Source organism: Lissotriton helveticus, chromosome 4_1 (genome assembly GCF_964261635.1).
Source record: "Lissotriton helveticus chromosome 4_1, aLisHel1.1, whole genome shotgun sequence".
Classification (NCBI taxonomy): Eukaryota; Metazoa; Chordata; class Amphibia; order Caudata; family Salamandridae; genus Lissotriton; species Lissotriton helveticus.
In genome coordinates, this window is record NC_136063.1 from 595430445 (window position 1) to 595502533 (window position 72089).

Here is a 72089-nt window from a genome sequence, read left to right on the forward strand (position 1 = left end):
AGTTATATCCCTTAATGTCTTTGAAGTTCGTTTGTGCTCAGGGGTCCCTGGCCCCTCCCTAAATCAGTTTTGGGTGTTTACCTCCCAGTGTCACTTTTCTCCCTTTGATACTGGGGGTCTGGATCCTTAATCACTCAGCAGGAGATGGGTCAATTGGTTTATAGCACTAGCCCAGGCCTTTTCACCTTCTGGGCTTCTCCCCCCACTCTCCAGATGCAGGGCAGCCTGGTACCATCTCCACCCCTCCCTGGGTCAAGACCTCTTCCAGCTCCTCTCACCTTCCAGATCCAGACAGACAATCCACATTTCAGCAGAGACACACAGAAATGCGTGAGAACAAAACTCAGCCACTTTCTAAAAGAGTGGTTTCTGAACACACAGTGACAAAACCACCTTCACAGAAAGGTGTGTTATGACACTGTGAGTTCATACATACTAAACTTCACCTCTCCACTATAAACTTACAGGAAACTAGGCTAACAAATACAACACCCAGCCTCCCCCATTCTGTCCTATTGGCAGAATGGTCTTTCAGCAGTGAAAAACGAAATGGAGTGTTTTTCACTGTCAGGACATAACACACACCTTAGTAAATGTCCGCCTTTTACCTACACTGCACCCTGCCCAGGGATTCTCTGGGACCTACCACAGGGGTGCCCAATGTGTATCTAAAAGGGAAAGTCAGGCCTGACAAGTGGTTAGCAATCTGCGTGCAGGCCCTACACTGCAGACCTGAGTTCCCTTCTCTGCGCGCCTTTGCATTACTAGCTCTGGCACACACAGTGCACATCACTAGGGACTTTACTAGTAAGGCAAACATGCCAATCATGGCCAACCAATTACTATTACATTTTACATAAGGAACACTTGTACTTTGACACTGATCAGCAGTGGCAAAGTACCCAAAGCATCTAAATTGGCAACTCTATGTCAGGAAAATGGTCTAGGGGGAAAGCAAAAAGTTTAGGGAACTTTAGCCAAAAAGGCCAAGTCCTACAATAACGAACTGCATTATTTTTACATTGTGAAGTGCCCGATCTTTGCATTACGAACTGCATAGCATTGCATTAGGACTGCAGTGGATCATCTAGAATTGCTCATTAATATCGCCAGAACCTACAAGGGCTGGCTGGCCTAATAACCAGCCAGGAGGAATATCACAAATGAGCATATGTTGGATTTATATTGGGTGGTCTTATCGTATATCTTTTTATATAAATATATATTTTTTTTATGAAACCCGTGTTGAGTCTGTTAGTGGTGTCATCATTGGGTTACTGAGAGCGTGGTTGCAAATACTTTACACACTTGCCTTGAAGATAAGCTTGGCTGCTCGTGCCCAGCTACCAAGGGCATGAGCAGGGGCTATCTGAGAAGGTGTCCTTCCTTTCCCTGACGTGGAAGCAAGGGTCCCTATTTGGCCTAAGGTACCTACCTCAGACAACTAGAGGCCCCCAGTTCTAGCATTGGTGGTCAGCGGTTTGGGATTGAACGTGTATTTGCAAATTCACTCACAGTAATTGGTGTACATCCTTAGGGGAAACGTCGTTTACAACGCAGTCGTTACATTGCGATGCCATTACATCGCGGTTTTTAGAACGACTTCGACTTGCGCTGGATGGCGCTCTAGGACAAGGAATAGTATAATTTACTATGCAACACCTTCCCTACTGTATGTAGACTGGAGTTGGAATAGTAAATTATACTACTCCTAAGTCCAGCGCCCTCCAACGCAAGTCGTTGTAACGACTTGCGTTGTAAGAACCGCGATGTAATGGCATGCGATGTATTAGCATGCGTTGTAATGTCATACAACCATCCTTAGTTTTAGCGCAGACCACGACGCAACCACATATTGTATTTTTTGATTGTTGGTTCTATTTTTTAGCGACCTTTAAGCCACACATCATGTCTCAGAGGAGTCAAGTAGCCATTGAGGCTGCAGAATTAGAGTTTGAAATTGAGACATTGCTTACTTACAAAGTTGATCAATTGGGGCAATTCTGCAGAGCTTTGGGATGTCCCAGGAAAAGTAGCGCCAAGAAGGAGGAGCTGCAAATGGCCTTGAGGGCCTGGTGGGAAGCCAAAGGGGCTCAGGAGACGGGTGATTTTGAGGTGGATGAGGATGACCCAGGGAATGGATTTGGTCCACAGGATTTTCCAGTGGAAGGACCAGCCTCAGTGGCTGGTAGTAACCATTCAGGGAGGAGTTTTTCACCAGAGGAGCTGCAGGAAAACCAAACGGTCAGAGAGCATGAGTTGGAGGTTTTAAAACTTAAAACTCAAGCGGAAGAGAAAAAGTTGTTCATTGAAAGTGAAAAGCGAGCAGAGGAGAGCAGGAACGCTTTTGCCTTGGAAGTGAAGAGGATTCTCTTAGCTCATGAGTTAAGCATGAGGCAACTGGACATGACGGTTAACAGCCGGAGTCCAGTTCAAATGGTGGCAGCACACAACCAGTGCCAGTGGGTAAGGTGTACATTCCTAAAGACTTAGTGCGAGATTACCAATGGGGTGATAATATTTATGCGTGGTTCAAGGCATATGAGATCCCACTGAGGCTGGTCACCCACTTCTACTGGCCCAAATGCGCAAGAATTCTGATAGTCATTGCAGGACCTGTCAGACTTGCCAGGGGAGTGGTAAGAGTTGAAGGAAGAGCAAGGATCCCCTCCAACATTTCCCTGTAGTCAGCACCCCCTTTGAAAGGGTGGGCATTGACATCATGGGGCCTCTGGATCCCAAGACAGCCATGGGCAACAGGTTAATCCTGGTCTTGATGGACCATGCCACCCGGTACCAGGAAGCCATCCCTCTCCGGACGGTGATAGCCCCTGTGGTGGGCCGTGCACTGATGGGGATTTTCCCCCGCGTGGGGTTCCCCAGAGAGGTGGTGTCCAACAGGGGTACTAATTTAATATCTAGGTATATGAAATCTCTGTGGAAGGAGTACAGTGTAACCTATAGGTTCACCACGCCTTACCACTCCCAGGGTAATGGTCTGGTTGAGAGATTAACCGGACCCTGAAGAGCATGATTATGGGTCTTGAGGAACCCATGAGACGTAAGTGGGGTGTCCTCTTATTATGCCTGCTGTTTGCATACAGAGAGATGCCACAGAAGTCTTTTTGGGTCAGTCCCTTTGAGCTCCTGTATGGGAACCCTGTAAGAGGACCCTTGAGTTTGGTGAAGGAGGGCTGGGAGAAGGCTCCTAGTAAACCCCCCAGGAAGTATATAGCTACATGCTGGCCTTCAGGAACCAAACTAGGCGTTTCAGGCAACTCGCTCAGGCGAGTCTGGAAGTCTGCCAAGAAGAAAAGAAACAGTGGTATGACCAGAATGCCACTCTGGTTGGATTTCAACCTGGGCAAAAGTGGGGGTGATGGCACCAGTGGAGCCTTGTGCGCTCCAGGACAAGTTAACTGAGCCTTATGAGGGGGTGGAGCGCAGGAGCGAAGTGACCAACCTGGTTGACTTACGGTCTCCTAGTAGTCCTTTGCGGGTCCTCCATGTGAACAGCCTCAAACCACACTTTGAGAGGTCTGATGTGACCATGCTCTTGGCTACAGATGACGGGGCGGAAGAGGAGAGTTAACCTCTTCCTCAATTCCTGTCAGCCAAGGAGAAGGATGGGACAGTGGATGAGGTGAAACTCTCGCCTATCCTGATCCCGGAACAGCAGAGGGACTGTCGCCAGGTATTGGGTCAGTTTGCCTACCTGTTCTCCCTGACCCAAGGCAACACCCATTGGTGCATCCATGATGTGGACACTGGACACAGTCTGCCTGTAAAACAAAAATGTAGCTGATAAGGTCAGGGCCAGCATCAAGGAGGAGGTTTCCAAGATGCTGGCGCTCTGGGTGTTTGAGCCATCCAGCAGCCCCTGGGCTAGCCCATTGGTCCTTGTGCCAAAAGCTGCTGCACCAGGTGCCACCACAGAACTCCGGTTCTGTGTGGATTACCGTGGGCTCAATGTGGTCACCAAGACTGACGCTCTCCCCATTACCCCAGAGCTGATGAGCTTGTTATTCGCCTGGGAGCTGCCTGATACCTCAGTACATTTGACTTGACATCTGGGTACCGGCAGATTGCCTTGACCGAGGAGGCCAAGGAAAGGTCAACGTTCTTAATGCCAGAGGGGCACTACCAGTTCAGGGTTATGCCCTTGGGGTTAAAGCAAGCCCCTGCCACCTTCCAGAGACTGCTTAATCAGGTGCTGAGTGGGCTGGAGGAATTCAGCGCCGCCTACCTGGACGACATTGCTGTGTTCAGCTCCAGTTGGTAGGAAACTTTGCGACACCTCTGTGAAGTGTTGAAGGCCCTGCAGAGGGCAGGCCTAACTATCAAGGCAAGTATCTGCCAGATAGGGCAGGGTTCTGTAGTGTACTTAGGGCACCAGGTAGGGAGCGGCCAGGTGGTGCCCCTACAGGCAAACATTGATACCATTCTGGCTTCAGCACCCCCCAAAACCCAGGCTGGGGTAAGGGCCTTTTTAGGACTCACTGGGTATTACAGACAGTTTGTGAAGGGGTATGGCACCAATGTTGCCCTCTTGACAGAACTGACATCAAAGAAACAGCCCAAGAAGGTGACCTGGACGAATGCCTGCTAGACTGTTTTTGATGCCCTGAAAACTGCCATGTACACGGCGCCTGTGCTAAAGGTGCCTGATTTCTCCAAAGAGTTTGTGGTGCAGACAGATGCTCCAGAGCATGGTGTGGGAGCAGTACTCTCGCAATTGAACGGAGGACTTGGACCAACCCATAGCTTTCATTAGCAGGAGGCTACTTCCCAGGGAACAGAGGTGGAGTGCAATTGAGAGGGAAGCTTTTGCTGTGGTCTGGGTGCTGAAGAAGCTGAGGCCATACTTGTTTGGCACTCACTTCCACGTTCAGACTGACCACAGGCCCCTCAGATGCTTGATGCAGATGAGGGGTGAGAATCCCCAACTGTTGAGGTGGTCCATCTCCCTAAAAGATTGGACGTCACGGTGGAACACCGCGCTGGAACAGAACACACCAATGCTGATGGTCTGTCCAGATTTTTCCGCCTTAGTGATGAGAACTCCCATGAGGGTTGGTAGTTCCCCCCACCTTTTGGCTGGGGGGACACGTGTTAGACCTGACATTTCTCAGCGAGGTTGTGTGCGTGTGCTTTTCGTAGCCTGAGACCCTCGTAAGCATTGCCCTGTGATTCTGGCCACCTGGAGTCCAAGTGGAGTCTCAGTGACACTGTGTGTGTGTGTGCTTCATGCAGCCTGAGTCCTTTGTGAGGATTGTCCTGTGATCGTGTGCACGTGGAGTCCAAGTGAGTCTCAGCGACACTGTGTGCGTGTGCTATGTGCAGCCTGAAATCTTTGTTATCACCAGCGGCCGAGACCAGCATCCCCAGAGGAGCTGTGCCGCCGGCCCGAGCCCGCCGTTGCCAGAGCGGGACCTCGAACCAACCCCATCGGGGGAGGGCCCGAGTCCCAATGCCCGGAATCCACAAAGTTGCATCTGAGGCCCAAGACACGAGAAGAGGAGAGTGGGGTCGTACCCCTCAGGTAACGTGTATCGCCGCCAGGCTCAGAAAGAGATGCTTTCGGCCTCTCCCATTCTTGCAGCGCAAGCTTCTGCTTCAGCTCGTATCGTGGCCCGTACTTGCCAAGGAGTGGCAGTACCGGTGCCGGAGTGCGGATCTGCACTTTGGTGTACATCATACCCGTGTTGGGGGCATCTGTTGGCAGAAGCTGACTGAGAGTCAGTACGAGTGGCGGAGAGATCGTCTAAAGCACTGTGATCGGTGCTGGAGTGTATTACTCATTGCATTATTTCTGCATTCCGAACTACCTGATTAGTGTATTACTCATTGCATTATTTCTGCATTATGACCTACCTGATTGTTTCACTATGTATTGCCTTATTTCTACATTACAAACTGCCTGACTGTTGCATTACGCATTGCACTATTTTTGCATTACAAACTACCTGACTACCATTAGTTTGAATTAGTTTGCATAACAAACTGCCTGATTGTTGTGTTATGCATTGCATAATTTTGACATTATGAACTGCAGTTTTTTTACCTTGCGAAGTGCCTGATTCTTGCATTACGAACTGCATAGCATTGCATTTGGACTGCAGTCGATCATCTAGAATTGCTCATTAATATCGCCAGAACCTACTAGGGCTGGCTGGCCTAATACCTGGCCAGGAGGAATATTACATATACGCATATGTTGGATGTTATATTGTGTGGTCTCATCGTATATCTTTTTATATGAATATATACTTGTTTTTATGAAACTCGTGTGGAGTCCATTTGTGGTGTCATCATTGGGTTACTGAGAGCGTGGTTGCAAATACTTTACACACTTGCCTTGAAGATAAGCCTGGCTGCTCGTGCCAAGCTACCGAGGGGGTGAGCAGGGGCTATCTGAGAAGGTGTCCTTCCTTTCCCTGACGTGGAAGCAAGGGTCCCTATTTGGCCTAATCTACCTACCTCAGCCAACTAGCGACCCACCTAACATATACAAACTGAGCTAAGTGATAGAGCCCATTGAATAGTTTACATTTTAGAACCACATCTCCCTAAAAGGATTAAGGAAATTTGGGACAATTTTATTTGTGTATCGTCTCAGGAAACAACGACAAGAACAGTTGCTTTACTGATTATTTGCAAAAATTGGGAGTGCTGAAAAGTGAAAAATAATAATCAAGGTCGATGGTTTTTGCTAGACTCAAGTAGCAATTATGAGCTGCCACAATGTGCAATATTTATTCTCAAAAGCAGGGGTCCCTCAAGGCTCTATCATCTCGCCCATGCTTTTCAACATCTACATGAAGTCATTACCCACACTGATCAATCACTTTCACCTCACGAACTATAACTATGCAGATGACACGCAAATACTCCCTCAACCTGAAAGCCCCAAAGACATTGGAAACTCGCCAATTTTCAGTTGTCTCAGCACCGTGGATCAATAGATGATGTGAAGCCATCTCAAATTGAATGCTTCCAAAACAGAAATACTTACGTGATTGGAAATATTATGACCCACTCACCGCGTGGTCTGATGATCTAGGAACACCATCTAAAGAATCGAAGGAAGTAAGAAACCTCAGAATGACCATGGACGCCAAGCTACCAATGAATGCCCAAGTGAACAAACTAGCAAGATCAAGCATTGTTACTATAAAAACTCTGTGACAAATGTTCCCCATTTGGGATTTCAACACAAGATCCAGGCTACCATCTGCCTTGTTCTGTCCAAACTCGATTACGCAAATACCCTCTAACACGGATCACCTTTAACAACCATGAAAAGACTACAACGGATTCAAAACTCGACTGCCAGACTACTCCTACATATAAAACTGCAAGACCACATCTCCCCTGCCTTGAAAGCCCTGCATTGGTTACCGGTTACCAGAAGATCCACATTCAAGCTGCTTTGTATCACCCCCAAAATGATGCAAGAAACAGGACTGCCCTTCATCAGGAATAAAATCACCAAACATATTCAACAAAGAAACCTCCACCCTAGAGTTATGTTAATGTTAATGTTATTTGTACTTGTAGAGCACTAACTGATACCCGAAGGTCTCCTGGCGCTGTGAGAAAGCCTACTGCAAGCTAAAGAAGCTGGGCGTCTCTAGTTATGTTGTGAATACCCAGGTTTTGAGTGTTTTTCTGAAAAGGAGGAGGTTAGGGATGTTTCTTATGTTAAGTGGTAGAGTGTTCCAGGCTTTTGCCGCGTTATTAGTGAAACTTCTTCCACCCCAGTTTGCTTTTCTCACCCTAGGAGTGCCAGTGAGCTTTTGGTCGGCTGACAGTAGTGCTCTGTTTGGTTTGTACCAGGTAAAACGTTCTTGGAGAAATTTTGGTCCTATGCCATGGAGAGCTTTAAATACCAGGCAAAGTGCTTTGAATTTCGAGCGCTTACTGACTGTGAGTCAGTGTAGCTGTTTTATTTTGTTCGAGATGGATTTATATTTAGATGTGGCTGTTATCAGTCGTGCAGCTGAATTTTGTATCATCTGCAGCTTTTTTATTGATCCTTTTTGAACAGTTAGGTACAGACTGTTGCAATATTCCAGTCTTGACATTATTAGGGCTGATACCACAGTTTGTTGAGCTTCCTTAGGTAAGAGTGGCATCATTTTGTTGCACGATTTGAGGATATATGATGTGGTAGAGACAACCTGATTTATTTGGTTCTTGAAATTCATTTTTTCATCGATCAAGACTCCCAGATTTTTTACTTTTTTTATGGGGATCGGCAGTGATCCCATCTCTTCAGGCCAGCAGTTGGGAGTCCAGAAATTGGGGTCATTGCCAAAGAGAATCACCTCAGTTTTACCGGAGTTCAGCTTTAACCCCTTCGGCGCTGATGACGAGCTCAGCTCGTCATCAGTTGCGCCGCTCACACGCTGATGACGAGCTGAGCTCGTCATGTAACGCAGCTTTTAGAAAAAAGCCGCGTAGCGCAAAAATCGCCGCAGCGCGCATGCGGTTAAGCAATTTTTGGACATCCATGCTCCTACTGCTTTCATGCAATCCTTTAGTTTAATTGTGGTTCCATGTAGATTTTCCGGTAAAAGAGAGACGACTATTTGGATGTCGTCAGCGTATGATGTTAGGGAAAATCCGAAACTTTGGATTAAGGGGGATAGAGAGGACACATAGACATTAATTAGTGTTGGGCTTATTGATGATCCCTGTGGCACACCACACGGAAAGGAAAAAGGTGTGGCCTTAAATTCATCTAAGGTTACAGTTTGGGTCCTGTCAGTAAGAAATGACTTGAGCAATGTCCATGCGTTGTTTTTGATTCCTAGCTTGTCCAGTCAGTTCATCAACAGGTCGTGATGGACCGTGTCGAAAGCCGCAAATAAATCTTGCATTATCAGTACGGCTTTTCCTCCATGATCTAAGATGGTTCTGATCTCTTCTGTGGACTTCAGGAGTGCTGTCTCTGTGCTGTGTGCCTCTCTAAAACCATATTGGGTCGGATCAAGAACTGACAGCTGGCATCCGGCGCTCTGCATAGAACCTTCGGCATTCCAGCATTCCACGGCGGTGCATGGAGCGGAATGACGTCACAACAGAGTTCATGTTACTTTCTAGGAGTTTTGCAGGAAGGGGAAGCCTGGAAATAGGTCTGACACTATTTGGATCATTGGTGTCCAGATTTGTCTTTTTTAAGAGTGGCAGGATGGTTGCATGCTTCCATTCCTTGGGAAAATAGCCCTCCTGATAGATACTATTAAATATGTTGGTCAGCTGAACAGCAATAGCTCCGGCTGCCATTTTTACTATAGAGCAGGGGCATGGATCGGTAGGGGAGCCTGACTTGGCCTTATTTAAAAGTCTAAGAGTATCGTCTATCTCTAAGGTAGAGAAGACGTTGAAGGTTGGCATATCAGGACTAGTTTCTTGCCAGTTGACATTTGAAATAGTAGTCTGGTCCAACAATAAAAAAGATTGAAAGATGTTGTTAACTTTGTCAAATAAGCCACAAGCAATCTTATTACATAATTCCTGACTGGCCACTATTGGCGGCGTTTGGGGATGGGCCAGGGAGTTTACAATTTTGAAGAGTTCTTTTGCTGTGTTCTTTGCTGAAGCAATTTTATTACTAAAGAATTCCTGTTTTGAACTTTTGAGGAGTTGTTTATATAGTAACAGTCCTGTTTTGTACTTTTTTTAAATCATTTTCCTTTTAACCTTCCCTCCATGCCCTCTCCAGGCTTTTGCAGGCTAGCTTTTGCTTTTTCAGCTCCTTCGAGTACCAAGGTGCGGAGGGGTGTTGTCTAGTATGACTATAGATTTTTTGGGGAGCTAGTTTGTTTCCTGCAGATTCAAGCCATTTGGAGTAGGTCCTAGTGGCATCATCCAGGTCGCTAGGGGTGGGGGTGGCGGATTCCATTAGTGTTTGGACAAGTTCCTCTTCTTTTATCTTGTTCCAAGCTCTGTTTTTAGTGTATTTTACCGCTAGTTTCCCTGTTTTTCGATCAGGAGTTCGAAGTTCAAAGAGAATGACTGAGTGATCGGACCATGCTAGAGTCAGAGTTTTTGTTCCTGATATTTGCGAGTTATTAGAAAAAATTCCATCTAGGGTGTGACCAGCCTGATGCGTGGCCCCTTGGACTGGCTGTTCCAGATTCCCACCTCTCATGGTATCCAGTAAGTTCAAGGTATCGGGGTCCATAGATAGTTCCAGATGGTAATTAAAATCCCCTAGGATGGTATAAGAATCTGAGCATATACCCCTTTCTATTATGCTACTAAGAAGGGACGGGAATGGGCCTCTTGGGCCAGGTGCCCTATAGAGGAGTGTGCCTCTGAAGGTATAGTACTGGAAAAGTTTGAGGCAGAATTCAAGCGCTTCACAGTCTTCTATCGTTATCGGATTGAAGGATGCCATAATCGATTGATGATAGATGATAGCAAGACCTCCTCCCACGTTTATGCTGTCTGTTTAGGGTATAGCTGAAGTAATCAGGGGGGGTGGCTTTGACTAAATCAGGTCCAGAGGCGGTCGCTGCAGGGCGGTTTTAAGTAGGTTATGGGGCATGAAGCCTGGCCCGCTAACCCTTAATCCTCCCAAGATGGCCACCTTGGCGTCGGAAGTCCCGCTGTAAATCGCGGTATTCTTCTAGCCAAAGACGGTCAATGTGCAAAATAGGCAGTATTCAATTAATTCTGAAGATCAGTGCAAGTATTATTAAAAACAATGTGTCACTTTTAAAAACCAGCCAAACAGTTTAAATAGCCTCCACAATTGTCCCCTTACGTTTGTCTCTCCCGGCTGTGCCTCAGGAGGACTTCTCAATGCGCAGTCGCTGCAGGGCGGTTTTAAGTAGGTTATGGGGCATGAAGCTTGGCCCGCTAACCCTCAATCCTCCCAAGATGGCCGCCTCGGCATCGGAAGTCCCGCTGTAAATCGCGGTATTCTTCTAGCCGAAGACGGTCAATCTGCAAAATAGGCAGTATTCAATTAATTCTGAATATCAGTGCAAGTATTATTAAAAACAATGTGTCACTTTTAAAAACCAGCCAAACAGTTTTGTCCCCTTACGTTTGTCTCTCCCGGCTGTGCCTCAGGAGGACTTCTCAATGCGCAGTCGCTGCAGGGCAGTTTTAAGTAGGTTATGGGGCATGAAGCCTGGCCCGCTAACCCTTAATCCTCCCAAGATGGCCGCCTCGGCGTCGGAAGTCCCACTGTAAATCGCGGTATTCTTCTAGCCAAAGATGGTCAATGTGCAAAATAGGCAGTATTCAATTAATTCTGAATATGAGTGCAAGTATTAATAAAAACAATGTGTCACTTTTAAAAAAACAGCCAAACAGTTTAAAATAGCCTCCACAATTGTCTCCTTACGTTTGTCTCTCCCGGCTGTGCTTCAGGAGGACTTTTCGGACTTCTGGCACCTCACCTCAAAATCCCAATGTACAAGAAAAAACCATGGGGGGTACATCCTTCTCTGTTCAAGCAGCCAAACTATCGAACTCTTTACCCCAACATATGATCCACAGATAACCACCTTATCTTCAGAAAACTACTCAAGAATTGGCTCTTCCCCATATAACCACCATACGCAGACAAAAACATACAGCATATCCCTCTGAATATAAGCATTTATTTGGACTATAGATATGTACCTATGTATGTGTATTGCTTTGTATATACGTGAATAATTATGTTGTAAAAAATATAGATATTCAATATTTCTGCTTAACAAACGTACATATTACTGATAGTTACATTATTCTATGTTTTTAACATGTACATAAGTTACTGCATGAATAAGTAAATCTTTTATCATAACTATTTGTCTACGATTGCTTCACTATTGAATTACAAAAATAAATAACATTAATTTAAAGTACAGTAACGCTTGAAAGCCGTATTTTATTTAATGCATCTTTAATCTACATATACTACCTACCTTTATGGATCTATATACCTTCCATGTACTTATGGATCTATATATTTATTACTTTTCTTCTAATTAAACATATCTAATGCACTACCCCATTTCTCACCCTATACCTCTATCAATATATCATCTTCCTCCACTCTATCATCCATCCCAAACCCCTTCCATTACTATGATCTACAAAATAACCTTTTCTAGACTCCTTAAATTGAAGTTGTGCAGATCCCATGCAACAAGGTTTTGTTCCATCACATCATGTGGCTCATCATACGAACCTGGTCACATCGATCCTGGGTATGGTTACAGGCAATCCAACTGCAATGATAATGTTTGTTGCCAAGAAGACGTTTGATTTAGTCATTTGTATTGTACTCTCTTTGACATTTTGGGTTTGGTTTATTATTTATTCATAGAATTATGATTCTCTACAAAGGATTAATGACTTGGATTGATAGATCTATGGTGATTATGTCAGATGGATTTTCAATTCAAAGGAAACTCATCAAGGATGTCCCTTGTCTCCTTATTGTTTGCCTTGATCTTGAATCATATTTGAAACATATTGTAACGAATACTGACATCTCAGCCCTGAGAATTAATGGAATGAAAATCAAGCGAGCCTCTTATGCAGATGACATTAGAATTTTTATAGATAATCCAGCTGTGGTCATTTTTGGCATTAAGCACAACGCATATAGATTTAGAGAGCTTTTGGGATATTTCTTGAACCAAAGTGAGCCTAAAATATTATATTATGGGACATTCCCCAGCTCAGACTTCCAATACATCACAGAGGCTTTATATTTAGAGGTGACGTAATCACTTCAAATTGATGATATATATAAACTTAATCATGAACCCCTATTGGCCAATACTATAGTATAGCCTCTTTGAAAATATGGAAAAGAGTCCTATTAGGGATCACTGGACGAGGCAATATTATTAAAATGACAATACTGTCAGTATTTGTATTTCTATGTATCTCTTTAGCTGTTTCTACCCCCACCTTTTTTCAAAAGAATCAATTCTGCTATTTATTTCTATGTGTTGTAGTAAAAGAAACCTTGTCAGGCAATATGTTATCTTCAGCCTCCTCTTTCGATGGATGCTTCCATGTTTTATTTTGATTTTTGGTTGGCTTTCTCATCTAGATTTACACAATTTCTGTTCTTCAAAAAAAGTTGTACCTCATTCTGGGGCCTCAATGAAGAAGTTTTTCTACCTACTGACTTTTTTGATCCTTCATATTCTCAGTTACGATGCCACAGAAAGGCAATTGACGATGTGCAACTCAGTAATTTATCTTTGTGATTTTATTATGTGTGATTTGTTTGTAACTTGTTTTAAAATTTATGTTTTTTTCGAGCAAATAAAGATTATTTGATGATGATTCTTCATATTTTAAATGAACACAGTTGAAGTCTCTGGCTTTGTACTTTAACATATGGTGTAGAATAACACAATTTCTTGATATGCCCAAATTCAACAAATATACTTCTGTCTGGCATAATTCTTTATTTCTCAAATGATTCCTTTGTTTACGTATGGTCTAGGTCAACACTCCAACATGTTGGCCAGTTATTCAATCTTTTTTCTAACTTTTAGTTTACTCATTGATCAGTACTCAGCTCCATCTAGAAGATTCTTCAAATATTTGCAAAAGTAGGAGTTTTTTGCAAGTACTTTAGAGCCTAAGATAAAGCTTAAAGTCCTTCCTTAAATTGACCGTGTGGTAAGGAAAACTGATAAGAAGCTTATTGGTAGAACATGCCAAATTATAATGGAATAAGTACCAGGCAATATTCTTATTTCAGCAAAACAAATGGTCTGACAAAGATAGAGAGCCTATTAACACCTTGACTGCTACAGCAATTCCCGCTGGGTGCTGACAAGTCAGATTTACCATTGTTCATGACAAGGTCAGCTCGTCATAAACACACGACCAGTGTACTGCATGACGAGCTGAGCTCGTCATGAGCAGCGAAGGGGTTAACAAGCACAAGATAATTATATGTTAGGTATTAGGTCAGAAAGTCCTTAATATATAACATCTCAAAACCATCATTATAAGATGCTACAGGACATATACCACACACATGCATGAAGCAAGACTCTGGTGAGGATATTTACTAACATTACATGCAACACAATGCAGCAAGCACATTTTCCTCACTGAATTCTGAGAAAGGGAGACAGTAGAAAGGCATCATAGCTACTAAGATATGGCATATTTCTGCTGGTTCATGAATGAATTAATGCTTTATTGTTTAGTTGATTAAAAGGTTTACCCTTAAAATCATAAAAACAGCACTGAAAAATTATGAAAAACGTTTTCGCATATCCAAATATAATGGAGAATTTCTAGAAGTTTTTAAAAAGCAGTATGAGCTGAAAGTGGCATGTCAGGTTTTAACACACAAGAATCAGAAACAGCCAGATAAAACATATATAATTACAATCTGTGCAATGACCTCAAAATTCAGCATAATGTTACATTTTATCAAAACTTAAAAGAAGTTCTCACAGCTTTAAAGTGCTGATTGTAACAAGAAAGTGCAAGCTACCTAGTTTATAAAAACAATTCATAAACATACTAAAAGTGATATTGTACAATTTCTCTTCTGTGATTTGCCGATTAATCCTCACCTTTTGTGCAATTGTACAAAATTTACAAGACGTTCTCGGACGCACGTGAGTGAGTTGCTGCTTTGTTACTGTGCATGTCATGTATAGTTGCTGAGCTCTTAAAACTTTGGGAAAAGCTCTTGCATTTTAATACTTTTAAATTTGTGTTGGTGCATATTTTAGTATAGAATTTATGTACCTTGCAACAAATAGCCCTATTTTTTTGCGGGCATTTCAGGCAAACAGAATCACCTTTTTTCACAGTTTCCCGGCATAACTGTTGGTTGTAGCCCTCCCCGTTCCACCGCAGGATTAGCCCGATTGATTGGAGGAAGTAGGCCACTTCCAGTTGTAGCGAGGTTGGCAGTCTAGTCGACCAGCCTCTGCTACAAAACTGGATGCAGAGCGGAACGCGCAGCAGGCGCACCAGTGGCGCACCAAAGGCAAGCCCGTCGCCGCCCATCCACGCCCTTCCGTCGCCAGGTGCCAGGAACCCTGCCCTTTTGGTCCCAGAGCAAGAAGTAGGTACCAAGATAGTTTATACTAGAAGTGACCTGTTAAAGCTAAGAGGGCACATACAACTGGGTTGCAATTGACACATACGAGAGCCTTAGGTATCAAGAGGGTCCTTTCGCTTGCCGAGCATGGAGGTTTCAGAGTTTGGACATGGACCTTGAATCCATCAAGTTGGGTGGTTGCCTTACACTCGGCCATAACAAAATAGCTATAGAGACCACTTCCACCTTTAAAGAGATAGGATGGAACTCAAGCAAAATCCACACAACACTCAAACAAGAGTGGAAAGTCTTTCTCTGCAACATCAGATCACTCCTGAAACATGCAATAGAAATATGGGATCTGCTTGAGTCATAGAAACAGGATTTAGGCTTCCTGACTGAGACATTGCTAAAACCTTACTCCACCCCTGCAATTACTATTGCACTCCCAGAGGGCTACAAGATTCAAAGGCTGGATAGACAGCACAAAGTGGGAGGAGGGATAGCTATTGTCTGCAGAGACCAGGCCACAGTTACCATTTTGGAGCAACGTAGTAACAAAAAAACCGAAATCTTAGTCTTTCGATAGATCTAACTCCACAGCTTACTTGGAAGGGAGCTCTAGTTTATCATCCCCCAAGCCCCATTGTGGATTTTTCGATTCAGCTGGTGGAATTAATAGCACTGTATGCTATCTCTACCCAAAATTTTCTCCTACTTGGAGATTTTAATGTGCATAGCGAGTGCAGAGAGAATGCGGAGGCCGTGGCTTTTCTGGCCGATCTCGCAGCATTAGAAATAACTAAGATCAATGATGGTCCTACTCATATAGCTGGCAATACTCTGGATATTATTTTTACTAATTCGCCCTATATTATCTGTGAATCTCCACGACCCGTCAGCTGGTCAGACCATGCATTAGTTGATTTTATGATTTAGGGAACCCGATGCCAGGAAAAGATTGGCTCTGATTTCAAACATCTGTTTAGACAGTGGCATAAAATCCCTCCTGAGGCTTTTTCAGCCACCTTCCCAGCGTTATGGGACGGAGAGCATGAAAAGGTAGAGGAGGGATTCGTCTGCTTCAATGACGTGGTAAAAGCGGCAATCGACCAACTCGCACCTTTAAAAACCTCTACGGGCAAGCCAAGACAGGTCCAAGCAGCTTGGTTTACCACTGAATTACGAATTGGGAAAGGCCATTAGAAAAATCTTGAAAGGCGGTGGAAAAAGACCCATAACACTAGGGACAGAGAAACATATAGGACATCTCTGGCCCAATATCATAAAAACATAAAAATAGCCCAGAAAACTTTTATTGATCAGCAGCTAACCCAGGCAGGGAATGCTCCTAAAGCATTGTACCAGATCCTTAAATCCTTCATAAACCCCAAAGCGTGTCATCTGGAAGAACCTCCATCTCAAGCTTTATGCAATACTATTGCGGAAAAATTTGAGCAGAAAATCGTTTGGATTTACAATAAGATTACTATAGTGTGTAACCGAAGTTGGTCATGACCTATGACCACCTTCCAGGCAAGCGGGGGAAATCCTTGAGAGCTTTCCCCCACTGACTTGCGAAGAGGTAGAAACCTTATTACATATTGTAAAATCAGGTTCCCCACTAGATGTTCTAACGGCTAAAATATATGCCGGCCTTACAAAACAACTGTCTGCTCCCATTTGTTCATACTCGGTGCCATTTGGGCATGGCACCTATCCAGTCTGCACGCACTCTTGAAATAATTTTCTTGTTGCAACAAACATGAGGACGTACCGTTTTTAAGCTCTGTGGCAGGTATGTGAATTGTTGAAAAGTAGAATGGTGTTGAGGGGTACAAGTTGAGTTAACGTTTCAGTTATGATAGAGGCAGTAGTATTAATTGTGTGTGAATGCACAATATGGTAAAAATGAAGAAATACAAGCAGCAAGTGATTAATGGGTATAGGATTCTGACACTGGTTGCAAACCGAACGTTACTTGAGAAGCGGGTTTAGAAAAGGAGGGTTAGCGGGGAGGTTATGAGGAAACGCTTTCATATATCTTTTGGCAGTAAGTAGTGAGAGGAATTTGTGGGTTTAGAAGATAGTGAGTAGGGGACAAAGGTTAGAACACAATTCACCTGAAGTTTTTGGTGCACTATGTAAAATGCAGGAGGTCATAAGGGAGGATTGAGACAAGGGGGCTCCTTGTGGGAAACGCTTGGGGTGTAATGTAATGTTGTTTTGTGGTAAACTGAACATTAATTTGTGATGTCAAAACACGGTTCGTAAAGAATAATTGGTGACTGTTTTATTGTTATTTATAGTGACCCCCGACGAAGGGCGCTTTGCAGCCCGAAATGCATTGCGTTTTATTGAATAAACACTGCCTCAGATGAACTCTGCATCAGTCGTGTTCGTTCAAGAGGTCCGGAGGGACACAGGTTGAACAATAGAAATTTGAAAAATGGCACTTTAATTTCCCGCGTGTGGATTCAAAATAAGTTGAATTAAAATTGATAAATAGTTTAAAAATGATGGAATAAAAATGAGTACATGGATGAACAAACTGGAATACATGATTGCCATGAAGGCATCATTTAGCTGTGTGATTGGCAGGGGTAAGATGATGCCCCACTTCAGAAAAGTGCAGTCTGGGACTGCCATGTCGACTTGGCAGGTGAACACACTTGCGAGTCCCTAAACCTTCCCTTTTCTGCATGTTACTCACCTCTAGGGAAGGCCCAAGGTACCCCAGTGGGCAGGGTGCATTGTATGTGAAAGGTAGGACATGCCCTTGTGTGTGCGGCATGTCCTGACAGTGACTTACAGCCAACTTCGTTTTTCAACTATTGCAAGGCTATCTTTTCCCATAGGCCAGAAAGGGCAGTTTGATTATAACACCTTATAACCATAACTGACCCAGGGAACAAGATAGGAAAATAAAGTTTAGTATGCCTGAACTCAGAATGTTAAAGTGCATCTTTTAGTGTGGGTTATTTTAACATTCTATGTTTGAAAATACCACTTTTAGAAAGTAGGTATTTTCTTGCCTAACTATCCAGTGTGCCGCTGCAAGGTTTGTGTATTGCATGTCTGGCTTGTGAGTGACAGGAGCTGGGAGAGGGCTTCGGCTCTGGCAGGCTGATGAGTCATGGCTAGGCTGAATGGGACCTGGGTTGAATTTAGAGTATAGGGAGGAGATTTCCTTTCACCTACCTGGGCCAGGTCTGCTTTCACCAATGCTGTCTCCACCTCCTGCCTGGAAGCTGCACCAGAGAGGACATAACTGGTTTTGGCTGGGTACAGACACGCTCTGCCTTCAGAGGCAAAGGATTTGTGTGTATAAAAAGGGGGACCCAGACCCCAGAACTTTAGATCACTTCTGGGAAATCAAGAGGAACCTTTGCCAAGAAGAAGAACCGGAGAGGATGAGGAAGATTACTGCCCCAGTTCAGACATGGCCATATGCAAATCAGTCTGACCCTGTGTCTGGCCGGGCTGACGACGGCTGAAATGCCAGAAACCCGTCCTCGGAAGCTTGTTTCCGGTCAAGGGAAGGCATGGCTTGGCAGTTCGGGCTGGACTGTTCCCATGAGGCACAGGGTCAGACTGATTTGCATATGGCCATGTCTGAACTGGGGTGGCAGAGTGGGCTAAAGAACGGTGATGGATTAAACCCAGATCTGTTGACTGGGTGTAAGTGTTTGATTGTTTTCAGATGCTCCGTCCATCACCACCCCCCTTTTGTAACGCTTCAAAGAAAGCACCATTATATCCGGTTTCCCACCACACAAATGGAACTGAATAAGACCAAGATGGACTTCTATCAGATGGCCCAGTTCCCACATGTCATTGGGTGCATCGATGGGACACATATTGTAATCTGCCCCACCTCTGTTACTGAGTACATAAATCGGACCAGGAAATCATATCATTCAATCAACGTTCAGGTAATTTGTGATGCGTCATAACTGATTTAGTAGCAAAATTCCCAGGAAACACGCATGACTCCTACATCTTCAGGCACAGTGGAATCTATACACGTCTGGCTGGGGGTGAATTTGGAGAAGGATACCTGCTAGGTAAATGCATGTGACACATCCTGATTTATACCTTGAATATATCTGTTGTTGCCTGTGATTGATGTTTCAACCTTTCCCACTTAGGTGACAGCGCATATGCAGTGCATGCATTCAGACTCACCCCATTCCTCAATCCATCTACCCCAAATGAGAGGAGATACAATGCTGCCCATAAGTCTACGCGGAATGTGGTGGAGCGGACATTTGGACTCCTGAAGAGCAGGTTCTGCTGCCTCCACAAAAGTGGAGGTGCACGGCAGTACCGCCCCGAGATATGTTGCAAATCTTTTCTACCTGTGCCCTGCTACACAACCCAGCCACAAATAAGGGAACCCCAGTTGAAATTACTGATTCACACTCAGAGGATGAGGAATGTCCACGGCCACTGCACAGCGCAGCCGGTGTTGTAGGAACGACAGATGGGAGACACAGATGTGCTGAGATCACACGTAACTATTTCTAAGTAAGTAATGACACAAAGCGGTTACTGACAATTGTTTAACGGTGTTTTATTTTCCTTACATCAGGCAATATGTATGCACACCGCCTCACCATATTGGCCTCTGTGTGCCTAGAGTTGTCCAGCGTGGCATGCCCTCACTGCATGCACATTGTCATCCACTCTCACTGGGTTACATGGGTTAGCTCACTCATCAGCGAATGTCAGCAGCAGCATGGACTTATTTCCTGCGGTCATGCATAGCAGTGCTCCGCTCAGTGTGCACACTTCCCTCCCTTGAGGACTGTTCTGCTGATGGCCCTTGCTTGCACAATGCCATCTGGGCTCAGCAACAGGTGGAGTTATGCTGCTGCGGCTGGTGAACTCCTCACTGTCTCCACCATCCCCAGACCCTGTGGCAGCTATGTTGGCTGTCTGGAGCAGTTCAACAGCAGTGGTGACCTGCACCAACCTCCTAGCAACATCTTCGCTGCAGTAGGCCATTTCCAACTGCATGGCCACGGTGCGTCTGCTCAGGACAGATGTGGAACCGCCTTTGTGTATCCCTTCATGCGCTGTTTTTCCCTGCTCCTTGCACCACGTTCACTGTCCAATTTGCTGCCTAACTGCCTTACTGCCTCAGTCATGTCCCGCATGCCCTCATCAACAGTGGTGTTCAGTTCATGGATGCCCTCCTTAATGTCCCTCATGTTCTTGTTCATGGAAACCATCTGCCATTTCATTAATCACATTGTCTTCCCTTGCAGCCACTGCACCTTCACCACGGTGTCCTCAAGACCTGCGAAGACACTGGATTCATCACCCTGCTCAGATGGACTGTGTGCCCTTGGTCTGCATCAGAGACCACTGGTGTGGCTATGCTGCATGGGTGACTGTGTTTCTGGAGACTGTGCTGGCTCTTCGGGCATGGTCTGTGGAGCTTCAGTGCTCTCCTCCTCTACCTCCTCCATCTCCTGTAGGGTTTCCACTGTGTACCTCATAGGTCTGGGTGGTGGTTTAAGTGTGACATCTGTGGGTGTCTGGGACTCTTCCTCCTGAATATGTTGTTGCCCAGGTGCCTTATGTGTCACCCTCTCTTCTGCCTGGGGTGCAGGTTTGCCTGTGGATACAGAATGTCCATTTACTGACTTGCCCTGCAGCATTTGTGTTACATTAAATTACATGAGTTGCTATTCACATTAACAGTCCTCCGCTTGGTAATTGACTAATGTGAGGCCACTGCAATTGTGTTCACCATTCTCACTGATATGTTATATGGGTTTTAGGACTTTATATATCCCATGATGCATTGCTGGTTGTTTGCAAAATATGGACTGGAGTGGGATTCTGACTTGCTCATGGGGGATTGGGGATTGGGGGGTTCAGGCCATGCTGTGCATGCATCTTACCTTGTCTGGTGTTGTCTCAGGCTGAGCTGTCCACGTCTTCTATGCCACTTATGGTCTCAGGTTGTAGGGTGGACTCCACCAAATGATCCAGGGGTGTGGTTGCAGGCGCTGTGGATGGCCCACCACCTGTCTTCTTTGCTTGTTTCAGCCTTTCTGCTACCCTCTCCTTCGCCCTGGAGCGCAAGTCATACCAGCGATTCTTCAGGGGGTCGATGAAGCGCTGGGTGGCCCCAATGGCATTGATCTTGGGTTGTATAGCCAGTCAGATCTTTCTCTTCTGGGATTCAGGGACATGCAGGGATTTCTTTCCAAATCACTGGCCATGTGTCTTCACCACCTCTTCAATAAGGACCTCCAACTGCTTCTCACTTTCTGCAGGCTCCTTTCCCTTCTCCTGTGTGTCCATCCTGTCAGTTGGTGTCTGCCTGAACACTCCTGTACAGGTCCTGGGTGTGTGCTCCTGCTCTCTGCCTCTCCCACAGCCTCAAGCACTGAGAAACAGCATGGGTGTGGCCACTTCCTGTGTGTGATGTCATCAGGGTGTACCTGAATGGCAGATTCTCAAAATTGCGATTTTTTAAAATTGCGATTTCTCTAATTCCGATTTGGTAATACCGATTCAGTATGGGGTTTGCGAGTTTTAAGGAATCACAAGTTTTTAGCGATTTTTTATCTACATGGCGGTTTCCGAATTTTTTATAGCGATTCGGTAAAAATCGCTATTAAGAACTCACAAATATCTCTTTACCTCCATCTGCCCATAGGTCCCTAGCGAAGTCCAAGCCTAAGTATTTGATGCAGTTTGACTGCCAGGTGAGACCCGAGCTTCCTAAAATTTCTTCCTTGCCGATATTGTTGAGCAACTTAACTTCAGTCTTATCTGAAGCTCCCTCTTTTCAATGAGCTGCGTGACCCTACTAGGTTTTGTTTGTTGTGTAATAATTCTTGGGGATCCAGTCTTTACTCCCACCAGGGTATTCAACTGTGATTCCTGGGCATGCCCCATGTCTGGTGTTGCCACAGAGAGTACTAAGTGCAAGGGGCAGTCTTTCAGTAAAGAGGACTGCTGCTCTCCTGCTTTTACACTTCTTATTGCCCATTCCTCCCACTGAAAAGATGGCTTACTTTTGCTTTCTGAGGGTATTCCTGGTGCTGTTTTGCCCTGGGTTGCTGCTAAGTGTGGCTCACATGTAGGGGTGTTGTGAGGCTGCAAGGGCACTTGTAAACCTTTGACCTGTTTGTTGAATTAAACTATTGTGTCCATTGGGTATTTTATTAAGCTGAGTTTATTTGGCATTCATGGTTTAACTAGTTGTGACTGCTCCACTGCTACCGGTCAAAATAAGGAAGCCTCCTCCTGTAGTACTGACTGCAAAGGTCTTTAGGGCAGACTGTTACGTTTGGAAGCTTGTGTGATCCATAGTTTGTGCCCAGTGGGCTTCAACACCCCAGTGTCTTACTCGACTGCTTTTCTACTATGCTTATTGGGCTGAATGAGTCCCCCCAAGTTCTTCAAAATGTCAAGGTAGAGTTGGGTTGATGCCTCCGTGCGCTAGAGGGAGCCTGTCCCGCCTTTTGCTTAGTTGTTACCCCTGCACATGTCTTACTGATGTTACATGTAAGGGTGACATTCGGGTTGCCGTAGGTTACTTTCCAGCAAATGCTCACACTTAGGCATGTCATGCAGATTAAAATATTTCAGGAGCAGTGCCAAGGGCAACTTGTCCGTGTTGTTTGTCTTGTTTTTTTAATGTGGCACACGTTCTATGCAATGTGCAATTTATACTTTGGAAGATTATTGTATTTATTTTATTTATTGTATTTATTTATTGCATTGATATGTGTGACTCATGAAGTGATCATGTAAAATAATTTGAAGTAAGTTATACCAGGAGTGGGTGTGGGTAGCACGCAGCAGGGAGCAAGCCGCACCACAAACCTAGCTGGGCAGATTCCACCCTCCTCCGGCACAACCACTGGGCAGGGCGCTAAAGCCCTTCTAACACTCCTGATGCCCAGTTGAGCCATGGAGAGATTTCTTCCAGGGGGGCCTTGCAAGCCTAGGGGGGTCCTGTATTCCCCGCTGCCAACACATACCCTATAGGGACTGCTAACCAATCACCAACTGGCACCTTTAATGGAGCATTAGCTGAATTCCCACCATGCCGACTCACCGCGTCTATGACAGTGGCCTTGAGGGTCGGCTACCGGCTGCTTGCAAGGTACTGAAGAAGTGCTTTGGGATCTCTGAGGTGTAGTTGTCTTGAGGAGCAGCAACCCGACCGGGGTTAGGGTTGAGAGGGTGGCAACCAGGCACTTCAGCCGCAGCTCACCACGTGGCTCACTTGGGTGGCATAAACCGTACTGTGTGCTGCCTACTATCAATGAAAGCACCCTCGCACCATGACTACAGCTAATAATGCACAGAACCATATAGTGGACTTGCAGGACTGTCCACAACCTACATTTCACACTTTGGTACCACAGTTGACTCTCCTACTGCAGACTTCAAAGTGATACCATTCCAGTCATGTCTACATCTTCTGATGGAGAAGACACCCTAGTGAGGCAGACTTCTTCCACATTCAACAATATCAATTAGACAACTTCCCAGATGTTAACCATCAATGTAATGGACAATATGCTGACATTGTTATAGGGTTAATCATGTGGGGTAAGGCTGGTTATAGTATGGACAAATCCTGTCCTCTTGGTTTTCACGGAAGATCAGTTTTACAGCAACATTTATGTCTATGAGTGGATATTTGACACATTGGGAAGACTCTTTGTAAAATCGAATGTCACAAGATGGGGTACCAAGGTTGATGGGTGACATCTCTATCAGACATAGAAAGCTGCACTGGGAATATCTTCATATGTTTGAGGATGGAGGATGCAAAGTGACATGCCTTTGACATGAAGATACAGACCAAATCACACAGGTGTCTGTGTTATGTGATTCAGTGAACTGGGTCACAGCAGCAACCTGGAAGGCCCATTTCTTCCACAAACCCTTCCAAGAACATACCTGTAAAACTTACAAACCCTAGCAATTAATGTGTGCATTTGAATGCTGATTGATGCGGTAAACATCCTTTACAACGCAAATTTTACCACGCAGTGCCTTTACGATGCAACTTTTACAACGCAAACCATTACAACGCATTGCGCTGGGGGGCGCTCTAGGATAGGGAATAGGTTTAATGTACTATCCAACACCTTCCCTACTATCCACGGGGACTGGAGTTGGAATAGTAAATTAAACTATTCACTATCCAACGCCTAAAAGCACTATGCGTTGTAAAGGTATGCGTTGTAAAACTTGCGATGTAAAGGTAGGCGTTGTAAAAGTATGCGTTGTAACGTCGTACATCCGATTGATGCAAAACATTGTGTAATATAGTGTGGAAAATTTGGAAAATGGCACATGGTCAATGGATAGAGATTAGAGACCACCTGAGGATCTTGAGACACTGGGGAAGGTTTATGCACATAGGGAATATATTCTAGGGGAGATAATAACACTGGTAGAGGAGGTTTGAGATAATAAAAGTGTGCAAATTGCTAGAGTCCAGGAGACAGCACAGCTTTCTGTACTAGTCATTATGCACATTTTTTGTGTGTCTTTATGTCTGATGTAACCTCCTGAGAGAGCACCTGCTCACCAGGAAGTATTTGCTTCATAACTTGCTGGAAGGCAGCTATTTTCACATACTTAGAGTTTGGGTGAAATGCCACAATGGGTTTCAGGAGTGTCAGGGGCAACTGTTACCCTCAGCCACTGAACTTTTAGCTGGGCACGTGCAGTCAGGGAATACAGGGGTGACACTGGAGGCTCTGCTGTTTTGGGCACACTTGACGGGTAAAAGGGCAGCTTCAGGAGGAACCTCCTCCTGGGACACAACAGATAATACTTTTTGCTAGCCAGGAGGCCCAGCATCTTCTTACTCCTAGCATGTGATATCCAGAGTAATCACTCCTGGAGTCTTTTAGATTGTTATCGTGCCACTTTCTGGGCGAGGTGAACCCTCTCTGTTGGGAGATGCTCCCTCCTACACTATGGTGGTGCTGTGGTCTCCACTGTGTGCTTGGCTCACAGCTAAGGTCCTTCTCCTTTGCCCTCTTGTCATGCATACTCTCTGGCTTCCAAATGAAAAGGAAATCAAAAAAATCAAAAGGGAATATGTCCACTTCAACATGTAAATGAAAGATAACTGTTTAATGAAATCATAATATAATACATGTACAGTGAATGTTAATAAAATCGTAATAAATGTAACTGTGTGTGGAAGCTATTTCGGTGTGGACTCTTTTCTGTTCTTGTAGTCTTGTCCTGTGATACCCACCGATGATAAAGCCTGGCCGATGGAACATGGACAACAAGACATTTGCCCCAAGGTTAAACTCATGTTATATTAGCTTAAACAATGACATGTCACAAAATGTAAAATCCCCGTAACAAGGTTGCTGCCATACTTTCTGGGCAAAGAATGTGTCAATCTATGTCCACATTTAGCAAAGGCCAAATGCCGAAAGTTGATTATACAGGTATTGTGTAAACTCCTCTATTCACACGTTTGATGATCCACCAGGATATGCTGACACCTTACATGTCGCCATCTAGCCTCACACATACACCACAAGATGTTTTTTCACAGTGATTGGCTAGATGCCTAAAGCTTGTTTAACACTTGCATCTTCTGATCAACAACACACCATGCATTTGTCCATAAAAATGACGAAATCACCTTTTTCTGTATCATGATTGAATATGTGTTTACACGCCTTTTTGCGATTTTCATGTGTAAAAGAACTGGGGAAAGTTCCGTAAATTGCTTTTTAGCTCATGTTCCTGTGACTCATATATAAACGCTGCCTATGAAACTTGACAGCTGTCTGTGTTTTTTTAATTCAGTTACTACAAGTACATGTCACTGCCACATAAACAAATACCTTCAATGCATGCAAGCTTTAGGCGAGAAATAATGTTACTATTTTTTCCAATAATTCAAAAGCACTAAGCCCTCATTACGTGCAGCCTATTGAATGACATGATATTTAGCGTACATTAAACAAATCAGACTCCACAGAATTGGAATTTATCTGATGTGATAAATACCAGTGAATTAAAACTTTGGGGGGAATAACATGCTTATAGTCTAAAAATATGCATGTTTCTGTAAACACTGGGCAGTTTCCTTTCATAAAGTATCACCTGCCTGCCTTCTATAGGTTTCAGCTTCCAAAATTTAACACAAAACCCATTATTGCTATATTTACAGCAACAACCATTACCACAGATAGTGAAATTACCTTGGCAGCTAGTATTGGATCCTCAAGTTTTCTCTATAATTTAAAAACAGAAATGCAATCAAATCATATTAGATGACAATACATAGTAAGACATAGTCGACATAACATTAAGGTAAGGTATGATGGGGCATAGCTAAGATGGTGGTGTATCAGATGCATTGCTGTGACCTCTAGCCAAGGCCTGAGCGTTAAGCTTTATCACCCTGCGTAATCCTCCCCACTGATAACAGTGGTTCTAATGTTGCACACTCCACCACTCTTGCCAGGGGTTGTCACAACCAAAGGACCTTTGCTGAAGCTGGAAGCCCTAGATGGAGTGGTGAGGCCTGCGGAGCTCGGCATCCATGAACAGCTGCCAGAGGTGGTGACGCCCACTGTGGGTCGGCTTCAGCAAAGGAGGTGCAGTGATAACACTGGGAGGACACTGGGGCTGCGCTGTTCTGCGATGGGGAGGAGATAGCCCGCAGAAGCCTCCATCTGCCACAAGATTGGCATGCAGCCTACAAGTGCGTTGCCGGTGGCCACAGTGAGCACACCAGACGAAAGCAAGGTGGATCATACTGAGGCCTGAACCAATCACACACAAGTTCTCACTGAATTGGGGTCTGTGGGTAAACATTTAACCAGGATCACCAAAGAGGACAAGTCCGCAGGTATTACTCAGCAGACAGTGGCTGACTCTTTGACCTTTACTTTCCCTCAGTGCCTAGGTGAGCCCTTTTTTGGAGGAGACTTACATAGTGCAGTTGCCCACCCTGCCACCAGGCTTGTCTCACACTACTGTGTTAGGCCCTTGAGGGACTGGAGGAGCAGCCCACAGCAAAATTGCCCTGTGTCCTAACAAGGGATTTGCAGGCTGGTGAAAGGGTGGTGAACCCTACCATACCTGTGTGTGAGTGAACTGGCTGATCCCATCACACCATCAATAATGGTCAAGACCGGAGGAGCTTGGCGGGCATCCGTGATGGCCGCGTGAGCACAGCGCTCTCCGGACCCCCGCCACTCCCGGCATGATATCCTGAACATATCCTGATTCTTCACGAGGATCTATGTAGAGGACGCTGGGCTGATCTTCCTGGGAATTTTGGAATTTGATTTGGACCCGGGGCGCCGAAGATACGGCGATTTGAACTTTCGGGGTCCGCCCTTGCAGTGCGCCCGGGACTGGGTGAGGCTCTCTGGCCGTCTCGGAGTTGAACAACAGCGGCAGGGGGATTGGACTTGTGGGTCCCCCTCTTAAGTTTCGGTTTCGATTCTGCCTCAGACTGAGACATCTGGCAGGGGGGTCTGGCCTGGGCTGGGTCCGGCGCATTGGACGGCTGTCGGGCCTTTGGCTGGCTTATTCTCCTTTCAGGCTGGTCCTCTCCTAGTGGTACCCTTGCAGCTGCCTTTTGGTCCCGACGCCCTGCTTTCCTGTGGCCATTTCCATCGGGTCGATTGAGTCTCCTGGTGACGTGGTTTCCGACATGGCGGGCAGGGGGGACCGAGAGACACGAAAGACCAAGACGCCCCTGCGTGGGGGCCCGGTCCAGTCTAACGTTATGGACCGCTACACCCATGCGAAGGGGTCCCCCGGAGCCGCCCTGCCTGGCCCAAGTGAGGTTGACCACATTGTGGACGCATCAACGGAACCGTCCTTGCAGGACATCATGGGCGCCATTTCTGGCATGAAGGAAACGATAGGCCAACAATATGAAGCTTTGGCCCACAAAATCGACACAGTGGCCATTGATGTGAACTTGATTCGGGCCGACCTATCTAAAACCAATGAGAAGGTGAAGTCATTGGATCTCAAATCATCCAGCCTCACGGCAGACGTCTCGGAGATACAGACGGAGATTGGCAACCTCCGTAGGGTGAACGATTTCATGACCAGGCGCTTGGAGGACTTTGAGAACAGGGCACGTCGCTGTAATGTGCGTGTGGTTGGCGTTCCGGAGAATCCAGAACCGCACTCTGTTGACCTCCTGGTCGAGGACCTGATCCAGAACTACCTTTCTCCGTCTGGGCTGAGTAAATTCTTCGCAGTGGAGCGTGCCCATCGTGTTCCGGGAGGCCAGGGTAAGCCAGGCGCCCCGCCGAGGCCTATTGTTGCGAAACTCTTCCACTATAGGGATCGGGACGCTATCCTACAGGCATCACGTGTGAAGGGCCCGGTGGCCTTTGAGAACGGCACGGTGAACTTTTATCCGGACTTTTCTCAACAGGTGCAGAAACAGCGTATGGGCTTCCGTGGAGTCAAGAAGCGTCTCCGGGACATGGGATTGCGCTACGCTATGCTTTTTCCGACCAGGCTGCGAGTTGAGTACAATGACCAAACCTTTTTCTTTGATCGGCCTGACTCTGTGAATGACTGGCTGGACTCGCTGCCGGACCGACCTCCTGCGGCTGAGTCCGCCGCCCACCCGGGTGGTGCTGAGGGTGGTATAGAGAGCTGAACTATTTGTCTATGCCCGGGTCCTTGTGTGAAGTAACTTCTTCTGGGATTCTATGCCTAAGTGCCTCTACTATCTGTGTGTTTTCCTTGTTATTTATCTTGTTGGGGTGGCGGGTGGGCCAGAGCCTTTCCTCCTCCGGGGTCTTTTTGTAGAATGGGGGTTCTTGGGCGACAGGCACACTGCATATTGGGGTGGCTTTTTAGCTTCTTGCAGGGGTGCAGGGTGGGGGGTGTTTCCTTTATTGTTGGGGGGTGGGTGGAGGGGAAGTTTGATGTTTGTGTGTTGTGTCCTCAAGGCGATTCTATCTTGCTAATGATGTTTTTGATGTCATGCTCATTGGAGGGGGGTTGCGGCGTTGCTGTGTGGGATGGGGGTAGCGGGTTGAGGTTTATTTCGTGGAATGTTAATGGTCTGGGGGATCGTATTAAGCGGGGTGTGGTGTTGCGATGTCTACGACGTTTGTCTCCAGATATTGTTTTTCTACAGGACACTCATTTAGTGGGCAATACATGTCGTGCAATGAATAGGTGGGGCTATCGCCTCGCCGCACATTCGGGGTTTACCACGGGTTCCAGGGGGGTGGGTATCCTTGTTCGGGCTTCCCTCCCCCTAGCTATTGATGATGTGATCCTTGATGATCGGGGGCGTTATGCCGTCCTCGTGGGTCGCTATGAGGGTCGGACCCTTTCCTTATTTGCCGTTTATGTGCCCCCCGGTCTACAGACCTCTACCTTTTCCGATTTGGGCCGTGTGTTGTTGAACCTCCCTGATAGTACTCTCTTCATAGCAGGTGACTTTAATTCTGTGTTCTCCGGTCTACATGATCGTCACCCCCCTAGGGACACCCCTTTGGCCCAACAGTGGCTGGGTGGGTTTCTGGATACGTTCGGCTTGGTGGATTGCTGGAGGCTTATGCATCCTACTCAGCTTCAATACACTTTCCACTCTGGGGCCCATGGGAGTCTGTCTAGACTGGATTATTTCCTGATGCCTGCGGCGCAGTCGCCGGCGGTTCGTGAGATTAGACACCTCCCCCGGGGCATCTCTGATCATTCTCCGCTCTGGCTTTGTTTTGAGGTGGGGGTGGAGGCGGCGGGCCGGGTGGCTCCTATCAACCCATGGTACCTCACCTCCCCCGAGACCCGCTATCTCTTGATTAAGTCTTTGGACACTTATTTTTTAGACAACGAGGGTTCCGTCTCCTCTGCGGTATCCCTGTGGGAAGCCTTTAAGACGGTGAGTCGCGGGCAGGCCCTTTCCCTTATTACTGAATCCAAAAAGGCGCGGAATCGGGAGGTGGTGGACCTTGAGAGGGAGATTGCTGAGATAGAGGCTGACCTAGAATTGGGTGTTACATCTGATAAACTCCACGCCCTGGGTCTGAAACAATTTGCTTATAAGTCTTTGGTCACAGATGCGGCTAAACTGATGTTTTGGGAGCAACAGGGTCATTTGTATGATGTGGGGGACAAAGCGGGTACGTTGTTGGCATGGTTGGATAAGAAGGAGAGGGCGAATCGTGTGGTGCCTGTGATTCAGACTTCGAACGGTGTGAGAGTGACAGACCCGGTTGGAATAGTTGAATGTTTTGCGGATTATTTTCGGGTGGTTTATACCCCTGTGTCTGAACGGGATGTTGATGACTCTCGCCTTTTGTTGCGTGATATAGCTCTGCCCAGTGTTTCCGATTTAGACCGAGTCTCTTTGGAGTCCCCTTTTACTACGGACGAGATAGCGACGGCCATTCGCTCACTCCGTTCGGGCAAAGCTTTGGGCCCGAATGGATTGCCAATTGAATTGTACAAGCTAAGTCCTGACAGGGTGGCACCCTATCTTCGCACCATGTTTTTGGAATCCCGCGAACGGGGTATTCTCCCATATGATCAGCGTCTGGCTACGATAGTTGTTATCCCCAAAGAAGGTAAACCTCTGGACCTTTGTTCGTCTTACAGGCCCATTTCCCTGTTGAATGTTGAACCTAAAGTCCTGGCTAAGCTCCTGGCTACCCGCCTCTTGACGGTCATTAGTGGCTTGGTTCATCCGTATCAATCCGGATTTATCCCGCATCGCAACACGGCTCTTAACCTACGTCGTCTCCACGGAGCTGTTGCGAGGGCGGGGCTTCTGACGGAGCCGGCCATTTTGGCTTCGCTTGACGCCTCGATGGCCTTTGACACGGTAGAGTGGCCCTATCTTTGGGCAGCTCTTGAGAAATTTGGTTTTGGACCTGAGTTTATTGGTTGGGTGAAGTTGTTATACGCCGAACCCTTGGCACAGGTAGTGGTGAACGGTCGGGTTTCTGTCCCCTTCTGTCTTGGTAGGGGGACCCGTCAGGGGTGCCCCTTGTCTCCGTTGCTTTTCGCGCTTGCTCTGGAACCGTTGGCTGCGTGGCTTCGATGGGAACCTTCACTCAAAGGGATCCGTTGGTCACCGGATTTCGAAGACCGCATCTCGCTTTACGCGGATGACATTCTTCTGTATCTTACTTCCCCGCGTAAATCTTTAAATGTCTTATTTGACGTTCTTACTTCGTTTGGTGCAAACTCGGGTCTGGTTATTAATTGGGCTAAGTCCTGTGTGTATGTTCTCTCGGGTGTTTTGCCCCCATTACCGGACAGGTTTCCTGTCCAGGTTGTCCAATCTGGCTTCAAGTATCTGGGGATCTTTATTACGCTGGACTCCTCGCTCCGGTTCGAGCGTAACCTCCTCCCCCTGCTTCTTCGACTGCGACTGGATGTGGCCCGTTGGCGTAAGCTACCCCTGTCTCCTCTGGGCAGGGCTGCCCTTTTTAAAATGATGTCTTTGCCGCGATTCCTCTACGCGCTTCAAAATTCTTTTGACGACATTCCCGCTACCTATTTCCGAGAGATCGAGAGTCTTCAAAGGCAACTGATCTGGGACGGGCGTCCACGTATCGCCCTTGCGAAACTTACCATCCCTTGGTATGACGGGGGCATGGCGCTCCCCGATATCAAGAGATATTATTGGGCTTCCCAGCTGTCTGCCATTAACCACGCAATGTATTCCCCGGGTCGAGATCCGGCCTTTGAGATGGATAGACTCCAGCTGCCGGGAGGGGATTTTAATAGAGCGCTTTATTCCAGATCGGCCGGGCGCCATCTTGTGGGCCCGTCCAGGACCGCAGTCAAGGTGTGGCACGCCGCGAATGTGAATTTGGGATGGGAGAACCGACTGACAATGGCGACTCCGCTTTATGCTTCTGAAAGTTTGGGGTGTCTCTGGTATGATTGGTATATGTAAAGTGGGTGATGTCTGTGTGACAGGTAGAGTGAAGTCTTTCCAGGCCCTTAAGGCAGAATATGATTTGAGTGATAGAGAGTTTTTTCGGTATTTGCAGGTCCGGCATGCCCTGACCTCAGTTCTGGCTCCTGATGTGACCCTGCCCGAGTCCTCCCCCCTTGAGGATCGCATACTGGATGGACACCTGCCCGATAGCACTATCTCCCTTATTTACAAGAAACTGATTAATAATCGCGCTGATTTATTGGTCCGACTTAGGGAGGTTTGGGTCGGTGACGGATTGGACTTGGATGACGAGGATTGGCAGTCGGCACTCTCTTCTCCGAAAGAGGTCGCCATCCCCGCCCGTCTCCGTTTGGTTCAACTTAAGATCCTCCACCGGGTGTATGTAACTGGTCCGCGTCTGGTTATGATGGGTTTTTCCCCAGATGGCTTATGCAAGCGTGGTTGTGGGATGAGTGCTACATTTCTGCATATTCTTTGGGAATGCCCGGTGGTAGCAGCCTATTGGAGTGATGTGCTTGCGGTGATGACTGTTGTGACTGGTATTACCCTGCGGCCTGAGGCCCGACGATGCCTGTTGAACGTGTGGGAACCCACCGACTATTCTGTGGCACAGACCAGATGGGCGACCTTGGGATACATGGTCGCGAAGCGGGACATTGCGCAACTCTGGGGCGCATCCAGACCGCCCGAAGTCTCGGTGTGGGAGGATAACATGGACTGGTCCATGTTCCGAGAGAAGACCGTCTATGTGGCAAGGGGCAGACCCAGGGCGTGGACGAAGATTTGGGGTCAGTGGAATGCATATCGTGGAGATATTTGTACCCCTCCCTTGGTTGACACTCCCGATGTTACCCTATCTCCTTAGGCTGACGTTCCCGAAAATTCTTCATGTTATTTTAGGATTTTCCTGCCCTCCCCGCTGCCCCCCCCCCCCCGGCCTTGCCGAGTTCCATTGATTTGCTTTTGTCTTCCTGAGTAGTGTCTCTCCCCTCCGCCTTTTGGGCTGACTTGATTAATGTGCATTCGCCTTGTTTAGAGTTCGTTGTTTTTATGATTAATACAGAAAATTATTATGTTCTGTCCTATGTTTTGAGCAATAATTGGTATATGCTTTGTGCCTGGCCTCGAAAGTGATCGTTTGCTTCTTATGTTGTGCGTTGCTATTAGCGGCCAGCCCGTGTGGTTGTGGGCCCATCTCTGTAATTTTTATCTGATTGCTCAATGAAAGTCTTTAACCAAAAAAAAAAAAATGGTCAAGACCAAGGTGCTGAAGCACCATCACGCCCCAATGATATGCTAGCCATACCTGTAATGCAATCGCAAGAAGATGGGCTTTTGAGCCATCTGGAAATTTAGCTTGAAAAGCACTTGGGCCACTTGATAGGATATTACAAGCAACCCTAGACATCAAGGGTCAGATGTATGAAGCCCTTGCATTGCCCTTGCGTCATCATGGCTTAAGTGAGATTTACTGAGTCACACAAAGCCACCTTACAGTCCAAAGTAATGAAAGGTAGCACAAATTGCTTCCTTGCATTACTTTGTAATGGGAAGGCCTTTCATGAGTTAAGAATGGCCATTCCTTTAAACACTGATTTTGACGTAATCCCAGATTCACTAAGGGTGGTAAATCTGGGTTTGCATTAAAATGGTACACCTTCCTAACAGATGCATATCTTCATTTCTCCTCGTTCTTTCCTCTTTCTACATGTGCTGCATTCTGAAACACACATAGAATGAAAATGATTGTTTTTGTGCAGAAAGGTGATCTTTCAATCCTGCCTGTACAGCAGGCATGTTGCAAGGGTGCCTGCTGTCGTGCTAGGCAGCACTCAGTGCAACAGTGCAGGGAGAGAGCAGGAATGTGTCATATCTTAGAAGATATGACACATTTCTGCTCTCTCTCTCTGTCACACAATGCATTGCAGCAAGTTGTCTTGCTGTGTTCAGTTGCATGACATGTTAATAAATCTGGCCCCAAGTACTCGCTTGAAAGGAAAATTGACACAGTGAACATTGAGTTGAATCTCCTCTGAAATTATCATAACAAACTGGCTGAACAAGTCAGCGCTCACTTCAAGGTGGCCAACATTGAAAGGAGAACAAACCCAACTGCAAACTTGTACAGGTCTAGGATGGGGGTACACAAACTACAACGGCACACTGAAGACCACGAAGGATGATCCAGGCCCAAAAACATCTGCCTCCTGGGTTTCCACGCATGTGTAGTGGGGCAAAACATGGATTATTTCTGGTGCACTAGTTGTTGACCTCTGTCTTAGCAGGTAAGGGCCCAAAGTTCTTCTCCATTGAAGGGCCCACAGCATCCTGGGATGGCCACTGCGACTTGGTATAGCACCGCACCCAGTTATTACGTGGTTGCTCTACTAAAGTGACAGGCACCCTATAGTGAAATTATTTAGGGCCAAGAATCCATGACAATTTGAGTAAGCTCCAATCACGTCCTACCCAGACTACACAGCAGAGGTGCAGCAAAGTCAAAACTTCTCCATTTTGATTAAACAATGGTTGTGCCTTATTGGTCTGAAATATGCTAGCTGTTTCCCCACCAGGATGTATATGGTATAGGTGGGGACAAGACATAGTTTATTCACCTGAAGAGGCTGGGTCTAGGTCACAGTCAGGAGGTGTGGAGATCCCACAGGCAGGCAAATCATCTGGAGGAGGCTGTGAATGCAGGGTGCTGAGAAAGAGGTGAAACAAAAAACACAGAGCCGCCATACGGACAAACAGGCGGCTATGCGAAGGTGCAGGAGGTAACTGATGCTGTACAGCTCAACAGGAAATCTTTTGATGTTTTGGCCTCGGATCAGGGTTCAGACTCTAAATCGGGCTCAATGGGTCCCCCATCTCTGACACAATGGCTGGGAAGGACCAATCCTAACACCCCACTTGGCAGATGATCTAGTCTAATGGGGCAAGGTCCTGACATTGATTTCACCATAACTTTCCATGTCATGCTGGTATGGCGACCGTAGATGAGGACAAGGGGTGAGTCTGTGTAGTATATGCCACTTTTGGGCCACAATAGAGCCTCTTGCACCAGGGCATTGATTCACTTATGATACACCTCCCTTCATTTTTTTTGGGATGGATATGATTATATTAGTGTCAGTTGAATATTAATTTGTGTATATATTACATTTGAATGGCAGTGTCCCTATTTAACATACTGAAGGAGAAAGGGAGTTGGGAATGTTGTCCTTTACGCTGTTCAGAAGTTGGCTGTGGTAAAATATAATCAGTAGGAGGTGACACACACTAAGATCCATAAGTTGGAGCAACAACTGGGCCTACAGGGATGTTCTAAGCTTGGTACATTAAGAGGGTAGTGGATACCACAAGCAAAAGGCAGTGGCTATATTTCCCCGATGACATGGTGGCCAGTAATGTTCTGGATAGTGTCTCTAAATAAATGGGATTGGAAAAGAAGTCAGATAGCTAACTCTTAAATATAATGTGTTGATATTGAATATTCAGGGCATGGAAAGGCCTAGAAAACTCCATTTACTATACATGTACCTCAAATACCAACCATCACATCAGCATATTCACATAGCTTGCTTGCAGGAAGTTCACTTGGTAGTGTTCGAACTACAGACTTACATAAGGGATAGAGGGAGAAAAAATATGGAATGTCTTTTTCTGAGTTTGCATAGGATGTGTTCATTTGGATCATGCAGGGCATCCCATTTGTTGTTGTGTCCAACAGAATGGAACTGGAGGACTGCTACGTCATGGCAGAGGAACACCTGGTTGGATATCCACTGACCCTGATAGCAAACTATGTGCCAAACCCTAATCATTTAGATTTTCTTGTTCACATCACACCAGTGATACAGCGTAACCCACAAGTGCCTAGCATATGGTGAGGCGATTTTAACTGTGTCCCAGATGGAGCTTAGGATATATCTGTCTCCCCCTTAGCAAGAGCCACAAAACGCCACACTATTTTCACCATTGGATAGAGAGTAGAAGGGCTCATGACACTTGGAGGATGATGTACCCCACCCTCAGAGAATACTCGTTCTATGGTATCCACACACATTTAAACCTGCTCTTCTGCAGTGACACAATGTGCCCATGCATAATAGACATGGAATACCTTGCATGCACCATCTCTGACTGCTGTCCACTTAAAATGATGCTCCAATTAGCAGGTCTAGCGAAAATCCCAACTTGGAGAATTACTTGATACACCTTTCCGTGAATCCATATGGACTCATATTGCACAGTAGTTTACTGATAATAAGGTGCCGGAATCATCCAGAGCTATGGAAGGGAAGGCTTTGAAGGTGGTCATGCAGGGCAGATGTATTACATTGAGTGGGGGCTCTAAACAGGTGTTACTTTGGAACATTACAAACACTGAGTGAGAAATGCTCCAAGTGAAAACTATGACATTGACACAAACTACGCTGATGGAACAATTGTGGAAACTTCAATGCATACACCCCCACACGGAACTGAGTGACAAGATAACTGAACTCATCTAGAGGGAGTATATACCCTGCCAACATGGAGATGGTGCGTGATCGGGATGAATGCTGGGGTGGTTGTTGAAGGGAATATACCACCTGCCCATATAGGGGTGATCAGATTGGCCACAAGCAAAATACTCAACACAAAAGAGAGCATAGACACAGCTTTCGTTGAATATTATTGTGCTCTACATGCGGGAGTGTACAACTTGCTGCAGAACAACTACAAAAATGCATTCAAGGGATACCCATTGAAGTGAACCTGAAGAGCTACTTGAAGTGGAAGAAGTCAACGCAGCCATAGTCCAGATGGTGAGCAATAAGACACCGGGTACAGAGGCATACCCACTGAATTCTACTCAACATATGGGACACAGGTCGTACTGAAGCTATTACAGGTATATGATGAGGTGAGAGTTTTGGGCCGGCTCCCAGACTCCTTAAGAAAAGCACAGTACTGTCCAAACCGGTGTACGACCCCCCTTTAATGGACAATCGCACAAACTACTATGTCTGCTCAATCTAGATGACAAGATACTGGGGAAAATACTGGCCAATAGATTGCTCCCTGTAGTCAGGACACTAGTTCACACTGAAAAAAATGGGTTAGTATCGGAAAGGAATACTTTTCTGAAAACCGACTGTCTCCTCGGATTAATGGAGGCTGATGCAGGAAACAACGATGGATGCCTGGTGGTATCTCTGGATATCGAAAAAGCATTTGACACTCTTGGCTGATCCAATCTCCTGGTAGTCCCTTGGAGAATGGGAACTCGCCCCTTATTCCTACAATGGGTCTGAATGCTATATAGCCTCCCATATCGAGGGTCAAGACAGGACAAATCTTACCAAAACAATTTCACAAATAGAGGGCACAAGGCAGGGGTATCCTCTTTCTTTGCTTATTTTCATTCTCACTATACAGACCCTGGCCTGCAGGCTGTGTCAGAGAGCTTTGGATTGGGGCATATGCGCATTTGGTAGGTGGCATGTGGTTTCCTTATATACAAATGAAGCCCTGATATATCTGCAAAGGGCACTAGACTCTCTTTAGGCGTTAATGAACATGCAGTAGGAATTTGGGCAGATGTCAGACCATCAAATATATTGCACTAAATCATGTCTATTCCCACTGACCAACGTGCTAGCTCACCGCAGCGACTCTGTAATGACAACTAGATTGAAGTGGCAATTTAATGTGATCCTCCCAAAGTCATTTTTTAAAGAACTACACTGCCTTTTATTAGAATTGATGTGGGGGACTGGCAGGCTGCACCACATACAGCACCCTCTGGGACTAGGGGGATTTATTGCCTCAATTTATGAACTATACTATGCTGCCTCGCAAACGCAATGGCCTATGCGCTAGTTGGGGGATGCACCATGTGGGGAGATGACAGCCGTAAAGCAAGTCTTGAATGGAGAGCAAAATCCTTACCTGATCCCAACCTGATGCGGGTGGTGAAAAATTACATACATTCAAAGAGAATGCCTTCCTCTTATGCCCCACAACTTCCACTATAGACGGTCCTACATAAAGTAATGTGGAGCCATGATTTACATTCAAGGTTTGCAGCGGGTGTAATGCCGATCGGTGACCTATACACAGAAGACAATGCACGCACCTTCCAAGACATATGCAACACACACGGAATGCATGATGAGGTCATGGTAGAACAGAACCAAACATTTCAACAGAGCTGCAGAGGCTCATGGCACACAACAGTTGACAGTAAGCCATAACTACCCTCTTGAAACTACTCTTTACAGAACACAGCAAGACCAACCTCGGCAGTCCAACATCTAATGGGCAACGGGCCAAGGAGAAGACATTTCTGTCAAACAGTGGGAGAGTATTACACAACAAGTATGGTGGGTCTCTTGGAATCCCAGATTTCAATACACTCAGTTAAATTACCTACACCAGACCGACCTAACCCCGAAGTGCATAAAACATATGTTCCCAGGTGTGTCCCCCGACTGCCCCAGGTTTAACCAATCTGACAAAACTTTCTACCATATGGTGTGGGAATGTCCGGTGATCCACTGACCCTGTGGGTGGTGTTGAGAGTGTCTCAGGAGTGGTGGATGGCACAATGACCCTAACATCAGAAGAATATCTGTTGGGCCTGATGGCCAGACCTAAAATGTATCAATATTTGTGCAGGTTTGTTGATTTAGCTCTTGTACTTTTCACACACCATATAGTTGTGACACGGAAAGCCAGGTGCTGGCTTCTTGACCTACACAAATGAGCTAAGCAAGAAGCATGTCATTATGCTGACCTGACTGAGGAGTGGGGGACTTTCTGGGCTGTAAACATCACAAAACCTGAAGCCAAAAGTGACCTTAGACCTCCGTGATGACTGGGCCTGCCGCCCTGTAGGGTAACGGGCTACGGAATGCCACTGGTGCAACATAGAAACATTAAAGCAGCTTGACCCAAGAGGTGGCCACCCCCATGGCCGGTTCTAGGAATTTTGGGGCCCCGGGCAAAGGGGAATGTGTGAGGCCCCTATAATTTACATAAGTGACACCTTCAGGGCTCCGATAGCTGCTTTGTGCAGACTCTTCATGAGCCGCAACTCTCCTCTCTGTCACCTACAAGCACCTCTTTCACAGCTCATATCGGGATGAAGGTGTGAGAATAGCTTGGGGGCTGAGAGTTAAAACTGTGCAGCCTGTAAAATGCTGACAATGGGTGTCCTGCAGTGTCTCTCAATGGACAACCAGGCAGGAGGCCTAATTGCAGGACAAAATGTGTCTCCTTGTAACTGGCACAACATGAAGTGTCCCACTCCCCTAGGCCTCCTCACACCATCCCTGAGAGGCCCCCTCCTGTAAGCCCAATGCAAACAGACACCCTTCCTCAATGGGATCGGCAGGGGCACAAGATGTTTGGTGGTGTTTTGAACTGGTGTGGGGCCCCATGATGGTGGGCTGAGTGCGAGGGCCTAGTCAGCTGCCCACGCTGCCCATTCCTAGCTCCTGCCTTGGCCGCCCCATGTATTAATTGTAACTCCTGCATGCATGACGATAGACTGACCTCATCAGATTACATGGTGACTGCCTACCGCTCACAATAACTGCGAAAATAGTGTCATAACTACACCTGCACCTGGGGGAACACCCCGTACCCAGAGACTGAGGGACTATTGATTGGTTCACAATGCTGAAATCCTCTATACGCTGAGTCTGATTGTAACCCTTGCTACATTGGACTGGGTTGAATGCCCACTAATAGAGTGAAACTTCGAATAGGAGGACGCTCTAACACCACTGCAATGTTTAATGAGTATATTTGTGATGGTCCAGGTGAATGCCAGTCCCAGTGGCGGAATGCAAATGCCAATGTATAACCGTGTAGAGTTGTTTTTGTGCACCTGCAAAGTTACTATCTTGTTAAAATGCAATAAAGATATTAAAAAAAACATTAAGGTAGGATAGTATAAAGTAGCAGAATCATGGTGGAAAGTTCAAGATTTGATTTTTTGGGGTGACAGCATGCATGTGTATTAAGTGGACATGCCGTTGAATTTCTTTATGATTGTAAATTTTATGTACAATACATACAAAGTCAATTTCATATAAGCTACACAAAATATAAAAAATGCAAAATAAACATACTTCATAAGTTGTGCTTTTTACGAGAAAACTCTGAAACTAAATGTGGTTTGTACATTTAAAAAAAAGGATGTAAGTGCTTTAGAAAAATAAGGTGTAGTTTAAAAGTAGTTTAGTTAAAAAACGTATTGAAACAAAAAACCTTTGAGCAGCATAATATACATACACAATCTAAAAGTATTTTTAAAATATGCTTATAAAAAGAAACACATGTAAGTAACATTCATTCTACATAAAAGTTTAGATGACACATGAAATACTCACAATTTGAGTATAAACCCACATCTTAAAATCAGATATGACAGTACAAAACTTTTACACCACCGTAAAACTTTTTGGAAAATTACATTTTGTGTAGTATACTGCTGCTCATGTGTCTCCAGCTGAGTGTGTAGTGCCAGCCATACTGTTCTTCGGTCCATCTTGCAAAGTAATGAGAGCAAGGGGTACAGCTTGGGCTGGGGGACTACCCTCAGCACATCCTTTGTGTTCAAACCTGTCCAGTGCAGTGTTTTTCACAATATTGTACTGCTCCTTGGCTCTTTGCATGTGGATACCTACTGCACTGCAGTGCATAAATGATGAATAGCTACCATATGTCTATCTGTGCAGCATTGCTCAGCTAGGTCTCTGATGTCCTTTACTACTTCGTGAGGCCCCCCTAACTGAAGATTTCTAATTCCTCTTAGGAGAACTGGGAGGGGGGCACTCTCCTTATGATCCTCAGGTATTTCAATCAATCAATCAATCAATCAAGGCATTTATAGAGCGCACTACTCACCCGGAGGGTACCAAGGCGCTTGGGGGGGGGGGGGGGGTACCGCTACTGCTCGAATAGCCAGGTCTTGAGCTTCTTCCTGAAGGAGAGGTGGTCTCGGGTCAGGCGAAGGTCGGGGGGGAGGGTTTTCCAGGTCTTGGCGGCCAGGTAGGAGAAAAACCTTCCTCCTGTTCTCGCTCTTCGGATGCGGGGGACGGCGGCGAGGGCGTGGTTGGTCGACCGGAGGTGGCGTTTGGGAGCGTAGAAGTTGAGGCGGTTGTTGAGGTAGCTCGGGCCTTGGTCGTGTAGGGCTTTGTGTGCGTGGGTTAGGAGACGGAAGGTGATTCTCTTGTTGACGGGGAGCCAGTGCCGGTCTCTCAGATGTCCGGAGATGTGGCTGCGTCGGGGGATGTCGAGGATGAGTCTGGCTGAGGCGTTCTGGATCCGCTGGAGTCTCTTCTGGAGCTTGGCGGTGGTTCCGGCGTAGAGGGCGTTGCCGTAGTCCAGTCGGCTGGTGACGAGGGCCTGGGTGACCGTCTTCCTGGTCTCGGTGGGGATCCACCGGAAGATCTTCCGTAGCATGCGCAGGATGTTGAAACAGGACGCGGAGACGGCGTTGACTTGTCTGGTCATGGAGAGGGAGGGGTCCAGGATGAAGCCCAGGTTGCGTGCGTGGTCTGTCGGTTTGGGTGCGGTGCCCAGGGCGGGGGGCCACCAGGAGTCGTCCCAGGCGGAGGGCGAGGAACCCAGGATGAGGACTTCCGTCTTGTCTGAGTTCAGTTTCAGGCGGCTGGTCGTCATCCACTCGGCTACGTCTTTCATCCCTTCGTGGAGGTTGGTTCTGGCGGTGGCGGGGTCGTTGGTCAGGGAGAGGATCAGCTGGGTGTCGTCGGCGTAGGAGATGATGTTGAGGTTGTGTTGGCGTGCGATGGCCGCAAGGGGGCATACCATGAGTCAAAGAAGCGGATGGATGAACGGAGATTGGTTGATGGTCATTGGAGGGCTCTGGATGACCTACTTTCTGGTCCTCGATGTCATATCCCAACTATCCACCGTCTGCTCTATGAAGTTCTCTGCCTGCAGAGCACAGGCGGAGAAAGAGTACACTAGTATAATATTAAACAAGAAGTGAAATGCATATCTGTCAAATTACAAACAGCACTGCTATTACATGTAATCTAAGAAGAAAGTGCTAAATTCAGATCACTGGCATAACATCGCTTACCAAAATATCCCTTTACACAAATATCGACACATAAATATTGATGTCAAAAATATCGACATCCTATCTTTATAATGTAAAGTACAAAAATATCGAAGAAATGATATTGCTGTAAAAAATATCGATGTACAAAATATAGTGTTTTATATTTATAAAAAATAATGTTAAATAAATACAAATGTATAACTAAATATATATAAATATATACATACGCCTATCACATAAAATCTAATAAAACAATTATATTATAAATTAAAACATTAAAATATTTAATAATTTTTATACTTACATTTTTCACTCCATTGAGAGCAACAGTAGGGAAAGTATTGGATAGCAGAGGGGTTAAAATTACTATACCCACTCCAGTAAGTGCAACAGTAGGGAAAGTGTTGGATAGTGAAAGGGAAAAAATTCTCACTCCAGGTAGTACAACAGAAGGGAAAGTGCTAGGTAGCGGAGGGAAAAAATTACTATTCCCACTCCAGTTAGTGCAACAGTAGGCAAAGTGCTGGATAGCGAAGAGGTCAAAATTACTATTCACACTCCAGTGAGCACAATAGTAGCGAAAGTGCTGGATAGCGAAGGGGTAAAAATTACTATTCCCACTCCGGTGACTGCAACAGTAGGGAAAATGTTGGCTAGCGGAGGGTTAAAAATTACTATTCCCACTCCAGTGAGTGCAACAGTAGGGAAAGTGTTGGATAGCGGAGGGGTAAAATTTACTATTCCCACTCCAGTGAGTGCCACAGTAGGGAAAGTGTTGGATAGCGGAGGGGTAAAAATTACTATTCCCACTATAGTGATAGCGTAGGGTAAAATTTACTATTCCCACTCCAGGGAGTGCCACAGTAGGAAAAGCGATGGATAGCGGAGGGGTAAAAATTACTATTCCCACTCCAGTGAGGTCAACAGTATGGAAAGTGTTGGAGCAGAGGGGTAAATATTACTATTCCTACTGCAGTGAGGGCAACAGTAGGGAAAGTGTTGGATAGCTAAGGGGTAAAAATTAATATTCCCACTAAAGTCAATTCAAAATTAAAAACAAACAAAATATCAACTAAAATACATTACCTACAAAGATTATTTTATAACACATTTAAAAATTATGTACAAACAAATAACAAATTAAATATAATCAAAAACATTAATTGTTACATAAATATTATACTTTTTATTTTTTACCCTATAACACCACACAATTCACAACACACATCTACATATTTTTAAAAGTGTATCCCCATTATTAACATAATAAGGAGAACACCGTCTTTTTTTTATAGTAGATGCTAGTGGTGTTACATAAAGATTAAAAAGTGTGGGGCTCAGGGCTGAGGCCTGAGGAACTCCACATGTTAGGGAAAACTGCTTAGAGGCAGCCATCCCCATTGCCACATTTTTCTGTCTGTCGGTTAGGAAAGATTTTAGAAGCTTGAGCATTTTTGCCAGGGCTGCTTTTAGCGCCCGAGTCCGGCACTGAGTAGTCACAAATCTGTATTTACATGTACTTGAAAATCTTGCTGTTTCAGGGAGTGCTGGGAAAGAGATTCCTCGTAAAACGAACGGTATAAGGCTTAAACACTAGGGGCTTATTTACAAGCCCCTTGCGCCACCATTACGCCATTTGTTACTATATTAAGAGGAACGCACCGGTGGTGCAAGGGGCTTGTAAGTAAGCCCCTAGATTGTTAGTACGGTTAAACTCAGACCCTTGACTTGAGCCGAATGGCCAACACTATAAAACCAATTACGCGCATGCAGTTTAACAGAATATTGTGCATTTTGTAGAATGCTAAATGCACACGCAGACAGGACCAAGGCTGGGCGAGCGCACACTTATGTCCTTTGGTGCAGCTAAGCGGTAACAGGAGCCGGGGCTGGACGTGTACACGAAGGATGCGCGCTGGGGCAAATTAGCCTCTAGTGGCGTGCCTCAAACTTTTCCTTTTCACCCCATCTTTGTTCATGACAGACTGGAGAACTCATCGGCGTTATAATGAAAGGCAGATTGCGTTGCCTGTCATGTCAAGAGCACTGCAGTCGGCAAAGTCGACATGATTTCATGGCTAATGATTCACTCGCTAATATCAGTGTGGGCTGCGGTGAGGATAACCAAGTTGAGCTGTCTTAGATCAAATGATTCAATTAGGGCGGCTGTCCCCATTTGTCATGGCTCAACTCGCTTTCAAATTACCTTTCCAAAGTGCATACGTGCCTTCGCACAGAACTTAACAGCTCAACTGTTTTACAAAAAATGGCTATTTAAGACATGATTAGATGGATGAAAACACTTTTTTGATGCTTCTGCACCTGTTTTCTCAGAATGTGTGTGCTTTCTGTTTTAACATTCGAATAATGTTCTATTGTAATAAATAGCTGAAAACCTCAATAAGTATGTACATAAAAATGTACACAGTAAAAAAAAAATAATAATGCATAAACGTGTTTGTGTGTCCATTCGTAGACCTGTATACATACAGAACCATGTGTGTACACAATACTTGTATTCATTGATTAACCAAAAGAACCTAAAATTAAAATCTTATTGCTAAATGCGGCCTGAACTCTACGACTTGCCCTTAGTGATGACGTCAAATTCAGGCTGCGACATAAAGCGTCACCATTCGGTCATTTATAATGGGCAACAACATCCTCAGACATAATTATTCATTTTTTTTATTATCATTTCATGTTTTTGCAACACGCAGTTGCTTCAAAGTGTTAAACAGCAATTTAGGATTAGCGAAGGAGAAAACGAGTGGAAATATATCGGAACAACTATTCTCAAAGAGGATTTTGACTCTGGGCAGGATTAAGTACTTAGCAGAAGTGGTGCCTTTTTTAGGCTTTTTGACCAGTTTCCGTAGTCTTTCTCTGGGCAGAGGCCCAAAGGGAATTAGGATAAGCACCGACAATACATGGGTTTCCCCTCAGACCACCTGCATTGTGTCGTCTACAGTGATGGCTTGCTTTAGGATGCCAACCTGGTTAAGGGCTATGGATCACCAGATATGTCACGACCCTGTCAAGCGCTCAATGTGTAGTGTGCCTAGGGCGCAGGTTGCTCGAATATGAATTTACCTTGTAAAAACAAGACAAGAGTCGTTTAGCACAACAGGAACAGTGGTTTAATTAAATACTTCGGCCAGGAGCACAATTACAGAAGTGAGTCTGAGGACTGTCTCAAAGTACAATCAATCAGAACAAGGTTTTATACTTTCTTTTGGGTATCACAAACTGTTTCCATCATCCTTTTTTTTGGTAAAGGAATGCAGGACTTGTCTTTAGAGTTGTAAATAAGGCCCATGATAACAAATGCAAGTGGGCCTTGACATTGCGTGGACAAAATGTGAGCCAGTGAGTAACGCGTCCAGATGGCCGGCATGAGGGACGCGTGATCGCTGCATGTACTGTGTGTGCTGTGTACTGATAGGCTATGTTCCTAACTTAGTGTGGCATCAGACTTTATGATGTTTTTGGGAATACCGGCACCCCTCCAGCCATGTGTGCTTTATTGAGGCCAATCTCCCTGGGCCATTGTGGTGTTGCTCCATCTATCTGTGGGATCAATCAATCAATCAATCAATCAGTGAACTTGTAGAGCGCACTACTCACCCGTGAGGGTCTCAAGGCGCTGAGGGGAGGGGGTACTGCTACTGCTCGAAGAGGATTGAGCAGCGTTCCCTGTTCATGTGTTTGTCTTCCTGCTATGTGTCCCCCTACTTGTGACTTGTCAATCAGTAACCTCAGGCCTTGGTCTGAGAGCCTGCATGACCACATATTTTTGATTCAGGGTTCATGGAAAGTTAATGACAGGCAAATTCGATAATAATTATACTATTTACTCTGAATTCACAGCACAAACAAATCAAACTAATTAGCCTATATCCATCGATCCCTTAGATCATTTCTTAGCGCAGTTCGAAAAAGTTACTGCGGAGCAAATCGCCAACGTAATGACTACTATTAAATCTGGTTCAGTTAATTATCCTTGCCCACCAGTTGTTCTTGCACCTGTCACTGAACTGATAGCCCCTGTACTAGCGGAGATCTGCAATGCAATGTTCTCCTCATGGACATACCCTACCGCATGGAAGAAAACCATACTAAAACCACTATTAAAAAATCTCACTTGGACCTGGATGACACCAAAAATGATAGGCCCATAGCTAGCCTGCCTTTTGCAGCCAAAGTGGTTGTAAAAGTGATGAACCATCAACTCTCTAAATTTATAGAAGACCATCATCTGTTAGATGACACCCAATTTGGTCTTTGTAAGGGTCATGGCACAGAGACTGCACTAATCAAGGCCTCAGAAGATGTAAGACTCATTCTGGACCAAGGAGGCTCAGCAGTACTTATATTGCTGGACCTCTCAGCTGCATTTGACATGGTCAATCACACCACTCTGATCGACCGTATCACTGCAATGGGCATTCAGGATAAAGCAAAAGACTTGCTGTTATCCTTTCTCACGAATAGGACCCAGGCGGTAACTCTGGGCACCTTCCAGTCTGCCCAAATGACATTACCGTGCTGTGTTCCGCTGGACTCATCCCAAGTCCAACACTTTTTCACATCTATGTGTCGGACTTAGCCAGAGTCATCAAGGCACATGGGATGGGTCTTACATCATACGCCGACGACACCCAGCTGGTGGTCGCAATAAATAACAATGGAGAAAGGGTTGCAGCCAGCTTCCAAAAGAGCATGTTGGCCATCAGCAGCTGGATGGCCAGCAATTGTCTCAAACTGAACTCCGACAAAACGGAGGTCATGATCTTTGGTAAGTTATCCCCCATCTGGTCCAGCTCCTGGTGGCCACCGGTTCTAGGCTCCCCACCCTTCCCAGTCACTAGGGGCAGGAATCTAGGTGTCATATTTGACGACAGACTGACTTTTGCACCTCATGCTAATTCAGTGGTTTCTGCATAGTTCTATAAACTCCGAATGATTAATAAGATTTTACCATTTCTCCCTTTGAATGCGGGAAAAACCTTGGTCAGTGCATTGGTAATATCATCTTTAGGCTACTGCAATGGGCTGTTTGCCAATGCATAGAGCAGGGTCACACAAAAACTGCAATCTGTTTTAGAACGCGGCAGCCAAAAAGCTGTCTGGAACTCCTAAGTTCAAACCCATCTCACATGTCATCAAGAGGTACCATTGGCTGTCGGTGAGGAACTGAATAAGATTTAAGGCACTATGTATTGCCTATAAAGCCTCCCGCAATATAGGTCCCCAGTTTCTAATAAATCACCTAACCACCTACATCCCCAACAGGACACTACAATATTCCAATGCATTTCATCTTACAGTACCTCGCACCAAAACTGTCTCTTGGGGCGATAGGCGCTTTGTTGTCACGGTGGCAAAACTCTGGAACACCCTCCCGCTGGATATTAGATCCTGTCAATCTCTGTTAGTCTTCAGAAAGATGAAAAAGACCTGGCTGTTCAATCAATAATTTGCTCATTATTTTCTGCCTGTTGTCCGCAGCACCAAAACGCCCTTGGGCATTTGTGCGCTCTACAAATTTCAAAAATAAAATAAATAAATAATTCTTGTTTGTGTATGTAAAGGTACAATTTTGCACACCAGCATTGACTTTTTTAATCTTAACATTCCCACCTCTAGTTGAATTTTCATTCTACCAATACTTCATGATAGTCACATTGGTGGGGCTTGTTCTTCTTTAGTTTTGGCTAATGCTGCTTCCCTAGTTACTTGTATTCTACTAATTTGTGGACTACTTTTTTACATCAGGAAACCCCCAGTTGCAGGAAACCACATAAAAACAATAGAAATTTGAAAAGGGCCAACAATAAAGTGCACATACCAGTCAGCCACCGGGGGAGCCAGGTGAACCAGGTACCACTCACGCTCAGGGGCACCTCCCTCGTCATGCATGTCTCTGTGTAAATTGTGCAATGCTTTATTGGCAAAAGTCAGAGTCCCATTGTCCATGTCATTGCCTGGAATAAACGTAAACAGGATGCACCAATCTTGACTCACACCCTTCCCTCCATTGCAATCATTAGGTCCAACACATATCGATGTTGCATCACCATGAGGCGGAGGGCTCTAAGTTTTTCCTTTATAGCATTGAGGCTGATCTCAGTGCTACTCATCTTCTTGAGCATTTCCCATCTGGTTATTTGCAACCAGAGAGCATTCTCTTTTGTCTGCACATCAAAGAAAGGCATGGACCCTCCAGCTGAGATCTAAGCATCAGAAAACAAACTGAATTCTTCCAGAATGTCCTTGCACTAAGTTCAGCAAAATGTTCAGCAGTTCTTTTTTATCAAGCCTGAAGCAACAGAGTAATCTTCCTTAGCAGATGTTGGTACAACACTGACAGATCTTCTCCTGGAATGTCCAGGGACAGTTTGTGTATGGTAACTAGGGAGCAGAGGCCACCCCATCCGAGGATGAGCTGTGTAGGCAAACACGCCACATTGCTAGCAGATATCAATCAGTGTGGAGGTGCCCCATTGCCTGTCTGTTATGTGCAGCATTGTAAGAAGAAAACCTAGACAGTAGAGTGAGGGTCTGAGAGAATATTTAGAGACCTGCCGTGGATATACTCCCCAATCAAATACTGTATACAACACACAATATCCATGGGTCTGTTCATACAACACACTTAGTTTATGTGTATAAGAGCCACATAGAACCCAAAGAAACTGCAACATTTGCAACTCTTTACATAATACCAAGAAATATTCTTAAAAAGGACAGATTCCCATCATTCACCATTTATGACATGCTTCATCATCTGGGTCTCCTCCTAGTAACACTCTAGTGTCACTAAGGGCTGCGACCCTTTCAGAAGGAAAGGGGAGCTCGCAGATGTTTTTTTGCTGTTCAGATTGTAGCAATATAGCACGCTGTATGTGATCCTACAGATATGAGCAATAGATTCGTGTAGGAGTGATGGGTGCAGTGCAAAGTTGTGAAAAACAGTGAATTAAAATTGAACGGTGAGAGAGAAAAATCTTTAATTGGTATCTCTCACATCTCAAACTTAAACTCAGTGCAAAAACAGTTTTCAACAAATAACTGTCTGTAAATAGAAAAAAAGGGGCCAACATGGTTCAGCCGGGTGGGATCTAATAATTCTAGGCCTTCTTCAGGACCACATCAATATTGCTACTGCATTTGTGAAAATTATGAAAGAAAAATGTGGAAGAGAAAATGTGAAAAGTTGGAACAAATACAACCTAGTCACCTGTATTCAGGGATATGCTGCATGTCCTTTCTGGCATGCACGTTAAGTAGTATTCTCCCACCTCCACACTAGACCACTAACAGCAGCCCAGACCAGGAGACCATGAAGTACTTCCCCTCCTTTCCCTGCCCTCCGTTCAATCGGCACTGAAACGCCGTGGCAGACCGGGGCGGGAAAGAGACTCAAACCAGAAGAACAGTGAGTACTTTAAAATCATCAAAGACCCTTCAATTAAGAACAGTGCTTTTAGTGAAGTTAAAAAAAAAACACATGTGGCTCATTGGAAATAGTGTAGATTCACAGTTCTTATCTAAGCGCTTTAAAATGCCAATTAGTTGTTACCGCTACAGAAGCTGGTCGCAGCAGACACTGCCACTGTCTGCCCTTCACATGTGCCATCGTTAATCATTTTCTTCTGAGTTCCTGTGCCTTTCTTTTTAGGGGTGTGTGCTTCATATTTCTTTTGCTCTATTTTAGTGAGGCACTGGGAGGTGGCCCCAGTTGGGGTATCTATTTTTTTTATGGTTTATACTAAAGGGCTGTTAGTTGTTTACAGAGTGTGTCAGCTTATTATTAGTTGTTAGGCCCCTCCATGCCTAATTTTGGTCTATTAAAACTGGAAAATAAATTTTACTTGGCGATCTCGTGAAAATTTAGGATAAACTCAGCTTTAGTTAAGGTTTCATTGGGCATCAGTGACATGTGCTTGGTAAAGCTAACTATACTTCTCCACTGCCTCGAGCACATAAGCGAAAATGAGGAATGTCAAATGGATTGGTTCCAATAATTAATTTCAAACTGTACCCCCCAGACAAAATAGAGAAGTATAGTTTGTTTTATCAAGTGCATGCCACTGAGTGAGCTAGGAGAATTAGGGCCTGATGACAGGTTGCTTGTTAAAATCTGTCCTTGGCATAAACCCCTGTTTACACTCGGGTTGGAATGATGAGTTGTATTTAATGCATCTTATTATAATCAGATGCGTTAAATAACTCAATCATCCTGCCAAAATGTAATGGCCATTTATTTATTGTATTTTCCATATCATGCAAATTTTGGTGCATTAAACACCAAAATCCACATGCTATTTAACCAACAACTCGTAACATGTGGTATTTGTTGGATGCTGGATTATGGGTAGGGGTAAGTATGCACCCACCACTAGCAATAAGGCCACTAACGTAATATAAGGTTAAGTTATGGTCTTAATAAATGATTATCTTGCTCAACCCTTGGTAGCTGCCAATTTATATAAATAGGAAATATTTTTCGGGTTACAATGACATAAAAATGACAAATATCCAATATAGGGAACCAGAGATATGAATTTTTAAAGAATAAACACTTTCTTGTCCTTAAAAACATATTGTGCCAAATTGGGACATCTGGTCGCACTTGATCGGGATAAAGTCAAAGTTTGAGGCCAACCACAATTGAGCCCTGGATTCACTAAGCGGGAGGCCTCAGTCAAAATCTTACCTTACACTTAGAAACTTTTATGGGGGATTTTCTCTCAATGTCAATCAGGCCTCTTCAGCAGGCCAGATTCACAGCAACTCAATCAGCTTGGTTCAGTGGGAGCCCCTGGCCGACTCCTGGAAGTCTTGAGCTCCGGAGCTTTCAGCAGGACTAACATGAAATCCAGGCATGGTCGCTGTGGGAGGTAGTCTGCTTGACTCTCGACATCGGGGGTCACCTTATAGAGGTTTCTACAAAAGTTCCTTCAAATTTCTCCAAACTTCTGGAACTTCTTACTGAAGTTCCGCCTGAGGGTTCAAAGTGTCCACAAACAAAATCCAAGGTTTCAGAGCCTCTGAGTTGCTCCTTGGAAGTAGGAACTACAGTTCCCACAATGCACCTGGCCATATACTTTAAAGTCCAGCTGCAGGTGGTCAGCTGGGTTCTTCTTTCTATATATGAGGATGTTGGAGCTCTTTTAACTTATTGCTTTCAGGGAGTCTACTCCTTTTCTTTTTGGAAGCAAGGAATGTCCTTACAGCTGTAGTTCCTTAGTGTGCAATAGGTGCAGTTTCAGAGTGCAATCCTCTTGGTGTAGGCCAGGGTTCTGACAGGGCAGTTCTTCTTCTCCTTCTAGTTTCAGACAGCAGAGCTGAGTTGCTATGCAACTCTCACATATTTATCCAATGTTCTGGGGCGACAAGCAGAAGGGGCACCAATGGTCAGTGGGGTAAGGGGTGCCACCCAAAAGAATCACAGCTTCCTCCAAAGTGTGGCATATTCTTGTTCCACAAAGCACTGTACTTTAAAATTCAAGATGGAGATTTTCTCTCCTTGGGAAAAAGAGCTGGCTAAACCAACCCACTGGTGTGACTCATTTCCCTTAGCAGTCCCTTTCCAGACCTCCTACAAATTCCATTCCTGGAGGTGTCATCTGGATGGGGGTTACAGGAAGAAGCACAATTTGATTTACCCAGCTCCATTCCTTGCCTGTTCTCTTCAGCTGCAGAGCTCCCCCATCAGATAACCTCTGTCTGTATGCAGGCCACTTATCACCTAATTAAAGAAGTTTGGCGAAGCGTTTTAAGGCTGATTAACCAATAAAGGCTGCTAGAAGGCTAGATATTTGCTTACAGAAAAGAAAGTCCTATAACTTCTCTTCTGTATTAATTAGGATACATCCAAGAGTGATACGTTGTTGGATTTCTCATTACCAATCATTTAAGTCCTTTAAATCCTATTTTAAGCTCTCTCCTCTTAATATTTATACTGTATCACAGTGTCCCCAGGAGAAACCTGAAATCAGTAGCTTTTCCCTCAAGTTACATGGCACCCTTCCCTGGGGGTACCTAGGCTAAGGGTGCCTTAGGGGTGACTTATATGCAAAAAAGGTAACTTAATACTTTGGAATTACCTTTAAATCCAAAGTCAAATTTGCATACAATTTCAGTTTAAAAGCAGCTTGCAAAGCAGGGATGACTTTTAAAATGACAGCAGGCAACACAGCAGTGCACACGTAAGTGCCTTCAAAGCTGCTGGGCCTCTAAACCTACATGCCCTACCTTATACTAGGTAGAATGTCAGTGCCAATTGTACTTAGACCTAATTACCACACGTACATTTTTAATCAGATCACTGGCCCTGGGCCTGGTAAGCAGAGCTCAGGGCACAGTCAGAATCAGGTACCACCGGTATCAGTCAAACATGGGCGTTAACAGGACAAAAAGGATGACTTTCTCACAGTATTTAATGCTCTTGGTAAATAACATAGCCAGCGGTGTCTTTCTTTATCATGTGTGATAAATACCACCTACACGCGTAATCAGGCCTTACTGTGCAATTTTAACTCTAGTCCGGCGATCTTCCTTAAAAAACTTGAACCCCTACCACCTACCAAACCCAGCAGTAAAACTTACCAAATACTTGTGATCATCTTTTCTTACAAAGAAGCATAATCATACATATTTTGGATGAAGCAACAAACAACCTGTCTTTAGCCCAAATAGCCCTGTTTCTACCCAGACATGTATAGCCCTATTCCATCCTATGTATGTCAAGAACCTCTGCCAAATTCAGCAAATGTCTACGATACCCTATATATCAACAGTTATATTTCCACAAACTAGGATTTCCTGGGTTATTCTAAAGTAGGAGTGCTTATCCAACATATTGATGATTTCCAAAAATATGCAACTGCTTTTCTAGTATTCAACAGTAAATTGGACATTGAAAAATTAACACAAGAGATCAGGAATCAGGTGGCATCCCATCATTGTTGCAATCTCTGTCTGCACTGTCCTTCAAAATCATACCGATTTAGGATCCCACTTCCAAATAAGTAGAAATGAGACAGCTTCCCTACAATCACTGAAAGACAATATCAGTTTACTAATTTACTTTCTCTAGTCTGAATAGATCGAGTAGATTTTACAACCAATTTTCATATAATCTGCCAGGTAGAATTATCTAAATCCTTACCAAGATCTTCATGCTACCTATTTATGGTTAAAAGATACTGTTCTGGAGACAAAGGTTTTATAAATGTCTTATTTCAGCCTTCTGTATCTATATTCTTTAAAGATGGGTTTCTCAAATGAGTAAATGACTTGTGCCGTCCCCTACTTAAAGTTGTTGCAGAGCACTCAGTGGTAAAATTGTAATACATAACACATTCTACCTACTTTTCAGGCCTAGAAATAGGTTTCAGGATAGCCATCCAAAAGTACCAATCCTCCCCACATTGCTCTATATTCAGCAGTAAGTCTATAAGTATCCACAGAGCAATACAGAAGAAGCATTTGCAATGCAATAGGTCTCGCATTTGTAAATGACAATGCCTTTTATTTACTTGTTAATTTTTAAAACATAAATAAAAAGCATTGTTATTTACAATGCCAATAGCTTAAACTCTTACAAATGCGAGACCTATTGCATATGGCCAGGTCTAAACTGGGGTGGCACTGTGAGCAAAAGAATGATGAATTTAACCCAAATCTCTTGACTGGGGGTGAATGTTTTGATTTGTTCTGCATTCCGTCCATCAATTGTGTGTCTTTTGCTAGTGAGTACAGAACCTTGCATCTGATATTCATACAGCTCCTCCAGTAGTGAACATAGAGACCATGCTTTTGTTGAATTCTGATAGTGCTTGCACTAGTGAGTAGAGAAACCTTGCGTCTGTTATATTCGTACTACTCTTGCACTAGTGAATAGAGAGACCTTGCTTTTACTGGACGCTCATAGTGAGTAGAGAGACCGTGCTTTTGCTGGATGCTCACAGCCCTTGCACTAGTGAGTAGAGAGACCATGCTTTTGTTGGATGCTCACATTGCTTGAGGGATGATTTTCCTGCAGCTTTGACACGTGAGCACTTTCACATTCAGAGAAGCTTTCCCTTCTGAATGACAGTGTCAGCAGGCAACCTTTAGGAAGGCTGGGGTCGCAATGCCTTTCTAGGATGATGTGAATTAATATTTCAGCTTTAAATGTGGCATAGTGGGCAGTGTGCAGATTACACTCAGATTGAGTTTCACATTTGGTGACAGCGCCCCCCTACCCCATGGTGTGTGTCCTGGGTACCAGAGTTCGGCGCATTCTGAGGTGCACACACTATGCATCTACGCTCTAAACATACACACGGCCTATGTAAATATTTATTATGTGTTGAGCAAAGAGGATGGCGAGATATGGAATTACTTATGGGGTGAGCGAGCAGACCTTACCTGCTGATGATTCTCCTCCCACCACTGAGGTGTGCTACATGTTACCACATACTAGAACCCCGTGCACTCAGCAAGCCCTCTCTGCCGAGCGGTCACTCAATGTACACATCGCCCTGCCCACTGCTGCCAGGTCGGCTCTGCCACTGAGCCCAAGAGGATTCCTCACCACACTGCTACGAAGGAGGTATCTGTATCCCTTCATTCGCCAGAATACATGCATGCCTGTATACGCCCCCTTCCTTACCCTATTTACAAGCCTCCATACAGCTCCTTACATTCATCCAAACAATTGTTTTCAGACATTTCTTTACTGAACTTCTTATAGGATTCAACCGGCTGGGTTCTAAATATCTGCACTGGCACAGGAGACCACACAGAAAACACAGCTGCGAGTATGTGAACGCTAGAGGAGCCGCATGGTCTGTGTCCGGAGATCGCTGCCTCAAGAATGGAGACGAGGGAGAGACAAAGCCCAGCATCAAAGACCAGTACACGGGCTCTGAACGGAGAGTGGTGGCAAGAGACAAAGCCTGTCTGGACAGAGGCCCAGGGTCGAAGTTGGGCACTATCAGAACGACAGAAGTGCAAACATTGCGGCTCGGTGTAAAGAGCAAGAAGGGTCGAGCCACTCAGTTCGTGTGACCGAATCCGGAGAGAAGGTGAGCCACGAAGGCGAAATTCAGCCCAGGGCATTGCAGTGCTCAAGAGGCCTACAACGATGAGTCCGAATTGGGAGAATCGGTGGGAGGAGTTAGAGGGAAGCACAGTGTAACTTGAGCACAGGGCGGAAAACTCAACAGAAGGTGTACCGTGGTAAACTGGCGCCCGACATAGTGGCAGGCAGCGAAAGAGAGACGGGAGCGCGGTTGAAATTTAAAAGCTGCCGCCCCAAGTAAGAGAGAGACATGCCAAATAGCAGGGCACAAGTCCTAAATGAATGTGACACCGGCATTTGTCTTTTATGACACAGATCCAGGTGTCTAACTAGCATGCATTGAAGCCCCTACAACTATGATTTGTTGACAGGCAGTTATGAAATAGCAACATAATACTTTACAGCTACATTTCCTCTCATGTCCTTGAAAAGACTATTACTGCCCCAGAGGCTTACTAACTATAGATACTGTGGAGCATTCATGTCTACCTGCTAAATACCACCTCTCAGCTCTACAAAATCTTCTTGATCTTCCCTGTTTGAACGAAAATGTAGCATGGAGTTGGTTAGATTTATCATATCAGTTCCTCAATCCTAAGAAAATGCAAGTGAGCTTGCCTTTTTTCACCTTAGGTCGACCGTGTCTGAATCCCCACACTCCCGAGTTCCGAAGTCTACCTTACATTGGAAATAGATTTCTTTTATTTGCAGATAAACGAGACACAAATTCATAGCCATTCCTTTTCTGTAGCTCTGCGTTTTACACATATATACTTGATGTATTGAGAAGCATTGAGATAGGATAGAGGATAAATTCTTCTTCAATGCCATATAGTCATAGACTTAGATAGTGCTATAAGCAAAAGGACACTTGTACGCCACCAATGGGCATTCTCTACTTAGAAGCCATATCACACATCTAAGCAAAGTTCCTATGGTATCCTCAAGAGCATTCCAATTGTGGGGTGCTTTGGAATTTAATGAGATACTTAAGATGCTGGCAGCTTGATAATATTTTAAGATATTGGGGCATGCAACTATTCCCTGCCATTGAGCTCAATGTAATGTGGACTTTATTACCCTGGAAATCGCACCCATCCAAATAAATCTCATAGAATCATTGTGCGGGGGCATGGCTTGGCCGGCTGCAAGATGGCCACACTCTGAGTGGGCTCTGTCAGCCAAGCTCGACTATCCGGCACAATCCTGCAGGCATCCTTACCCTAGCTGCACACCAACGCGGATTTCTTACTCCCCTTCATGTGAGGCGCCGATCCATTTCGCCGCTGCCTCCCGGCTGGGTTCTGTGGTAGAGATGCGCCATTTGCGCCCAACGCTGGGACTTACGACATTGAGACCGCATGGGGCGGGCCTTCCCTGCCCTGGACCGTGGAGGCTTCCTGGTGCCGCACATAGCCAGGGATCGATCTGGGGACATAGACCGCCATCACCGGTGAGTGGCGCCACCTCTGTGGCCTTGCAGGTGGGGTTGGGGGCCCGCAGGCTGTTCTGCCCGGTCCGGGGGGTGCCGCGGCATTGGCGCTGTTGCTTGAATGCCCTCCCGGCCACTTACTTCCTGCGACTGCTGCGGGCACCCGGGTTTGGCGACGTGAGCGGCGGGCCCCCAGCGGCTCCCTGCCTGTTCAGCCTCAGTTTGGTGGGTGCCCCCCCTCCCCACCGGCTGTCCATCTGCCTTGCTGTGCGGGCGCTGCCCGCTGTTGGCGCCACTCTGCTCTGCGCCTGGCCCATCTCCTGTGATCACCTCACTCGGCCCTGGATATCCCCCTGAGTGCCGTGCTGCGGAGATCAGGCCTCTGACCTGCTGTGGCCTTGTCTTTCCTTCCATCTGTGTGCTACCTGCTGGGGGGGCGCCGCTGGAGCCAGGCGGCCCGCCCCCATATGGCATTGATTTCATCTCACCGCCAATAAGGCCCGTTCACGTGAGCTACTGGTTGGGGCTCTCCTGCTCCTCTGCTGTTGGGCGCTGTGGCCCCTGCGAGCTCCTGGGGTGCGTTAGACCTCGGGTTCTATCTACTGTTCCGCCCGACGCCTGGATGTGCTTTCCTGGCCTGGATTTGCCCCCTATGGCTTGTGGTGCGCCGTGGCTTGGACTGGCGACCGGGTGCGTGTTGAGCGGCCATCTTCAATTCTCCTACAGGTGCATTGACTGTCAGCTCCTCTGTGTCTTCCCTCGCCTCGCTTTCCGCGGACTTGTGGGACAGGAGGTCCGCCTGTGATGTGCCTCTCTGGCGCCGGCCTGGGCTCCTGCTTGCCTTCCTTACTCACCTGTTGCTCCAGTGGGAGCCTGTTATTTTTGCGTCCCCTTTTGCCACACCACCTCCTTACCTTGGCAGCCTATTGCCTCTCATATTATCCCATTTGCCTCTCCTCCGGACTTTGGCAGCCTTCATCGGGGGGATCCTGTTTGACTCTTACTGCCTTTCTGCTGCCAGCTGCTGGAGGTCTGCGCACTCCTGGCCGTATTGAATGCCTCTTGCCTCTGCTACTTGGGTCTCCCATCATGGGGAAAAGGGACCCAAAACAGCCCAAGATAGATTTTGAGCTCAGAAGGTCCTCCTGACTGGACAGTGCTAGCTCCAAGGGTGCCGACTCTGCTGCCACCATGGACGCCCCCCCAAATCGGGAAGACGACATCAAGGCGATCATGCTGGATATCAAGTCAACAGTAACTGGAATCGCGACCCAGCTGGACCAACTCTCGGCCCATCTGGACGCAGGAAAGGCCCGTGTTGACTCCCACGACAACCGGTTATTCCATATCGAATCCAGAGTGTTGGATGCCGAGGATGCGGCTACCCAAGACCATCAGAAACTACTTGAGATGGACAAGATCTTGGCAGTCATCTGGGAAAAGAATGAGGATTTGGAGGCACGCTCCCACCAGACCAATGTACGCATCACAGGTCTTCCGGAGTCCAGCAACATTTCAAGGATGGAGGACTTGGTGGAACAGCTGATCAAGGAACTCTTCGGCGATGTTCTCTCCCCGGTGTTCATTGTAGAACGTGCACACCGTTCTCTTGGTCCACGTCCTGGTCCCGGGCTGCCTCCATGCCCCATCATCGCAAATCTTTAATTACCGAGATCGGGACGCCATTCTTCGTGTGGTACGAGACAAGGGCACCATCAACCACCAGGGTAACACACTCTCCTTCAACCTGCACTACAACCTCACTGTCCAAGCAGCCCTGAGAGAATTTCTCCCTGCAAAGCGCAGTCTTAAGAAGAAAGCACAAGGGGCCCGATTCACAGAATGAACTTAAGACTCAATCCTACACTTACTACTATTTTGGTATTCACAGAATGCGCTTACTACTTTTTGCATTCACAGAATGAACTTACTACTTTTGGTATTCACAGAAGTTAGGATTTTGTCTTAAGTTTGTCTTAAGACAGACTTAAGACAAAATCCTAACTTCTGTGAATACCAAAAGTAGTAAGTTCATTCTGTGAATGCCAAAAGTAGTAAGCACATTCTGTGAATACCAAAATAGTAGTACGTTTAGGATTGAGTCTTAAGTTCATTCTGTGAATCGAGCCCAAGGTCTCATATTCCTTGGCTTACCCAGCGAAACTGAGGGTTCAACAGGGCGCTAAAACACTTGTCTTTCCCGATCCCAGAGAGGCCCTGACGTTTGCCAAGAAACTGGACAAAGAGGCTCGCTCCTCCCCTCCTAAATCTCAGCCTGACGACGCAGATCGTCTTAGCGACAATGATTGAAAGTGCAGACACTATTTCTTCTTTAACTCTTTCTCTGAACGATGCTTGATACTACCTTAGCTTGGCCACCCCGCTTCATTGCAGGGGTGTACGCCTAGCCCTGCCATGCTCTCGTGGGATGATTCCCTATTCTCTCATTGCTCTCTCTTCTCCCAGTTGTGGGTCCCTGGGTGGGGCGGGTGTATTGCTCAGCCTGATTGGGGGGTTGAAGTGGGTTTGGGGTTGGAGGATTTTCTTCTTCTGAGATGTTTTAGTTGGGATGGGGCGGGGGGTTCTTTTTTGGGGTTATCTGCTCCTCTATTGGGGAGGTGGCTTCAGTTTGCCACTGTATGTTTGTTAAATACTGCTTTTACAAGTCTTGATTGCAACACTGCTTTGTGCTTACTGCCTCATCTTGTTTCAAGTCAATGGTTATTCACTGTCTGTGATCACGTTGCTCCTCTGGTCCCTCTTCCCCCTTACTTGCTGGACTCGCTGGGTCTGGGTGCATGGGGCACTACCCCTGATTACCAGCGTGCTCTGCACCACAGTGCCACATCTTCCAGTTTGATGTCTGCGTGCTCTCCCCGTGTTGCCCTGTTAGTAGATGTCCCTGATGTGCTGCTTACACTTGTCTGCGGAGCCTCCACCTGCGCTGCATAATGCTGCACTTAGGACCACCTTTTCATGACTGCTGCACCTGCCTGTGGTGCTCCCCGACTGCTCTGCGTAGTATTACACTCTGGACCACCTCCTCATGACTGACATTGTCTGCTGGACCTGGAATGTCCGTGGTCTGAATGACCACCGTAAGGCCAGACTGATCCACTCACACTTACAGCGACACAGGGTAGATATATGCCTCTTACAGGAGACGCACCTGATGTCTGGATCCCTCTCCAGACTCCAAGTGCGCTATTGGTGGGAATCCCACTCTTCTACCTACTCTTCATATGCTAGGTGGGTTTCTGTTATGATACGCAGTGGTCTCCCTTGGCACACCGCTCAGGCACTTACTGATCCTGAGGGTAGGTATGTTATCCCCCACGGCTCACGATTGACCCATTGCCACGGTCTATGGTCCCAACTCGGACGATCCAGACTTCTTCAATCATTTTTGGCACCTCATCTCCACTTGTGGCCCTGCGGCTGTCGTCTGTGGAGGGGATTTTAATGTCACCCTATCGGTGGCCCTTGATCGGTCGGGCTCCTATACGTCCCACCGTTGTGCCACCACGGCTCTCACGTCCATTTTAACTGATAACGCTCTTTATGATGCTCGGCGCCACCTTTGGCCTGATGCCTGTGAGGGTACCGGTGTTACTAGTGCAAGGAGCTGTTGGTCACGCATTGATTTTTGGCTGACCTCCCTGGATGCCCTGACCTGGCTCACGAACGCAGCACACATGGCACGTACCTTCTCTGACCATGCGCCGGTCCAGATTCGCCTCCGTCTTCCCCACTTCCTGCAACATGCATTTACCTGGCGTCTCCCCCTAGATGCCCTCCGGGACACTGTCTTTTCTGCGGACATTCAAACAGCTATAACGAATTATTTTGACTTAAACACAGGGTCCACGGCTTCGGTACTATGGGAAGGGTTTAAGACCGTCATTCGGAGTGAATGCATCTCTAAACAGGCCGGTGTCCTCCGTTCCATCCGCACTACTCTGGCTAAGCTCGAGGCGGAAATCAAAGATCTGGATGCCGCCCAGGCTGCACACCCCAGTCCTGAGATGCTGGCATTAATACGTCAAAAACACACTGAATTCTCTGAAGAAGGTGACCGCAAACTATCTTTCTTGGGTAGGTAGTGTCGGGCTCGTCATTTTGGTGAAGGCAACCGCCCGGGTTGTACTCTTGCCAATCTCCTCTGCCCACCATGAGCTGCTTCCTATATAACGGCCCTTAATAACGGTGGTTCCTGTAGGACTACCACCCCGGAGGAAATTAAGTCCTGCTCCTTGGACTATTATTCACAGCTATGTTCTGCCTGTACTCCTCCGTCACGGGAGGCCTTTGATCAATATTTTGAGCCTATTGCGTTGGTCTGGCTAGAGGACTAGGGGTGGGTGGAAATGCAGAATGGACAGTATCGCGGAGAGGCACGGAGATTGAACAAATCTCCGTATCTCTCCACAATATTTCCGTTTCGCAGAGCCCACCCGCCCACCTCCCGCCTTCCCGCCCGCCTTATTAATTATTTACAAGTTGGAAATAAAGTTAAATAAAACGTACCTTATTATTGAACTGCAAACTTCCACATCCCTGCTTCTTCTTTGAAACTGCATATGCTCGGGAGCCTGCGCATGCGCATTCCTGGTGAGGAAAGCGCATGCACAGGCTCCCGCGCATGCGCAGTTTCAAAGATGCCACCACGACCGGGAAGTTTGCAGTTCAATAATGAGGTAAGTTTTATTTAACTTTATTTCCAGCCTGTAAATATAATTAATAAGGCGGGCGGGAAGGGGGGCGGGAAGTGGGAGGCAGGCGGGCGTCCAACTTCCGTTCCGCCTGGGATTGTGCGTAAATTTGCACCGGTTTTCCGCCTTCTTTGCAAAAGGCGAAAGTGCAAATTATCGCACATTCCGTGGGCGGAATGGAAATGTCCGCCAACCCCTATAGAGGACTATCACCAGAAATTTCTAGATGAACCGTTCTCTAGGGAGGAAATACTCGCAGCCAGTAGTAGCTTACCCGGGGATAAGGCCTGGGCCTGGATGGCCTACCTGCCTCATTCTACAAAACGTATGCTGATCTCCTAGAACCGCACTTGGTGGCTATGTATAATGAATCCTTTGATACCGGCCTCTTTCTGCTGTAGCTCATGAGGCAATAATAACTTTAATTCTCAAACCCAACAAACCTGCTGATCGTCGCGATTCCTACTGCCCCCTTTCCCTCATCAACATTGATAACATAATTTTCGCCAAACTGATCGCTTCCCGTCTTCTGTTACTCATGTCCCTCATTGCCCTTCCAGACCAATCTAGTTTTATTCCCGGTAGGGCTACCTCGCATAACCTCCGTACAATTTTCTCCGTTTTACATCAAATTATTCCTAACCTTCGGCGGTGGCTGCTCTGCTGGACGCTATGAAGGCGTTCAATATGCTTGAGTGGCCCTTTCTATTCTACCTCTTGCCATGCATGGACTTCAGCGAGACGCCCACGGGCATTCGTTTGCGCCCTATAAATCTCAAAAATAAATAAATAAATAAATAAATAAATGTTCATGCGTAAGTTCAGGCTCCTCAACACCGATCCCTCGGCATGTCTCCGTATCAATAGCCAGGTTTCGGACCGCATTAATATTGTTCGAGGCACCTGGCAGGGGTGCCCTTTATCGTCCATGCTCTTTGCCATTGCAATGGAGCCCTTGGCTGCCAGGCTCCGGCAGCACCACACCCACAGAGGAATAGGTTTTTCGGCCTGCTCCCTTCTCGTTTCCATGTACGTGGAAGATGTAACCCTATACGTCTGTCATCCTCAGGAAAACTTCAGCCCCCTGGTCCGGGAAATCATATGCTTAGGCGGACTTTCCGGCATTCAAGTGAATTGGAGCAAGTCAGTGTTGTTTCCCTTGATTGATGCCACCGGACTTCCGTTTGTGAGGGCCTCGGGCCCCATGCGCTATTTAGGCATCTGGTTGAGTAGCGACCTGGAAGATTTGTAGAGATCTAACTTCGATTGTGCAGTTGATTGGCTGGAATCTAGGATTCCATCTTGGAGCCGGCTTCCGCTATTCCTGGCTGGCCGGATCGCAATCGCTAAGATGGTGGTTTTGCCTAAATTTCTCTACCTGTTTTTGAATGTCCCGATCCCTCTCACTTCTCATTTCTTTTGCATATTACGCTCCCTAATAATTTTGCGCGTCTGGGTGGGTAAACAGCCAAGAGTCGCATATGATATCCTCACTCTCCCCATGTCTGTCAGCGGTATGGCCGCTCCTGATTTTAGGGTCTATGCCTTGTGCGCAAAGGCCAGCTTTCTGCACGTTCGGATTAATCCTACACCTTATCAACCTCACGTTGCCGTTAAAATGGATATAGCATCGCCTCGGCTTCTGTCCACGGCCTTGTTCGCGCCAGCGGTGCGCCCATGGGCGGAGGTCGACACAGTTGAGACATTGCGCTGGGCCTGGTCCGGCCTTCACTGGCTCTCCAATCTTCCCTTACTCTCTGCTAATGCTGTGCCAATAGTGAACCACCCAGATTTTCCCCCACTCCAGCCTTCTGGCATGTCTAGGCATGTGACGCGTTTTGGTTTGCGGACAGTGGCGGATCTTTATCCAGGTAACACATTCTACTCTCTTCCTGACTCCTCGGGCCAGCTGGACACGCTTTTATTCTACCAGCTGCATGCTATTTGCCAGGAACTACACTCTACATTCCCTCAGCCCACACCCACCATGCCGGCTTTGGACTTCATGTATACATCCTCGTCCCTGCACAAATTGGTTAGCAAATTATACGCTCTAACTCTGACGTACACCTCTATTTCTTTGGATCGGGTGCGGGAGGCGTGGGGTGCTGATCTAGGTATGGACATTGCGTAGGCGGACTGACTATACTGTTGTAACCAGACGAAGAAGCTGTCACCAAATTACCGGCTCTGTCTGATACTTTTTAAGTATTTGCACAGGTTGTACCGCACCCCTGCTCGGCTCCACAAGCTCGGGATCAATCCAGGGGACACTTGTGCGGACTTCGCACACTTAGCTTGGTTATGCTGTAAGGTCTCCGAACTATGGCGGGTGGTGTGTTCCACTACTTCTGACATTACTAGTGCCACAGTGCATCCTGACCCTCCCCTGTGCCTCCTTGGTTTCGTAAAATTCTGTCCAGATGCTTCCTGACGCCTGATTGCGATGCTGCTGGTCCTGGCTAGGCACAGGGTGGCCATGTGTTGGGGTCGTAGACCTGCTCCTAGAGCTGAGAGCTGGCTGGAGGACGTCTCTCGGTGTCAGACTTTGTTATCGGAGTTCCTGGATTTACTGCCCGCCAAGTCCCGACCTGTTGACATTTGGGGCCCTCTGGTGGCTTATCTCCATTCCCGTTCCCACCCCAGTGGCGCTGCCTCTCTCACGCTCCCCGCTGGTTCTGCGCCCGCGGCGGCCGCCTGTGCTGGTCAGTGACTGCCTCCTTCCTCCTTATAGGCCCCCCGCCTTTCGGCACTCCCCACTGATGTTATTGCCGTATGTGTGACCCCATGTGAGGAGGGACCCCGGTGTATTGAAGCTGTGTTCTCAACCTTAACGTATTCCTGCTTGTTGCAAGGTGTAGTGTACTTGTTTTCAAATGCTTGACTTGATCTTTACAGTGTCAATTTGAGCTGCTTTGTTGCACAGTGTAATGTGTCTGACTTGAATTTCCTCAATAAAGCTTTTGAAAAAAAATAGAATCATTGTGCAACTCTTTAACTGTTAGTTCAGAACACTTTCCTGCTAGAACTGAAATAAATAGAAAAGGTGGGGAGAGTTTTAATGTTATTTATTTTAACCTCAGGCCTGCCATATAAGATTTAACAAGGAATTACAAAAAATTATTGTGCCAAAGTCTAGTCATAGGGGTTATTTCTATAGCATTCTTCAAAGAAGTGATTAGATGATAAAGGATAGTAGATGTCCTAAGTTTCTAAATGATTTTGGTTTGTTTTCAATAAGTACCATCAAGTTTCTTCTGCTGTTAAACTGGTAGTACCTCAACAAGTGTTTAAATCCAGATACTACGAGCCCGATTCACACACGTAAGTTTGCCTGTGTAGATTTACTCATGCGTAGATGTAACCCTACACCTTACTTTAACTCTCCACTTGTTTGCAATTCAACATTTCATAGTGGTAATTTCCTACACATAGGTGTATAATTAAGCCTCCACCCCCTAAAGGTGAAGGCTTCTATGACAGAATATGTGAGTGTAAAGTTACTATTAGTAATTTTTCACTTCTTTGTGGAGATGCCTGTCACTGGGGTGGAGATCTTCCTGTAAAGGAATATAATAATGTTGATTATTTTTAAGATAAATAATGTCAAATACAAATTTTAAATAATCTAAAACAGAGTGTATTACTTAAGTGAACATATGGAACTCACTACCTTCAAAACCTGACTGTGTATTAAATTATAAATTAATTTGAATATATTAATTTAAATGAATTGAAAAATGTTTTGAAATGAAAATCACTCACCCTCACTAATAATTTTTGTACCTAACTTGCAACAAAGTTGTAGAATATTTATTTTGTAATATACTTGGTTATGTTATATTCAAAATTGTATTTACCAATGGTTAGAATTTTCAAAAGAAGTAAAAAAATATTTAAAATGTAGGTTTTCTTAAATTAAAAGAAGCACAGAATATACTTGTGGACAGACCTGTCTTTGTATGTGTGAAGTCTCTGCCAAGAGTGGGGAGACTCCGTTGTCATAAATATACTACTCATATAATTTGTGAATAACAAAAAAAAAAACCTACACAGAAACGTAAGTTTAACTTTGTGAATAAGTCTCACAATCAATGATACTGACACCGGGATTCTAACATGCATAATGGGCAAATGCATCACCAACAACAGCTGTTGCCATAGTGACTGTGCCTAGAAACGCAGATGCTGGGACAAAAGGGCACTGACATTGGGATATTGCCATGGGCATATGGATATTGACACAAAAGAACTGTAATGGGAACATTGATATAGGGACACTGACACTGGACAGATAGAGAAATAGGAGCACTGACTTCGATACTGTAACACTGATGAGGGAAAAACAGAGGGACGCTGATACACATCCACTAACACTGATGGAGAAACTGGGCCGGATACACTAGCAAGTGCACAAATATTAATGCTGAGACACTAACACAAGGGCAATAGTATTGGGACACGATGCAGGATGCTACAACACATGGATACTAATACTAGGAAGAGACACAATGCCATACCCCAGATGGAGGCACTGGCACTTCGTCACTGGCAGTCGCTGGCACTAGAGCACCAAAACTGTCATAGGGAGGCTACCAGTGGAGACACATATTGGAGCACCAATACGTGTACATGAATACTGATCTGGAAGACAGCGATCCAGGGATGCTGACACTGGGGGACTGACACAAGAGCATCCATGTTGATACATTGACACAGGAACACTTGGTTATCAATATTGACACTGGAATAATAGCAACCTCAATTGAGAAGTCCATTACTGTCACTAGCACACAGACCCAGATACTACCAAGAGACACTGGGACAGTTAAAGTTACACGGGACACTGACATTGGAATTGTGGCACTGGGAAAATGCCACAGACATTGAAATGAGCATATTGGCACCGAGACACTGACACAGGGACTCAAACTAGCAAAGGGACATGTGGACATGGAAACACTGGCAATAGTCCAGTGACATGACATTGACATTTGGACAAGATGGGGGGACACTGACACATTGCCATTGTGCCCAACAATGACATTGGGAGACACTACGCCACTGACATTGGGACATGGGTATACAGATACACAGTCATACTGACAAAGGCACTGAAAGTTACACAAAGTCACTGGTACTGGTATGAGATGACATAGGGACATTAAATCAGGGACACAATGACTAAACCTGTGATATAGACCAGGAGGCCATGGACGCTTGTTCCATGGGCATAAGGCCAAATAAGTCTATGGTCCACTGGGGGGCGCTAGGTGGCGCCAGACCAAGATGGCCGCACTGTAGTGGGGCTCTCGCCTGGTCGAGCCCAAAGACCATCCTTCAGCGTATCCTGACCAGCCAAACTACCCTGCAAGTTGAGCGATCGGCTTCACCAGCTGGAGAGACACACTCCGGTGTTACCGGCTTTTGCCTGGCGCTCTTGTGAAAGAAGATACCTGCCCAGCATTCCGCGGGCGGCACCTCCTGCTCTGCTGCCGTTCCATGCTCCTGGGACGATCCGGCTAGGATAAGCCGCGGCTTCTGGGCCGAGACGTGTGGACCCCTCCCCCCAGACGGGGCTGCCGAGTGACCACCTTCGCCGCTGCACTGCTCCTTTGGGCGGACTGCCCTGTCGGTGAGAATCGCCTTCCCCCTTCCCCGGCCTGACTTGCTCGCTCGCCTGCCTTCCTCGGCCAGCTGCCAGCCGTGTCGGGCGCCCCGCTCGCTTGAGCCCGCCAAGCGGCACGGACCTCACAACGGGCACTGTGCAGGCTCTGACGGACGCGCTGGTAGGTGGGACCTGCCTGCGCCGGTGTCACTCGGGATATCGCCGCACCTCATCTCTGCTCGGACTGCACCGCGGCTCTGCTCCTTGCCCGGTCAGGCGTGGTGGTACGCCCAGCCTCAGTGTCGGCCATAGTGTCGGCCAATATCGCGGCCATCTTGACGGGTGACTCGACTTGCTGCTTGGCGCCTGGACTGCAATTTAGGTGGTGGGCAACGCGCCTCCTCCATTTTCGCCTGCCTGTTCTCCCCACCACGCGTTGTAAGTGTGGTCCTCATTTCACTCACTGCACTCTGGGCTCATCTACTGCTGGGACACGCCACCATTTCTGAAGCTGCAGGTGGGACAGCGTTTGCGGCCTTGCGCAGCGCTCAAGCACCGGATCCTCCTGAGGTACTGCACCCCTCCCCCCCCCCCTGTGCCACACAGACTCCTGCCCCTTGGGTGCTGTGGGAACTTCCGCAATGCTTTTGCCCCCCCAGTCTGGTCTCAGTACCCGTTCAGCTCCGCTACTTGCGCATAACGTGTGGAACTACCTCCAGCCCCCCCCCCCCCTCCGACTACATCCTACTGTGCACTGGCTGCATCCTCTACTGCAGCGACACGGACACCGAGACGGAACATGGGCCGCACTGATGCCAGGCAGTCGAAAATTCCATTTGAATCCAAGAAAACCTCCCAGACGATGCCGGAGGGGGGGGGTAGCCCCACAGCCTCGGCCCCTCAGGAGGAAGACTGGAAAACACTTCTGCTTGGCATGAAACAAAGCCTGTCAACAATCGACTCCAAAATTGATGCCATCAACACTCGCATGGACAGCGTGGTGGCCAAGCTGGAACACCATGACACCCGAATAAAGGATGCGGAAGAAAGAATTTCAGGCTTAGAAGATGGAGCCGCCTCTTCCCACAAACAACTCACTCAAATGGTCAAGCTACTAAAAATTATAGCAGACAAGAATGAAGATTTGGAGGCGAGGTCTCGCCGAAACAACGTTCGAATTTTGGGCCTTGCGGAGTCCACCAACACCGGGAAGATGGAGATATTTGTTGAAACCCTAGTCGTGGAGCTGTTTGGTAAGGAATCATTCTCCCCTCACCTCATCGTTGAGAGGGCTCACAGATCCCTGGCAGCTCCCCCTTCCCCTGGGTCCCCACCACGGCCCATCATAGCGCGTTTTTTGAACTACAGAGACCGAGATGCGGTGCTGAGACATGCGAGAGAGCTAGGAACCGTGTGCTATGAAAATGCAACGCTATCCTTTTTCCCTGACTTCACCCCCTCGGTCCAGGACGCCAGACGCAAGTTCGCAGTGGTGAAGAAGAAACTACAAGCACAGGGGATTCCATACGCCATGCTGTATCCGGCAAAACTAAAAATCTCCCACTATGGCAAACATCATTTCTTTCAAAACCCGCATCAGGTGGAAGATTACCTCAAACAGTGTTGGAAGGAACAGCACAGGGAGGAATCCACCCGCCGTCGCTCCAGATCACATTCACCATTGTCGCAGCAGGACTAACCTGGTTCACTGCTGGGTGGACCCTTGGAGCCGGGTGTCCCCTGATCGCACAATGGTGGGACCTGCTGCCTGGACATACCGGTGAGGTGTCTGCTCTAACTTTGAACTTGCTGGTCTAAAAGTTTGCTGTGTGCTCGACCGCCCACCTCCGTCCCACTGACCTGACCAGGGTACTCCTGGTTGAATGTGGGTGTAAGTAGGGAGGTGGTTGGTAGGTCTGGTGCCCCTAGTACAGACCCCCGATGGGTGTACCCCTGAACTCCCCTCCTCCTCTGCGGGTTGGGGCTTATGCAGTAAATTTCTTTGCTTTAGTTCTAGTTCTGTGTTGGTATTGGGTGGTGGGGAGGGGAACTTATGCACGGCTAGTTGGGGTTGCCGATGTGGGTGGGTTGTTACTCCGACTTTTTGATGGCGTGTACGTAGGAATGTCGATGCGGGACTGTTGTTGGTATGCTGGGAGGCGGATGGGAGTTTTTTTTTATTTCTGTGATTTTGATGCTGTTATGATCCATGCTGAGTTACTACTAGGCTGCACATATTCTCACCTGGTTGAATGGGTGACTTAACGAACTCACAAATGTCACAGCAGTTCCGACTGGTGTCGTGGAATATACGTGGGTTGAATGATCCGAGAAAAAAGAGGCACATTTTGGGTTATCTTGACAGGCAGGGAGTAACAATCGCAATGCTTCAGGAAACACACATGAGGCCCGATGGGTCCCCCTTGTTCGCTTCTCGATGGGCCTCCTGCAAGGTGTTCTCCTCCTATTCGAATTATGCTAGAGGCGTAGCGATAGTTGTCAGAAGAGGGGTGAGGTTCATACCGGCTGGGACTGAGACTGACTCAGAGGGAAGGTATTGCATGGTATGGGGGAGGCTACACTCGCAAACAATCCTATTTGCCTGCTATTATGGCCCCAATACAGATGACACTGCTGCGCTGCTTACGATGTGGGGTAGGATTCAAACACTGGGCATAAATCATGTCATATTGGGAGGTGACTTCAACACGGCATTAGAACCTGCCCGAGATAGGTCGCACCCCCAGGCGCTACATTACACGCACACCCAACGCATGTTGTCTTCCCTGGTCGGGGACCACCATTACATTGATTCATGGAGGCACCTACACCCCTCTCACAGGCAGGGTACTCATTGCTCTGCTATTCATTCCACGTGGGCGAGGCTTGACTACGTGTTCCTCTCGGCCGGCCTTCTTCCCTGGCTGACAGGAGCTCTCCACCTGGCTAGAACGTTCTCGGATCACTCGCCTGTCCTCCTCACATTGCGCATACCCTTGGATGTCTCCCCGTATTTGAGTTGGCGCCTCAACCACGCACACCTCACTGACTCGGCCTTTAAGGTAGAACTGGAACAAGACATTCAGGACTTTTTTGACCGTAACGCTGGATCGGTGCCCACTTTCACGACGATATGGGAGGCCTTTAAGGTTACTGTCCGGGGGTGGTGCATCGCGAAGGGAGGAGGTGTCCTCAAGTCGCTCCGAGGTGAGCTGCGTAAATTAGAAACTGAGCTCCGGGACCTTGAGCGGAATATGACTCGCGACACACATGGGCCTGCATCTACTACACTCCTCAGGGAAAAGCTTAATGAATATGCAGAAGCGGCGGAAAAAGAATGCAGGTTTCTGGGAAAACCATACACAGCACGCCTGTATGGTGAGGGAGATAGGCCCGGCAGAGCACTTGCCTTTGCTGTCAGACCCCCGAAATGTCATAACTACGTTGCGACACTACTGGACAAGCACCAGGTCCCGCAGAGGGACCTCCAGGAACAACTTTGCATCTTTACCGACCACTACTCTGCTCTGTATGCCTCCCAAAGGTTGGCGCCTATTGACCTGCAGACCTACCTTGACGACACTGCTGTCGCTTGGATTGGCCCATCTCAGCAGAAATTTCTGCATCATGAACTCGAATTAGATGAAATAAAAGACGCCATCATGTCTATGAAGTCTGGTAAATCGCCAGGGTCAGACGGGCTGCCAATTGACTTTTACAAGGCCTATATTCATCTACTGGCTCCTATACTGAAGCAAGTTTACTATTCTGCCCTCGAGGAAGGAACTTTGCTGACCACTATGCGGGAAGCTCTTATCGCTTCTTTGCTGAAACCTGGCAAACCTCCAGAACACTGCGATTCCTATAGGCCCTTGTCATTGCTCAACACTGATGTGAAAATCTTGGCAAAAGTGCTCGCGACGCGCCTTAATTTACTGATGGAACGTCTGGTCTTGCCTGACCAAGCTGGGTTTGTCCCCAATAGGGCGACATCGCACAATTTGCGCACCCTACAGGCAGTCCTGCAGGACATTAACCCTCGCTGCGAGGCAGCTGCCGTATTCCTAGACGCAACGAAGGCGTTTGACTCCCTCGAGTGGGATTACCTCTTGGCCCTTCTGGAAAGGATGGGGATCCCTTTCAACTTTCTAGATGGGATCCGACTATTATATTGCAAACCGCAAGCCTCCGTTTTGTTAAATGGCTCCCGGTCAACCCCATTTGCGATCCACAGAGGTACCCGGCAGGGCTGCCCGCTCTCCCCGGTCCTCTTTGCGATCGCCATTGAACCCCTGGCGGCCAAACTAAGGCAGCACCATAATCACCGCTCTTTAATCTACCCGGAACGGCAACTGCTCATTTCATTATACGCGGATGACATGACCCTGTATGTGGACAAACCGCAGGAGAACCTAAATCCTCTGCTGCGCGAGATAACCAAATTCGGAGCCATATCCGGGATACAAATCAATTGGTCAAAGTCAGCTTTGTTCCCCTTGACGGACAGGACTGCCTCCTTCCCTCTGGATTATCCTCTGATGTGGGAGGCCGATGAAATAAAGTACCTAGGCATCATAGTGACCAGGAACCGGGAAGCTCTTATCCGAGCTAATTATGACACAGTCCTGGATAAGCTGACCGACACCATCACTAGATGGATCCATCTCCCACTCTCGATGGCGGGTCGCATCTCCCTGATTAAGATGGTGATCCTCCCCAAGCTCCTGTACTTATTTACTAATATTCCGTACACTCCAGGCTCCCACTTCTTCCGAGCCCTGGACTCCCAGCTGTCTAGGCTTATCTGGGGTGGCAAGCAGGCTAGGCTTGGCCTCCGGACGCTCATGTTGCCTTATAATCAAGGAGGGTTTGAGGTCCCGAATTTTCGGAGATACTATGACTGCGCTCAGGGCCACTTTGCTGTGTACTGGCTACACCCACCTCCCTTCATGGCTCACTTGGCGGTGGAGGACGGGTACATGAGGCCCGCCCAACCATCTGGATATTTATATGCCCCTACCCGCGTAGTGGACCGTGACCCTACCACGGTGGACTGCACGGTGCTAGCCTGGAAACGCATGGCTGCGCAGATGGAGGTCGAATTCTTATACTCGACGCGTATGCCCTTACCGCACGATCCCAGATTAAGTGTCCCCTGCGAGGAGATAGGCCGCAAACTGCTCGCGAAAT